This window comes from Hibiscus syriacus, unplaced genomic scaffold (genome assembly GCF_006381635.1).
Source record: "Hibiscus syriacus cultivar Baekdansim isolate YM2019G1 unplaced genomic scaffold, ASM638163v2 tig00110221_pilon, whole genome shotgun sequence".
Lineage (NCBI taxonomy): Eukaryota > Viridiplantae > Streptophyta > Magnoliopsida > Malvales > Malvaceae > Hibiscus > Hibiscus syriacus.
Window position 1 is genome coordinate 1467290 of NW_024062635.1, and position 72089 is coordinate 1539378.

The following is a 72089-nucleotide window of genomic DNA, read 5'->3' on the forward strand; positions in this document are numbered from 1 at the left end:
CGGTGGAGAGAATAAAAATCTATCACAAACGCCTGAGCTCGTGGAAATTTAAAATTTGAAATCGCCTGGGTCTTCTCTCACTAGACTTTAAATTAACGATTAGATTGACTAAATCCAGGAACCTGATTTAATCTGAGTATTATATTCTACTCTCTTTCTAATGGACAATCTGAAATAGTTATTCAAGTGAATTCCTTGTGAACTGAATGACTCAAATGAATTTACATATTAATTCTCATATTCTCAAATCATATATAGACGTTTGAATATATTCTTTGAGCACGTGTTATTGACTTTAATGGAATATGGGAGAATTAATTTCTATCTCTAATCGAATTTGCGTACAACAATAGATTTCATTCTAATATAAAAGATGACTTCGTTAGAAGCTTTGTATGACTAAAAGTGCCGTACACCACTCTCATGGTCCTAACTCAATGGAAACAAATCGATGGACCCTAAAATGATCAGTGAAATCAAAGAAATGATCAAAGTGATTCGAAATAATCTAAAAGCTTCTTTAATAGGCATAAATCCTTTATAGACTTAAAATGTAAAGATATTAAGTATGAAACTGGGAAGAGGGTAGTTTTGAAAGCCTTTCATTAAAAGAAAATAGCAAGAGAAGTTAGGGATGGTAATTTAATCAGAAATCGACGGGTTTCAACTCAATTCAATAGGGTCCAATTTTTTAATAAAAAAATCGGGTTCGGGTTTCATTTTATAAGGGAGTGAGGTCGGATTCAGGTGGAGGGTGAGAAAACTCTAACCCGTGAATAATAATGTAATTTCCTTTAAAAATTATTATTTTTTAATTAAATTCTTATTTTATACAGAGTCGGGTCGAGTTAGGTCAGATTTATACTCTAAAAATTTTGGTCGAATCGGAATCGATGGAGGATATATATTTTTCAGGTTAGATAGAGTCAATAGAAGATATATATAATTTTCGGGCCGGATTGAATTCGAATGAAGGATATATATTTTCGAGTCGGGTTGACCAAAAACCTAACCCAACCCGACCCATTTCCATCCCTAAGAAAGGAAAGCTTAGTCCCTAATTTATTGGTCTATATAAAATGTGTTGGAAGTGTAGCTTATAAACTTTCTCTACCATAGAGTTTAGTCACATAAGATTTTTCATATGCCTATATTTTGAGATAATCGATGTTAAAACTATTCAATGATGTCGCTGCCTTAACTCAAACCAAAATTTAATAATTTGTACATGAAAAATAATTCCAGATGTTGAGTTTTACAGAGATTAATTGTATACATCTATTCTACTATGCTTCACGAAATTTATAAACGTAAACATGTGATCACAATATAAACATGAAAGATTCCGATATTTATCATAATTTCTATAAACAAATCATTAATTGACACTCATAGAGATTTACACACATATCACTAACAATAGATTCTAGCATCATTTTCCAAATTTATATACATAACATAATGGTATCATAATAGTCATCGATAATATATTAAAATTTAATATAATAATCCTACTGTCCTATTAATTATGTTCATTATTGAATCTTTAAATTGACCATGATTATTTTAAATAATTAAATTTTATAAAATATGTATTTAAAAATTACTTGATTTAAAGCTTTTTCAGATATAGTTTTATATTTTGATCAATAATAAATTTTAAATAATAATAAGTTAAAAATAAAAAATAATATAAAAGTCAATAATGAACATAGTTAATTGGACAGATATGTATAAAAAATATCTAAATATCAAGTATCCATATAATCTCACGAAAAATAGGTCGTGTATAGTTAAGTTATTGCCCATAAAGTCGACGACTAGTAGTCTTACCATTAAAGTCATCCATCATAATATCACGTTATAGCAAGTTATTAGACATTACAAACCCAATTTCAAACTTGAGAACAAATAGAGTTTTTGTATATACATGTATTTAATTAGGGATATCTTACTCTTTTTAGGTTTTAGAACCTTATATTAGGCTCATTGACAATTTACACATTTCACATACTCATTGACAATGTATACATTTTACAGACGTAATTGTTTGAATTTAAGATATTTAGAGGATAATATTTTTTTCACGAGTAAGGTTACTTAATAGATTCTATAATAAATCATTTTAAACAAGAGGATGTTTATACTAATTGCTTATATAATAAATTTTAGTATATTATATTGCACATTAATTAGATAACTGAAAACGAACAAAACAGTAGAAGAGATAAATTTTATTTATGAAGCTGATCATAAAACATAATTTCAGAAAATTTTCCTTCAGATATTTTATATTTGATAATCAGGTTCGTTCATTAATAAGTGTAGTATATGATATGTTATAGGATCTCAAAATCTGGGATCTACATTTTGAAAAAAAAAATACTAATCTAGAAAAAAATATTTTCTCTTGACAAGATTTAACAAAAAAAAACCTTATAATTTTCTACTTTTTTTATGTCAATAATTCATTTGTAATTGTTTCTTCCTAAAAAAATCCCCAATTTTATGGTATTTAACGAACAAAAAAATCTTATATATTTATGTTTATCATAGTTACACTCTTCTTAAATTTTGATATTTTATAATTTTGAATTATGATGATTCTTCTATGCTTGACGAGAAGCGATGAGCACTATTAACGACGAGCATCATTAATTTAATTTATAAAAAATTAAATTCTAAAGGACTCAATGTATAATTATAAATTAGTTAAAATTTAAAGATAAATTATTTAAAATAGAGGGTAAACTATACCAGTGATCACCTAACTATTATCCCTTTTCAATTTGACCAATATTTTTAAATTTTGTTAATCAGGTTACTCAACTATTTAAATGCATTCAATTAAGCAACATGTCGTTAATATTTAATGGAGAAGTTGATGTGGCAATTAAAATGTTTGGTATAATTACACATTTGGTCATTGTTACTTATATATTCTATCAATTTGGTCCTACTTTTAATAAATTAAAACCCTCAAATCAAATGGTGTCATGTATAATGACTCAAAATTTAACTTTTTATTTTAATTTTAAAAGTAACAACATATTCTATATTTATAACAATACAAAATTTATAACAAAATCATTTTTTCTAGAAAATTGAATAACTCAAGCAATAATTTATTATATTAAATTAAAAGAAAATTAAATATATTGCACTTTTGATATATGTCAATCTCTTAGTATAAAATTTTCCATGCTAAGTCCACAGAGAATATTATCAGTGTAAATTTTTATTAAAGATGAACATAAAATTTTATGGTAGTAGATGAATTTTTTAAATTTTAAAGGAAGACTATGTAAACGTGAAAGAAATATATGTCACATTTTCTATTAGAAATTTACTGGGTAAAAGTTTCTTAGTTTTACAGGTTAGACTATTGTCGGAACCGTCTTTCGGGTGGGCCTAGAATTAGGCTTCGACTTAAAAAAACGTTAGAGTTGCCACCAATAATTTATTTTTTTTTAAAAATGGGTTGATCGGATACCTAGATTTCCTACCTAATATGCATCTTACCAAAGATATGTCAGATTCGGGAGTCGGTTACAATCAAGGAAGGGTTAGCACCCTTGAACTGCCCTTTCGGTACTAATCAATTTCCAGTTGTCTTTAATTAAGAAAACTGCAAGTTAGATTAAAAGGTAAAATTTTGATCCAAATTACTTACCTCTGATTGATTTAGACGAATACCCTTAAAAAGTTAAAAATGTTAGATTTGTAAATTAATATGCTCAATCCAAAAGGAAAAAAAAAGTTAAATTGTGATATTAAAAAATGTATATGCTGAGTAATTAACTGAAATAAAGACAAAGTGCACATATTTAAATTCATGACTGTCGTAACCGTCTTTCGGTTAGGCCCCGGAATTGGGCTTCGACTTGGATTAAATGGGTTAGGAGTCACCACCGATCATTTTAAAACGATATTTAGGTAGATCGGACACCATCTTACCTGATCTGCATTTTACCAGAAATGTGTCGGGCTCGGGAGTCAGTTACGGTCAAGGAAGGATTAGCACCCTTGAACCGCCCTTTTGGTACCAATTAATTTATCGGTTGTCTTAATTGCAAAAATTTAAATTTAAATTTTAATAACCGGATTCGAATTACTTACCTTTGACTGGTCGGAATTTTTCTAAAAGAGTCGAAAATATTAGATAAAAAATATTAAATAAATTAAAGAAAAAACATAAAAATAAAAATAATAAATTATAATAAAATAATAAATTAAATGAAATCAAAAGAAAATCATAGAATGATGATTTTTTTGAGGTTTTTACATTTGTAACCCTTTTGTAATCGGATATAAAACCTCAAAGAAATACCAAATGTAAGGACTTTTTTTTACAACAAAGAAACCGGATATAAAGTAGATTTTGAGTTAGTTTTTTAAAAAATGAATAAATAAATCAAAGACAAAGTAAATTTGATGGGAAAGTGGACCAGATGTGAAAGTAATAGTAATTTAAAAAAAAAATTAAATTGTCGGTGGGATTCTAGATTTTTTGAACTGCCAGTCAAGTTGAAAAGCAAAGCAAAGCTAAAAAAAACTTAAATTAAAGGCCCACTATTTTCCATTTATGCATTTCCAACGTTAGCCTCTCCTGGCTCTTCTCTCATACGCTACACTTCATCAGAACCAAAAGACCATGTTTAGCCTCTCTCCTGCGGCTATTCACCCACCATCGTTTTTGCACCAAAGAAGCTCCGAACGACATGAGAAAGGTTGAAGAAGCTTCGTCGGGAAATAGGTATCTCTCAGGTAAAGAATCAAACCCTTATTTGATTATGAAACTCGGTATTTTCGAACATGCAAAATAAAATGAAAAATAATGTTTGTAAAACTAGAGGATACCTTGAAATTTATTTTGTTCTTCGTTCGAATGCTACAAAGCTTCTCTCGGATTTCGACTTGCGTATTTCTCAGTGATTTTTCGTGCGTTTTTGTGTGTGATTTTTTTGCCTCCAGTAATCGTGTATTTGCTCTCTATTTTGTGTATCATCCTCTGTCCATTTCAGTGGACGTTTACATCAATTTATAGGAATGAAAATCCTATTTTTAGATTATAGTGTTTGAGTCCTAATCAAACTGTTTTTTCTTGTTTGTTGGTGATGGGTTACTGCCGAGGAAACCGCCGAACAGTTCGGGATTTGACCGGGACAAGCGGCTGGTTGAGGGGTCTTCCAAAATGACACCGATGATTTGAAAAGAACAACCTTAATCTGCACCGGGTTGGTTCAGGCTCCCAGGTTACTGTGTTGGATCTGCTCCAGACGGGTCACGGGTTCCAGGCCATCAACGGGTTTCTGCAGCTTGGGCTTTTGGATTTGTGAATATCGGGTCTGAAAAAAAAAGGAAATGATAAGTGTGTGTGTGTATGTGTAGTGAAACAATGTGTAATGTGTATAATAATATAACATTTATATATGCTACGTAATATGTAATGACATGATATAAATATATATATATATATATATATATATATATATATATATATATATATATTATATAATTATAGTACCCATATTCTATTACACATATGATACACTTATAACATAAGGATGAAAATGTGTGTCTACAGTTGTCACTTTTTATTCTTTTTCGTGGAACAAAAAATAGGACAAAGATAAAAGAACACAAATTTTTGTTCGGTGGAGTTGAAAATTGATTTCAATTAAGAGTAACTCCCTGTCGAATTGAGTTGTGGATGACTCTTCCGTCGCGAAGTCGAGTCTATCCTAAAATGGAATTAAGCCGTGGTTTGGAATTTGAATGTGGCTTTTCGTTGTCAAATTGTAGTCAATTTCGGTCTTCTTCTCAGTTTAAAGATATTGTTTTAAAACTACGACTGGAAAGTAATTCTTTTAATTCCACCTTGTGGTTGACAGGCCCTCGAGCTAAATGAAACCGAACTTGAAAGGCCTTTGTGTTTCAAGAGAAACATTTTCAAAGGTTTTTCTTTTTTCTCAAGAGAAATGATTTCAAAGGTTTTTTGGGTTTCAAGAGAAATGATTTCAAAGGTTTTTTATGTTTCAAGAAAACTATCTCAATGGAGGTAAAATTTTGTTTCAAGAGAAACATATTCAAAGATTGTTGTTTTAAGAGAAACTGTCTCAAGAGAGACGAAATTTGTTTAAAGGAAAACAGATTCAAAGATTTTGTTTCAAGGGAAACCGTCTCAAGAGAGACAAAATTTGTTTTAAAAGAAATTGTTTCAAGGGAGACGATTTTTTTTAAGGAAAACAGATTCAAAGATTTTGTTTCAAGGGAAACTGTCTCAAGAGAGACAAAATTTGTTTTAGGAGAAAACAGATTCAAAGATTTTGTTTCAAGGGAAACCGTCTCATGAGAGAAAATTTGTTTTAAAAGAAACTGTCTCAAGGGAGACAAAATTTGTTTTAAGGAAAATAGATTCAAAGATTTTGTTTCAAGGGAAACTGTCTCAAGAGAGACAAAATTTTGTTTTGAGTAAATTAGTCTTGAGTGAGGCGACCCATTGTTTCGAGAGAAACAATCTCAAAGGTGATCGATAATCTGCTTGTTTGTGCATGTTAAAGAAATTTTTTCAGAAGCTTTAATCGTTGACTTAAGGAAGTCAAATCTGCGGATTGTTGTGACACTAGATCACTTCATCAGGCATGATATCCTTCTTCGTGAAGTAGAAACCGTGGATGGCTCATTCGCTATGAAATTGAGCTTTTAATTTGATGTTCTTCGTTGTGAAGTCCAGATCCACACTTGAAAATTGCACTTCTTTTGAGTTCAATATCTTTTGATGTGATGTTGAAATTGACTCTCGCATGAATCTGCAAAATTATGCACATATGCAATGCTATGGATGCAATGCTCTTATGTATGCCTAAAATATATATGCGAAATATGTTATTTTAGGGTTTAGAGAGAAATCTTAATCTCTGGTTGTCAGTCTCGATGACTCTTGATGTTGGAATCTTGAATTTATGATTCTTGATCTTGGATTCTTCAATATACTTAAATCTGATGTACAGAATGTTGATCTGTGAAGGGAATAATTGCGTGAGCAGTCTTCATTCTATCTCTGACTCAGTTTGCCTTCATTTCCACCAGGGTGTACTCTTGTAAACCTCAACCTAAGATAATTTATTTTCCTTGCTCCAACAAATTTTGCCCCTAAAATTTGGCTTCTCTTACCCCAGCTTCAATCTTGAGCTTCGGAGAGATATTCGTTGACTTCCAAGGCATGCTTCCAGAGAACTCATCTTGTTTGAAAATGCTTTTTCCTTTGAATTTTCAAAATTTTGAAAAATATCGAAAGGAGTTTTGAAAAATATTACCTCATTCTAGGTTTCACAATTGAAGCAAATCATAAAACCGGAGTTCATTGGATATCAAAAGAATCAAATGCTCTTTTAATCTTTGATAACTGCAAACCTTTGACAAATATCAAGATCGAAAAGTTGGTTTAGAGGTGGGTTATTAAGATTTGTTTCATCTATTCGGTCTTCGTGAAGATCATGGCATACCCTTCCTTCTTGATTTGGCATTTTAATCGGAGGCGAACAAAATGACACAACTAGCATAATCAATGGCTAGACCTTTCATAACACTTCTGTTTCAGTTCTCTGAAATCTTCAATTTGTTCAAGTTTTATAAGCTCCTCTAACAAAGGTAGTGCAGAAATATCGGTCTAAAAATGAAATTCCTGAGTGCTCGTGTGTATTGACTATAACAGGTGTTCCTTAACTTCCTTAGTCCATTTTTATCGAAACTCCTTATTTAAATTTGCCATTAAATGGCTAGCTGGATCCATAAAGCCGGGGCGTTTTACCAATTGCTCTAGAGGGACAGCTCAATGTGTAAATACCTTTATCAGGTTAGCTGAATCTTACCCATAAAGCCGGGGTGTTTAACCAATTGCCTTAGAGGGACAGCTCAAGCTTTATTGTATAGTATAATCACCTTTATCAGGCTAGCTGAATATTATCCATAAAGCCGGGGCATTTAACCAATTGCTCTAGAGGGACAACTCAAGCTTTATTGTATATAAATAATATTATAATGTGGGTAAACGGGTCTAATTTCTTAAGTTTGTTAAGAAGAACCTGTTATAGTCTAGGTGTTTTTGAAGGTCAAAAAATCTCATCGTTAGAGTTCAATTCATTAGAAACTGACCTAAACTAGATTCACCTACTTGACCATTCCATCTGAGAAGATCATGATCATCACTGATCGTCTTAAACAAAAGTATAAACCAATTAGTTTTGTAATCTCATGTGCTAGTTTCCCCCATTCTGTTCGCTCTTAATACCTGTCTGAATTTCAAAACTTGGATGGACTCTTCACGAGAAGAGAAAACTTAGCTCGGTAAGAGAAAAATATGTAGTCTGATGTATCTTTTAAATTAGGACCAAGGGGTCTTCATTTTGCAGGGTTCAATCTTTTCATTTGTCAAAGATTTACAACCTCAATTATTAAACAACTTTTAATTAAGGTGATATTCAAGGAATTCAAGATTAAAATTTGCTCATTTCCTAAGAAGGAAGCATTTTATTTAAAATGTTTAAACGTCAAGTGACTTAAGAACGTTCACGCATAAGAAGTACGAAAGAAAAACAAGTTCAAACAAGATTATATGCTCGATAATGCAACATAATTCCTGATGGATGCCCCATTTGACTCTCAATCATTATGCCCCATTACACATTGAAAGTTAATGCCCCTGAATCTATCAGATCTTGGACCTTACGTCTCAATACCCCACAATTCTCAGTGGTGTGCCCTGAGCTCCCAACATGATAGCTACATACGACGTTAACATCATGACCTTCAGGATATGGGACCTCTCTAGGTTTGGACTGAACCAGAGTCACAAGATTCTTCTCAACTAGCGTTGGGAGTAACTCTTCATATGTTATTGGGATTGGACTGATGCGAGTCTTTTTATGGAATACATTATGAGGTCTAATCCTCAAATTAGTTAGGTAAGTTTCCCTTTCATTCCTTGGTTCTCTTTGAGTTCGTTTAGAAGTATCGGATGATACAGCTGCAGTGGTTGAGATCGTAACACCTTTGTTAATATTGTAGGCATTGACATTGTTGATCTCTCGCTCTTTGTTTTTCATGGGAGGCTTCTCATTGGAGTCTATTCCCTCAATTTTTCCTTGTTTTATAGCTAGCTCGATCATCTCACCAGCCATAACTATATCTGAGAAACTTCCCGATGTGATTGCCACCAGGTGTCCAAAGTAAGGTGTCTTCAGGGTTTGTACAAACAGTTTCTAGTTTTCTTTTCATCCAAAGGTGGATAAACTTGCACAGCCAAATCCCTCCATCGTTGTGCGTATTGTTGAAAACTTTCATTGTGTTTTTTCTTCAGGCTTTGTAGCATAACTCGGTCTGGTCTCATATCGTTAATATGCTTGTGTTACTCCAAGAAAGACTTGGTTAAGCCTTTCCATGTCTTAATATGAGTTCGACTGAGCTGGTTGTCCCACCGAATAGCTAAACCAGACAGGCTCTCCTGGAAACAGTGGATCAGGAGTTGGTCATTTCCCCCATATCCCGTCATCTTTCGATAGAACATAATGATATGGGCTGAGGGACAGTTGTTCCCATCGAACTTCTCGAGCTCCGGGACCTTAAACTTTGGTGGAAGCACCAAATCTGGAACTAGGATCAGCTCTATTGTGTCCACTCCAGAGTAATCATGGACTCCTTGGACCATCTTCATCTGATCTTCCAGCATTCTGATTTTCTCTGCAATCTTTTTCGCTTTGTCCTCTTCATCGAAATCCGGGATATTGTAATCATCCAGATAGTTGCCAAGACAGGTTGTGGAAGTTTGCCCCTTCACAGTAGATGATACTTTTCCTTTGGTAGCATAAGAGTTTTCTTGTGGTCCGGGTATGATCCCGGGTGAAATAACCACCTGCGGGGTCGGTGATATGGTTACCCCCTGAGATGCACTTAATCCTAGTGCACTTGCTTGTTGTTGTAAACTAGACAACTTAGCCACGATTTGGTCGACTAAGGACTCTTGGCTTCTCGCGATGGAATCCAGGGTACTCTTACTATTATGAGCTATTTTATCTTCTGGCTCTTTCTGCAATTTTGCCATATTCTCTTTGATTTGAATGATTCTGGCCTCCATTCGCCCATTTTTTAAGCGAGTGTTATGCGAATGAGGAGTGTCCAACGCTTGAGGTGGTGTATCTAGTATTTATTCCTTGAAATTTATTTTGAAACATTCTTTCGTTAGTTAACGCGAATGCAAAGAAAACAACAAAATGCAAAATATGTCTAAATGCATGATGCATGAAATGTCCGAGGCATTGATCCAAAAAATGTGTCTGTTATTATGAATAATTCTTATTGGGGACAAAAGTGTTTTATCTTTTAAGAGACCAAAAATATCATGACAGCTTCTGACATGCTGACTAGTCTTCTGCGTTCGTCTGTCACCGATTGAATAATCTGTCGTACTGCTCCACCTTCTCTGGATGAACCGTGCAAATGTTGAGTTTCTTTTTGTATTGGCCCAAGAAGTCTCGAATGACTACATCTCGGGCATTTATCTTTTGTTGAGCATGTTCCCAACGAATATGTCATTGGAGCCCTTAATTGATAGGAACTATGTGAAGTTCATTTGTCTGTTTCTTGAATTCGTCACCAATGGTCTCCAATTTCAGTTATCGTTTTGCCATTGTTGTCTTTGAAGGGACTCCCAAGATCAGTGACCTTCAACTTGCTCCCGCAACCTCTGCCAGTCAGTTCTTCCGAGATAGGCTTTCATTGTGCTTGATGTAGACCCGATTCATTCTGAGTCCTTTATAATGCAACAGAGTAATATACTCTTTAATTGTGGGCATCATGTCTTCTGGATTGAATGTGACACATAGTCGCCTTGTAGACTATCCTCTGTATTTTCATCTCTTGTATTACAACCCCTTTGTCCATTAATACAAATTATTCATGTTTAACAAACACATTTTTAGTGGATCAATACCTCTTTTAAATGATGCGAATGATGAGAACAAAAAAAAGAGTTAGTGAGGTAAATCAAAATAATGAAAAATCCTACCTCACATGATATCTACCCCACATGCTTATTATTCATACCCGGATATGATCTCTATCCCGCATGTTAATTTTAAACAAATCCTAACCGCATATTTGTCTAATTCGCATGCTTTGAACAGAAAGTAAAGCAGGAAATAACTCAGGCATCCTAGGGTTTGAAATGAGGTTTTGGGGTGGGCTTTAATTCTCCATAGTCTCCCAGTTTAGGTTCTAAAAAATGATACTCGAGTTCTCCTTGCTGGTGCCCCCTTAGGCTTTCCAGACCCTTAGTCCTAAACACATCACAAGCTTGTGTGGACTAAGTTAAACTCGAGAGGACACATTCCCGTATGCCTGCACAGTGAATAAATTCACACGAAGACATAAGGTATATGAATCCCGAAGGCTACTTGCTAGGCATATGCGGTGAATAAATTCACATGAATGCGTCGCTTTCACCCCCACTTAAAACGGGTTCGGAGCTCGGGTTTAGAGCTTAGAGATGACAATTTAAAAAAAATATGAAATCATTAAAAAACGTCAGTACAACTATTTATTTGAAAAATAATCAAAGATAAATAATTGGAATCGAACAAATAAATTAAAATTAAAATTTACAATTTTCGCATAAAAAGACAACCGAAAATTAATTTCGGCCTGACTCACTTACCTGTCCCCAGCGGAGTCGTCAAGCTGTCGTAACTGTCTTTCGGTTGGGCCCCGGAATTGGGCTTCGACTTGGATTAAATGGGTTAGGAGTCGCCACCGATCATTTTAAAACGATATTTAGGTAGATCAGACACCATCTTACCTGATCTGCGTTTTACCAGAAATGTGTTGGGCTCGGGAGTCGGTTACGGTCAAGGAAGGATTAGCACCCTTGAACCGCCCTTTCGGTACCAATTAATTTATCGGTTGTCTTAATTGCAAAAATTTAAATTTAAATTTTAATAATCCGATTCGAATTACTTACCTTTGACTGGTTGGAATTTTTTAAAAGAGTCGAAAATGTTAGATAAAAAATATTAAATAAATATTAAATAAATTAAAGAAAAAACATAAAAATGAAAATAATAAATTATAATAAAATAATAAATTAAATGAAATCAAAAGAAAATCATAGAATGATGATTTCTTTGAGGTTTTTACATTTGTAACCCTTTTGTAATCGGATATAAAACCTCAAAGAAATACCAAATGTAAGGACTTTTTTGACAACAAAGAAATCGGATATAAAGTAGATTTTGAGTTAGTTTTAAAAAAAATGAATAAATAAATCAAAGACAAAGTAAATTTGATGGGAAAGTGAACCAGATGCGAAAGTAATAGTAATTTAAAAAAACAATTAAATTGTCGATGGGATTCTAGATTTTTTGAACTGCCAGTCAAATTGAAAAGCAAAGCAAAGCTAAAATAAACTTAAATTAAAGGCCCACTATTTTCCATTTATGCATTTCCAACGTTAGCCTCTCCTGGCTCTTCTCTCATACGCTACACTTCATCAGAACCAAAATATCATTTTTAGCCTCTCTCCCGCGGCTATTCACCCGCCATCGTTTTTGCACCAAAGAAGCTCCGAACGACATGAGAAAGGTCGAAGAAGCTTCGTCGGGAAATGGGTATCTCTCAGGTAAAGAATCAAACCCTTATTTGATTATGAAACTTGATATTTTCGAACATGCAAAATAAAATGAAAAATAATGTTTGTAAAACTAGAGGATACCTTGAAATTTATTTTGTTCTTCGTTCGAATGCTACAAAGCTTCTCTCGGATTTTGACTTGCGTATTTCTCAGTGATTTTTCGTATGTATTTTTTGCCTCCAGTAATCGTGTATTTGCTCTCTATTTTGTGTATCATCCTCTGTCCATTTCAGTGGACGTTTACATCAATTTATAGGAACGAAAATCCTATTTTTAGACTCTAGTGTTTGAGTCCTAATCAAACTGTTTTTGCTTGTTTGTTGGTGATGGGTTACTGCCGAGGAAATCGCCGAACAGTTCGGGATTTGACCGGGACAAGCGGCTGGTTGAGGGGTCTTCCAAAACGGCACCGATGATTTGAAAAGAACAACCTTAATCTACACCGGGTTGGTTCAGGCTCCCGGGTTACTGTGCTGGGTCTGCTCCAGACGGGTCACGGGTTCCAGGCCATCAACGGGTTTATGCAGCTTGGGCTTTTGGATTTGTGAATATCGGGTCTGAAAAAAACAAAAGGAAATGATAAGTGTGTGTATGTGTAGTGAAACAATGTGTAATGTGTATAATAATATAACATATATATATATATATATATGCTACGTAATATGTAACGACATGATATATATATTATATAATTATAGTACCCCACATTCTATTACCCGTATGATATACTTATAACATAAGGATGAAAATGTGTGTTTACAATGACAAGAAAAAAAATAATGTAAGGGAAATAAGTTTATTAACGGAGAGAAAAAAAGAGAAACATGCTAATTGTAAGATTAAATATAACCACTTACTAAAAGAAATGAAATAAAATAAAAATATAAAAAAACCTAAAATATAAAAAAATATAAAATAAAATAAAATAAATAAAACATAATAAATTAAAGTAAAAATAAACTACAAATAAGGAAGAAGAAAGAAATAAAAATAAATAAATAAATATAGAAAAATAAAACAAAGTAAAAAAATAAATAAAAATAAATAAAAATGAAAGTCGAAAAAACATACTGTAAAATATATATAATAAAATATAGTATTTAAGTAAATAAAAATAAAAGGAGAAAAATATAATAATAATGAACTCATATATATATATATATATATATATATATACACATAAAATTAAAATGTTAGAAAAAAATAAAAAATAATAAAACAGATAAATAAATAATATATTAAAAATTGATATAAAATATATACATATATAATATAATGTAATATTAAATAAATAAAATAAAATAAAATAAAATTTAGAAAATGACTAAATTATAAGAAAAATAAATTGAGTGGCGAATTTTAAAGCATTTCGGGGAAAATTGAAATTTAGGGGGTAAATTAAACCTTTTAGAAACGAGGGGGACCAAAATGGGAATTATCCCCTTTTTTCGATAAAACGCGCGAACTTTAGTGTCCATGGGTCGGGTCAACGGGTCGGGCGGATTGGGTATAAAAGCCAAAATTAAAACACCCCAACTCATTTTTCATTCTCAAAACCAAATCACCCCCTTCTAACTTTTCTCTCAACTTGTTCTTCCAATTGAAGAACAGCCGCCATCTGGGTTCATAGGAACCCAGATTCCGACCACCGCCGCCGATCGTTTTTTGTTTTCGAAAAGCTTTTTAAATCTTTATCTCAAATATTTTATTGGTTTTAAAAAATAAGCTTCGGGGAGGGCTAGATCTGAGATTGAAAATCTCGGTCTCTCCCCCCATGTTCATCGGCTTCAAACCAAAAAAAGAAAAAGAAAAAAAGAAAGGCACCACTACATGCAAGTGTGAAAGAGAACCGAATAAGGTAAAATACCTTTTTATTTCTTTTGCTTCGAGTCTTTACAAGTAGATCTCGCTTGATTTCTTTCGTGTTTTTGCTCTATTTTTTGTATTATCCTTCTCGATTTACATGCATATTTATAGCCTATGATCTACTATTTTTAGTCCCGATTTTTGAGTCATATGCGAGCTAAAATTCTTGTTTGTTGGATGTTTTTGTGTCACACATCGCCAGTGCGTTGTTGCGCCGAGAAAACCGGCGTTGGTTGCGGCTGGGACGGCTCTCCCCTTGCGATGCTGAGAAGAGAAAGGGTTAGGGTTCTAGAAACCCTAATATACAGGTTCGGGCCAGGCTCTATTGGATTCGGGTCGCGGGTCGGCTCGGGTTGCTCTAGTCGAGTCACCTCTAGACTGTTGGGTTAATTTGGGGCTGTTGGGTTTATTTGCACTTGGGTTATCGTAACTGGGCTTGTCGGGCTTTGGGGTTTGGACCTGTAAATAAAAAACATATTTAATAATATATGTACTATAATAAAATAATAAAATGATAATATATATATAATCGGACGAAAATTAGTGTCCACAATTATATCACACTTTTCTAGTAGAATGTCATTTACAAATAGTAGTCGGATAAAAATTTTGTCCAGTGAACTTTATATACAAGGGCTAATCAACTATATTTTCCTTAAAACCAAAAAAAGTTATAGTACCATTGACGGGATGCTTCTGAGAACCATAAATGAAATTTCTAGTAAACTTTTTATTTTGTATTAAATATATAATATGTTGTAACTTTTAAAATCTTTTAAAATTAAAGATTTGAGGGTTAAGTTTATTTTAATTTATTAAAATTAGGACTAAATTGATAGAATATATAAGTAATGGTGACAAAATGTGTAATTATACCAAATATTTTAATTGCCAAATAAGCTTCTCCGTAAAATATTAATGACAAATGGCTTAATTAAATGTATTTAAATAGTTGAGTGACCCGATTGACAAAATTTCAAATATATTGGTCAAAATAAAAAGGGGCAATAGCTAGGTGGTCATTAATATAGTTTACCATTTATTTTAAATAATTTATCTTTAAAATTTTAACTAATTTATAATTATATGTTGAGTCCTTTAGAATTTAGATTTTTCTAAATTAAATTAATGATCCTCGTCGTTAGTAGTGTTTATCGCTGCTCGTCGAACGTTGTAGAATTTTCCTTTGAATTACTATAAAATATTTTAGAAATCTCATTTTACTAAAGTAGCACAAGGCAACGTATTACTTAGGATGAGCATGTTGATAATAGATTGAACTTTAAAATCTAACCAAAAAATACGACCGTTAAGATTAATTATTTGATGTCATAGATAGATTAAGAGATATTAGGATAGTCCCACTTCATATAATTTAGATATTTTTTATATTAATTATCTAATTTTACACTGTTAATTTTTTAATATATAATTTTTAAAGATTTGTATCTATATTATAAAATCATTTACATATTTGATTCTACGAACAAAATAATTAATTGGAAGAAAAAGTGCAAATATTAAGAATAAAGCAATATACACTTAAAGATAATAGGGAAGGTTTAGATACTCATTCCTTGCACACACATAAAATTACAAAGACAGGTAGAAGCAAGACCATGTTTTTAATACATTACCTACATTAGTCAATACTATATAACTTATGTTGTTTTATTAGCCAAACCAAAGCTTCCACCATAGATATTCAAAACAAAACAAAGATTCAAGCCTACACACATTAAAGTTTAACCTTTTATTTATCACTGGTTATATAGAAATTTCACGCATGAGCCATAGCTTTTAAATCGGTGGTTTTAAGGGGAAGGGTTGGGAAACGTTGGCGGAGCAGGGAATGTCGGGAAAGATCCGGGAAAGCTGCCTGGAGCTGAAGGAGGAACATTTGAAATGCCCGGGAATGGCGGCAACCTATACTCCGGGTAAGGTCCGTTGAAAGGAGGAAATGGGAAGCCACGGAACGGTCCCGGCGGCACATTTGGAAATACCCGTGGCGTCGTGGTGGTTACCGCCTGCAAAAGACGGCGAGCCTGAGCTACATCCATGGCCGAAAATGACACCGACAGTGCAATGAAGAGAGCTGAAACAAGGAGACGACGAGAATTAGCCATCACAGACTGTGTTTGGATTGTGTAGGTAAGGACATGGACATGGTGTCTGTTTTATAGAGCTGGAAAAGTGGGTTAAATGCAAGATGTTGGCCTCCGGTTTTGGTGAGATTGGTTTCCATTAGCGGCCTGTAATTCTTCAATAGAAGCAGAGTTGGAATCAATGGAGGCTAAGTACAGCTTTTAATGGCTTGAAATATTGTTGTATTTATTTACTGCTGCTTTCTTAAGGTTAACCTAGTTAGCTCAGTAGATTCTTCCATGCATCACAAATTATATGGTATTATTGACTGCATAGAGGAAATTGTTTCCTCTGCTTTTGCATTAAGATGTTGCAAATTCTGGTTGTCTGTCATTGTCAAAATAAATTCATGGATATTTGTATCAAAAAATACAAATAAATTGAACATTAAAACGGTTTCAATAGTAAAAATAAATATTATTTTTTTTAAAAGATTCAAGTTCAAATAATTGTGTCTGTAAAATCTAAACACGTTGTTTCATCAAGAAATATTCTAAATATTCTGGACATATATTACTTGCTTAAACCGAATGTAACTAAAAAAATTATTTAAAACTCGTAAATGGCGTGTTGCAGCCGGTGAAAATTAAGCAATGATGTAAATAATACAGTAAAAGTAAGAGTTTAATCTCCTAAAAGAATTATACGAATCAGAAGAGAAAAATTCTTTTGACAATCTTTCTTTTTTGATGCATTGAATCTGAACACTTGAAAAGAACCAATGCTTCAGTAACTTCAAGTGGGTGATTAATTAAGTGAATTTGGGTTGTCCAAAAATCCAATCCAACGAGGAATTTCATCGTAGGTTTGTGTATACTGGATCCAAGGTTGGTTGGACTTCATTTGAGTTTGTGGGCTTTTAAATTTATACACTAATTTGGGCTCCAACAAACTCATGGAGAGAGTTTGAACCCAAAAGGATTCTAGAGAGATACCTAAAGTTACCCCTAAATTGTCCATCCAAATTTTAAATTAAACCTATATTTAAGATATCTAAACTTAACTCTATTATTTGATATCATTTGATTTATCATTGAGTTAGTGTAATTTGTTGAACCATGTTTTTTTAATATTTTGATTGTGTAGGTAAGAATTATATATCATTGTGATAGATTTGTGGTAAAGCTCAGTTAGAGCATATGGATGGCAATCTCTTGTGTAAGTAAGGTTTGGTAGGCTATTTCAATATTTTGAATATGTTATACTTTATTTTAATTGATGAATTTGTTATGTGTTATGTGAATTTGAAGTCCTAATTACAAATTATACTAATTCGAGTTAAGTGCTCATACTTCGTTGTATAATAAGTTGTGTGAAAATCATGATAAATTGGCTAAATTTGAACTATGTATTGTGGTAAAATAAAGTTATTGGTAATTTACTCGAGTTTCAAATACAGTTGGCATGTTACAAGATCCACATTGTTTTCTACGAGTTTTATTAAGACTTCGATCTTATATATTGAGACAGAAGGATGTTGTTGATTAGACATTGTGTCTAAACGAGACAGAGGGATTATCATAATGCTATATCGTTTTGATAATTAGTGATGGCACAAGATTTGAGCATTCATATGTCACTAATATACCATTAGACTACAACTAAAATAAATTAAACTATTAAAGTACAAGTAGGTTACATATGCTATATATTTATGACATGTTATTATATTTTGCCATACTATGTTTATGTATTCTTTGTGTTAGAGATTTCTTAATGCTATGCCAAGCTTATCTGTAGTTCGATTAATGCATTGTCATCCTTTAATATTAATTGTATAAATTTAACTATCTCACTAAATCATATTTTGAGGGTTGTAAATCACACTTTGTATGTTTTGATTGATTTTGTATGAAATAGATATCAGTACAATGATCAAAATTATATTTTGAGGGTTGTAAATCAATTTCAAGTTAGAACAGAATTATTGATCTTAATCCTAAACTCGTAGAACATGTTTTTTAGTTAGAAAGAAGTTAGTTGGTTTAGTAGCAGTTATCTTAACAATGTGTAAATATATAAGTTGTGCAGCTCGTAAATAAAAAGTAATGAAGTATTATTTTTCCATTATTGTGTTAGCTTTCTACATGGTATTAGAAGTCCAACATATTTTGGGTTTCTCTCTCTCTCTCTTTTTTTTTTTTGAGCTCGAGTGTTTTTCTTTGTCATTCCCAAATTCAGTTTATTCCCTAGGGATCTCCCCTTTTTTTCTCGTGGCCACCATGCCTTCTTCGGATATGACTTCTATTGATTTAACTCGTGCTCTTTATGTTTGTCCTTCAGATACTCCTGGTTTGTTTCTTGTATCACATCAGTTCGTCGGTGTTGAAACCTACAACAGGTAGAGTCATTCAATGCGTAATGCCCATCTTATCAAAAACAAATTTGGATTTGTTGATTGCGCCTACAATCGATATGATTTTAAGGAATCCTTACAACCTTAGTGGGATTGTTGCAACGCTATCGTCCTATCGTGGATTCTCAATAGTGTTAGTAGCGAATTATTCATAGGGATCATCTTTGCTTCTAGTGATTCAATTATTTGGAGAGACTTGCAGGAGCGATTCGATAAGGTTAATGGTTCTAGAATTTTCTTCTTGCATCATAAGATTGTAACCCAAACTCAAGGTGACTTTTCTATTTTAAGCTAATTCAAACAATTGAAAGTCCTTTTGGGAGGAATATGGTTTGTTGGAACCATTCTTGTCTTATACACGCTCTTTTTCTCGAGATACTCAAAAACATGTTATTCAACAATAATTTTTTTAATTCCTAATAGGGACTAATGAAACGTATTATGACGTGCATAATCAATTGCTTCTCATGTAGCAGCTATTGTCGGTGAATCATGCCTATTCCATGCTTGTTCAAGATGTAATGCCCCGGATCCTAGGTTAGGAGTTTGGCCTAACCCGGGATAGACTTTGGAATTATTCTTAAGCTTGTAGGAAGCCTAGACCGGAAAAAAGTGAAATTGGGCTTGGATTTAGCCCAATGTGGGTAAAAATGGTGTTTTTAGTTTCCAGTCAAAATCAGGAGGACTAAGGAAGTAATTTCACCATTTGGAAATTCAAAATCTGAAAATCTTTAATTATAGGTGATGTCACGTTGTCCCCACCCCTTTTTACCTCAACTCATCCTTGTCTTCTTCTCTTCCTATACATCTTCTTCTTCTTTCCTATTAGAGTTCAAGTAAAGGTGGAATCTTTGTAGCATTTCATACCCCAATCAGCAGTTTAGAGGTAAGAATAATAACCATCATCTTCTAAGCTTTAATTCAAGCCTTCATTTGAAAAGTTTGGCCATAGTTTTTAAGAAATGGGTTTTGTGGGGTTAAGGGATTCCAAGATTTCAACCCATTTTCAGTAATTTATAGGCTCAAGAAGAGTCCTTAAGATCTTCTAAAGCATTAAACTCAGCTAGTAATCCTTTCATTTGGTTCTTGTCTAGTGAAAGAGTTTGGAGAAAGCTCCAAAGCTAGGGGAAGGAAAAGCTTGCCTTGGGTTGAGCTATTAACACCTCCATTAGCCTAGATACTCAGGTAACTGATTTCTAACTCAATTATACCATGTATAGCTCATTTAGATGTGATTTGTTAGGTTGGATAAGCTTGAAGCATTTTCATGGTAGATTTATAATTTGGGTGTTTCAGCATGTGTTAAGACCTATTTATGACCTCTAATATCAAATAAAATACTTAAACATTAGTTGGAGACCTCAATGGGGTATTTGAGGTAAAAAGATGGGTTATTTCGTGCCAAAATAGAGAATTCTGTAGTGACGGTATCGATATTGTTCATCCTTCATGCAAAAATTAGGCAACTTTAAAAGGGTAGCATCGAAACTCATTCATAGAGTATCGATACCAGGGAAGGAGTATCGATACTCCCCATAGGGGTATCGATACTAGGGTATTCTTAAAAACATCAAAACGAAATTTGGTATCAATACTCAGTCAAGTATCGATACCCCAACACTAGAGAATGATACTCGTCCTAGGGTATTGATACAGCCTTAATCAAATAGCCACGTCAGTCAATGAGTGTCAATACCAACAGGTGGGTATTGATACCAAAGATTTGGTATCGATGCTAAAGAGTCGATATCGGTATCCACAGATATATTTGGATAAATAAATCCAAATACTAAGGGATCATACTCGATGTACCCCATATACTCAAAATATCAACAAATAAGACTTCAAGCGAGAACAATAATTAATGTCAGAACAGTAGAAACAATAAAAACTAGGTTTATATAAAACTAGCCTTATTTGATGCTCGAGAAATATCCAAGACACCCGAGTCTCTCTTAGTAGAATATGATAGTAAGTGGATATCCAAGTTAGTGCCAAGGCACTTCAGTAGCCGAGTGGGCACAAATGTCCCAAGACTCGACGGAGTAAGTTGGTGGGTGTATGTTTCTGATGAAGTTTTGGATCTCACCCTAAATACCCAAGGGTATCTCAAAAAAGCTAGAGGGGTGTGTGAGCTTTGAGATGAAGAACTCCCAGCCGTACCATGATGCCTACCCAGTAGTTAAGTCAGTAGCGTGTATATTAAAACTTGGGCCACAAATTATCTCATTTAGTAAATTCATATAGTATAGTACAATTATTAGTGAGGCACTGAGCTCGTAAGCTTAACGTTCGAAATGTGTTTCCGTGCGTGGGTTCTTAGGGGAAGTTCGTGGGGAGTTATCATTTCCAGATATTTTGGCGTGGCATTGCAGACCATCCGAGACCATCAGAGTACGTCGTAAGTCATCTTTAGAGGGCATGTACTATTTATGGACCCTTGTGCGTATTCAGTCGTATATTTGAATTGTATTTGGTATTGTATTATTTTGAGATATATTTTTGGAGATCCCCATTATTGGTAAACCCAGGTTATCCTGTTTTATTTTTTTATTACTATGGATGTATTATTTTCAGTGATTATAAAATGGTTTTTAAAGAAAATTTTTTGTCATTATTTCGGTAGTCCCGTGTAACATTGTAATCCATGGATCTTCAGGTCAAACTAGATTAGGGTGTTACATTTAGTAGTATCAGAGCATCCAAGTTTAGTCATTCCTAGGATTCGTGGGTTAGAGTCAGTTAGTGTCTGTATATGTATATGTATATGCCTCTAGGGAGTCAAGAGTATTATAACAACTAGAATGACGTTAATGACTCTTCTTCTTTATAATTTGAGATAGAAATCATGGTAGATGACCCAATGCATAGTCAAGATGGTAGAGACTAGAGTCATGTATCTTTAACCTCATATACTGGTGATGAGTTCATCTCAGATACCTCTCAGCAGAAGGCTCCAGTAGATACGGATGTTGAAGAGGAAACCTTTTTCAGGAACCTCACATCCGCACATAGGTAGATAACTAGGTCCCTCCCTAGCTCTTCAGCTGCACCACCTCCCCCACCAGTACCCCCAGCTTAGCTAGTGGCCATTCTTCATGAGTCCCAATAGAGAGACTCCGCAAATATAAGACTATTGAGTTCTTCGATTTAGATGAGGATGACCCTATAGCAGCCGACCAGTGGCTCAAAGAGACGCTCCGTACCCTCAGACAGTTGAATCTTACCTCAGAGGGTAATCAGGAGCGTGTCTTCGTCCTTCTCAAGGGTGTCGCTATAGATTGGTGGGAGACAATTAAGATGGCTAGGGAGCCAAAGAGGCTGACTTGGAAGTAGTTCCTCTTAGAGTTTAGACAAAAATATATTAGACAGATTCATACTGACAACTTAATGGAGCAGTTCCTACGCCTGACTCTAGGTGATCGCTCAGTTATGGAGTATGAGCGAAAGTTTCTCAAGCTCAACAAATATACCACAGAGTTTATTCCAAATGAGGAGCATCCCTACCGCAGGTTCTGAGAGGGCCTTCATTGTGACATTTTGACACACCTTGTAGTTGATCCACCTAAGGTATTCGCTCAGCTGACCCACTAGGCGAAGGTGGTGGAGAGGGTTCTAGATAGGTATGCTAGAGAGATCGGAGAGACCTAAGACATAGAGGGATATCACGTGAGACAGCGAGGCCATCTCAGACTCTGGCCAAGAGGGCCAAAGATAGTCAAGGTTTATCGAGACCCCCAGTAGTGCACTCGATGAGGATGGGACAGAGTTCTAACTGGGGAGATAAGTCCAATTCTAAGAGGATACCACTAAACTTTTCCTCTGAGGGTGACGCCAATAGGTCAATCAGAGTCTTTAGGATCAGGCATTCCTCATAGATTTGATAGAGTTAGCCTTTGGAGAGTTCGACATGATATTGAGGATGGATTGGCTAATCGAGCATGATGCCAGTTTGAGATGTAAAGCCAGATGACTTAAACTCATAATAGTTGATAGGACCAAGTTAGTAATGACCGGCGAGAAATCTCGCCAGATGAGGATAATTTTGGCTTTGAAAGCCCAATGGATGATCGATCGTAGGTGTGAGGTATTCCCGGCTCATGTGGTCGACACTCAAATTTTAATTTCATCACTCGAGGATATTCGAGCAGTGCTAGATTTTCCCGACTTATTCCAGAGGAATTATCGGGTTTGCCACCTGAGCGTGAGTAGGAGTTTGGCATTACGGTAATGTTGGGTTCAGATCTAGTGTCCATTGCTCCTTGTCGTATGGCACCGAAGAAACTAAATGAGTTAACGAATCAGATTCAAGAGTTGTTAGAGAAAAGGCTTATCCAACAAAGCATCTATTCTTGGGGAACACCAGTCTTGTTCGTTAAAAAGAAAGATGAGTCGATGTGGCTGTGCATCGCTAACAGGTAGTTGAATAACTTAACCATCAAGAATCGTTACCCACTTTCTAGGATAGACGACCTCTTCGACCAGTTGAGATGAGCGCGCGTCTTTTCCAAGATTGATCTGCGGTCAAGCTACTATCAGTTGAAACTCAAATATGCAGATGTGGCAAAGACAACTTTCATGATGAGGTACAATCATTATAAGTTCTTGATGATGCCATTTCGACTCACAAATGCTCCAATGACATTCATGGATCTAATGAACCGAGTCTTCCACCCATACTTAGATCATTGTTTTGGTGTTTATAGATTATATTCTAGTGTACTCCCGATCAAAGGACGAGCATGATCAACATCTCTGTAACGTTCTCCAAACATTAAGAGACATATAGTTGTTTGCCAAGTTTGGGAAGTGCGAATTTTGGCTATCAAAGGTTGCCTTCTTGGGATATGTCGTGTCAGCAGATGACATCAGGGTTGATTCACAGAAGATTCAAACTACAGTTGAGTGAGAGCCACCCAAGAATGCGTCCGAGGTACGTAGTTTCCTTGGCTTAGTCGGGTACTATCATCGATTTATTTAGGGTTTTTCGATTATAGCTACCTCATGAACCAAGCTACTTTAGAAGGGAATCCCTTTCGTTTGGGATGAGAATCGAAAAAAGAGCTTCTAATAATTGAAAGTCATCTTAACCCAAGCCTTAGTGTTAACTCAACCAGAGTCAGGTAAAGACATTATAGTTTTTAGTGATTCTTCGTTGAATGGTCTAGGATACGTCTTAATGTGGGAGGGAAAGGTTGTAGCTTACGTGTCTCATCATCTTAATCCTCATGAGCGTAATTACCCTACCAATGACCTGGAGCTAGCAGCAATAGTGATATCACATTGTCCCCTCTTTTTTACCTCAACTCATCAATGTCTTCTTCTCTACCCATGCATATTCTTCTTCTTTCCTATTAAAGTTCAAGTAAAGGTGGAATCTTTGTAGCATTTCAAACCCCAATCAACAATTTAAAGGTAAGAATCATAACCATAATCTTCTAAGCTTCAATTCAAGTCTTCCTTTGCAAATTTTGGTTTTGTTTTTCAAGAAACGAGTTTTGTGGGGATTAAGGGATTCTGAGATTTCAACATATTTTCAATTATTTCTAGGCTTAAGAAGAGTCCTTAAGATATTCTAAAGCATTAAACTCAGTTAGTAATCCTTGCATTTGGTTCTTGTCTAGTAAAAGAGGTTAGAGAAAGTTCCAAAGTAAGGGGAAGGAAAAGCTTACCTGGGGTTGAGCCATTGACACCTCTAGCAGCCTAGATACTCAGTTAACTCATTTATAACTCAACTATACCATGTGTAGCTCATTTAGGTAAGATTTAGTAGACTCCATAAGCTTGAAGCAATTTTATGGTAGATTCATAATTTGAGTGTTTTAGTATGTGTTTAGACCTATTTATAACACCTAATGTCAAATAAAATACTTAAACATCAATTGGGGACCTCAATGGGCATTTGGGGCAAAAAAATGGGATCCTTCATGCCGAAATAGAGCGTTATGTAGCAACAGTGTCGATATTGTTCATCATTCAGGCAAAAATTAAGCTACTTTAAAACGATAGTATCGAAACTCATTCATGGAGTATCTTTACCAGGGTAAGAGTATAGGGGTATCGATACTGGGGTATTTTTCAAAACATCAAACCAAAATTTGGTATCAGTACTCAGTCAAGTCTCGATACCCCAACAATAGAGTATTGATACTCATCCTAGGGTATCGATACTGCCTTAATCAAATAGCCAAGTCAATCAGAGGGTATTGATACCAACAAGTGGGTATTGATACCAAAGGTTTGGTATCAATACTAAAGGGTCAATATTGGTACCCGCAAATAGATTTAGATAAATAAATCCAAGGATTAAGGAATAAGACTCGAGGTTCCCCATATATTCAGAATAACAACAAATAAGACTTCACACGAGAACAATAATTAATATTAGAACAATAGAAATAATAACAGTTAGGTTTACATAAAATAGCCTTGTTTGACGCTCGAAAATAGCCAGGACACCTGAGTCTCTCTTAGTAGAATATGGCAGTCAATGGATATCCAAGTCAGTGCCAAGACAGTTCAGTAGCTGACTGGCACATATATCCCAAGACTTGACGGAGTAAGTTGGCGGGTGTACTTTTCCGATGAAATTTTGAATCTCACCTTAGATACCCGAGGGTATGTCAGAAAGGCTAGAGGGGTGTGTGATGCCTACTCAATAGTTAAATCAGTAACGTGTATGTTCAGACTTGTTCCACGAAACATTTTATTTAGTGAATACATAAAGTATAATACAATTATTACTGAGGCACTAAACTCTTATGCTTAGCGTTCAAAATGTGTTTTCGTGCCCAGGTTCTTAGTGGTAGCTCATGGGGAGTTATCATCGCCAGATATTTCGGTGCAGTAGTACAGACCTGTCGAGACCATCCGATTACATCTTGAGTTATCTTTAGAGGGTATGTACTATTTATAGACTATTGGGCATTTTCAGTTGTTTCTTTGAATTGTATGTGGTACTGTATTATTTTGGGATATATTTTGGGAGCTTCCCATTATTTGTAAACCCATATTATCCTATTTTATTTTTTATTAATATGGATGGATTATTTTCAGTGATTATAAAATGGGTTTTAAAGAAAATTTTGGGGTCACTATTTTAGTAGTCTCGTGTAACATTGTAATCTATGTATTTTTGAGTCAAACTAGATCAGGGTGTTACACAAGATGAGTCTCAGTGGATTCATATGTATGATGCTTCATCATGTTGGACTCTATTGCATTGAACTCTAGCTCCAACTCATCTACACATTGTCATTTTTCAAGCACCTATGATCATTGCAAGATAAAAAGGCACAAAAAGGAAAACTATCATCGGTTTATTAGTTTTTCTTTATACTTTAAGTTCACCAAGAAATGTGATGTTCAGGAAGTGATGGCTACGCAATCTGATCATTCAACAATGTAGGTTGCTAATCACGATTCTCTTATTTCTAATAATATGCCTATGGCTTTTTCTCTCATGCAAACTCAACATCAGCATCTCATTGATCTCCTTAGTAGAGCACCACAAAAACCAATGGCTAACTTTGTAAATATAATACCTAATGATCCTTCTGGCCTTGACTCTCTTACTTGGATTTTGGATATTGGGGCTACAGATCATATATCATATAGTTTTCAAAGTTTGGTAAATCATGTTTCATGTCTTTCAAATGCATGTTTTGTTTGTCTCCCCAATGATAATATTGTTCTCATCACTCATGTTGGTTCTTATGTCTTTGACTCTAATCATTTCATTCATGGTGTTTTATTTGTACTGAATTTTCATCATAACCTTTTATTTGTTTCAAAGCTTACTCATGACCTCCATTGTTCTGTGATTTTTTATCTTGATTTTTATTTACTACAAGATATATCAACTAGAAGGATGAAGAGGATTGACAGAAAGTCTGAGGGCTTGTATTTGTTTTATTTTTCTTCAAGTATCTTAGTATTTCTAATTCAACGTTAAATATTGTTTCTTCTTTATAGTGTTGTTCATACCAAATTGTGGCATGCACATTTTGGCCACGCTTTTACTAATAAAATATATAATTTTCCTTCCCTTTTTTTATGTTAAGTTTGATAATGATTGTGTTCATAAATGTTAAATATGCCTTTTGGTTAGACAATCTAGAATTTCCTTTTCCATTAGTGTGACATCTTTTGTTAAACCTTTTTAGTTAATTCTCATTGACCTTCAAGGCCTATATATAATTTCTACACACTTTGTTAATAAGTTTTTTTTTACAATTATTGATGATTTTAGTTAAATGAGTTGGGTCGTTCTTTCAAAACTCAAGTATGATGTTACCCCGACAATTAAAACATTTCTTGCTCTAGTTCATAATTAATTCTCCTTTTTTATGAACATAAGCTAAATTCAAATTTGGTTATGGAGTCTCGAAATAGAATATTCATATTTGACAATAAAAAATATTAAAATTATTTAACAAAAATTTATAGTCAAAACGGATTCTAGAAAATATTTCTTATACCCATTTTTTTCGATACATACAAAAATTTATTTTACTGAATAGTATAAAATTTATGGTAACACATTCCAAGAGTTAAATATGGCTCTGATACTACTAAATGTAACCCCTAGGCTCGGCTTAGATGTTATGACCGAATCTCAAAGGCCACAATAATTTAGATCAACATAAATCATGAAAGTTTTATATTGTAACATGCATCGTCAGAAAATCAATATAAATCAGTAATAAAAAAATAAGAGTTCATAAAATATACTATAATATGAGTTTAAAATCCAAAACTAATAAAAATATAATATTCCAAATTCCCTGAAAATTTATACAATAAAAACTAATCGAAAAAGAAATATAACTGAGTCTGAAAATGTTCATACAAAGTCTGGAAAAGAAACGTGCTACTAGAAGATCCTCCGAGTACCAATTGTAATCCTAAATTTCAAAGAGATTTGAAAAGACAGAAACTAAAAGAGTGAGTTATAAAGCTCAATGTGTCCTCTAAGTGCTATAGGTATCGATAACAAATATTAGATACTTCACACAAGAGACATGATGTGTAAATCAAATCATAAAGAACAATAATTAATAGTTCATTCTAGAAATATTTTTCCATAAATTCCACACAACATTACCTTTCACTGAGGAAAAATAGGATGAGGACGTTACCCTCTAAAAAGGTACCCAAATTAGAATACATAAATTAGGATGGGATGTAATCCTCCGTAGAGGATCCCGATCAGAAATAGGACAGGGATATCGCCTCCGTAGAGGATCTGAAGAAGAAATAGAAATCAGAATGATGATATAGCCCTTTAAAGAGGAACCCATATAGGAACAAGACTGGATTTTTACCCTCCGTAAAGGATCTCATGCAAATGAAAAAAATGCATCAATATACAAATTAAAATTATACAACATTAATAAGGAATCAGACTTATCACATATATAAATAATCAGAATATGAACATGCATCCAGATGTCATCATATAATATAATAAAATAAAATATTAAATGTACTAAATGGGTCAAGAGAACATACTTATAGAAGTTAATCAACATAAGCTAAGTCTAATTCTTCCCATGGTCGGTAGCAATAAGTCTTACAAAATGTTGACCTAAAAATAGCACACTATGTTATGTGTACGGAAACCATTTATCTAAACAGAAACAGACCATTAAGTCACTAAACAACACCTATGCGTATCCGAAAATGAATGTGCAGAATTGAACTACGCTGAAAAAAAATGGTCAGGATCTACTAGAGAATGATACAGAGACTCGTGATCACCTTCAAAACATCACACAAAAAAGTGAGTCCAAAATCACATAATTTACTTAACATAATTATAACTTTAAGCGATAAATGACGTAAAATAAGGCTTTGGGTTAGAATTTGGCAAAACATACTTAAGACGTCAAAAAACATCTTGGTATGGGTCAACAAAAAAAAACAAAAAAGTCAATAATCAGTCAACAGTCAGTGGTTAACGGTTAAAGTCAATGATCAATAATCCAATTCGTTTCAAAAAATAGTCTAGTCCGATTTGTTTAATGGCTTGATTAACTAGTTTAAGCAAACCAATTCAGGAAGACCGGTCTAGGGTCAAATTGGTGTCACCAAAAATGTCTCACATACGTACGACAACACGTGGGACACTCTACGGTGGCCGAAGATTTACCAAAAATAAAAAAAATTAAGGCAAAAGGGGAATCACTTATAGATGTCGATTTCCCAAAAAGATCGTCAGAGATGGAGTTTTTATGAAACCCATAACTTCTCCTCCTTCGAAAATGTTAACACTGATAAAGATAGAAGAAATGAGGACACCAGATGAACAGGGTTGTTGAACTATGTTTCGATATAAAAATTTAAGGCAAAATGGTTTTTGGACTTGAATTGAATTTACAAAATGTATTTGGACTTAATTGAATTTATTCAAAATTTACAAAAATAATTCAAAGTTCTTTTAATTTAAAATTGAGCACAAAAATGTTTTTATGAATAGTAGTTTACTATTTGAACAGTAAATTACTATTTGAACAGTAAATCACTGTTTGAACAATAACCCGAGGCTCAAAAATTCCAGTATGTAAAAGGGGAACCGATTCCCCCCAAGGGGGTACCGATTCCCTCACTGTTCATCAGCCCAACGGTCATAATATTTGAATATTATGAAGGGGTATCGATTCCCTATGAAGGGGTACCGATTCCCCCCCCATTCTGGTCAGTCTATTTTTGCAGAAAAATCATTCCCAAATGGCTCTAAAACATCCCCAACGGCTAGATATGACTTCAAACACATTCCAAGCTATAAATACAAGCTAAGGACACTTGAAGAAATAATATAGAACAACTATCCAAGCAATCAAACACAAGAGAAGAATTTTTCATTCTTATTTCATCTTTCTCTTGTATATATTTTGTTCTTGTGAGCTCAATCTTGTAAACACCTACCTTAGAGAGGTTTTCTTGTTTACATTTCTTATCCTTTTGTAAAGGGGAAAGGTTCTAGCTTAGCCCGTGTAAAAGCTAGGGAAAGGTTCTAGTTTAGCCCGAAAAAACTAGGGAGTTTGTAAGGTTACTCTTTATCCTAAAAAAAAGAACAAATTAGTGAATTTGTTGGAAAATCCTTGGTGAGGAGCTAAGGTAGTGGACGTAGACTTTGATTGAGAAAGTCGAACCACTATAAATCGCTGTGCAATTCTCTATTTTTCAATCTCCTTACTCCCTAAACACAAAACCGTTCCGACCCCTCTTTGCAAACCGTTTCGATTGTCGATTCGAGCTTCCGAAAATCCTAACAATTGGCATCAGAGCCTAACTCGTTAAGAAGGTTTAACCACCTTGAGACGATCCTAGAAGAAGCTCTACCAATTCCTGACACAACAGAGAAGATGGTTTCCACCTCCGGCTCGTTCCACATGGAAGACTCCCTACCAAGGGACAAGCCTCCATACTTCAATGGAGACAACTATCATCATTGGAAGAAATTAATGAAGGTATTCATCCAATCCAATGATCTTGATGTATGGGAGATAATCGAGAATGGCTACTCTTCTCCAAAGAAGAAGGAGAAGAAGCGGAGTGACAAAGAACGGAAGAAAGCTCAACTTAATGCCAAGGCCATGCACATGTTGTTTTGTGCATTTGGTCCTGAAATCTATGAAGGGGTTTCTTCATGTTCAAGTGCCAAGGAGCTTTGGAATAAGCTTGAGGAAATCCATGGAAACAAGAAAGAAGAACCAACAAAGGTGATGTTTCTAATGGCTTATGAAGAGCCCGAGGTATCTTCTAACTCAAATGAACTTAATTCATATACATTTGATGAGTTACAAGATGCTTTTAATAGGTTATATTCGGAGTTTGAGACCATGAACTCCAAATATAATAAAATGATTTCAAATTTTAAAATTGAAAATGATTTTCTTTTGAAAACAAAAATAGATTTTGAAAGCCAAAATGAAATTTTAAAAAAGGATTTAGAGCTTTCAAAAATAAAAATTGATAGTTTTGAAAAACAAAATTTTGATTTAAAAGTTAAGCTTGAATGCTTAACAAAAGAAAAAGAAATCATTTTAAATAATTCATTTAGTTCAATAATGACAATATGCTCACATTGCCATTATCATGGTCATTTGGAACATACTTGTCATTTGAAGAAAGGAAAACGTTTTAAAATTAGGCAAGTATGGGTTCCGAAAGGAACAAGGGGCATTGAAACTAACATCCAAGGATCCAAAGAAATTTGGATACCAAAATCTACTTAAATGTCTCTTGTAGGTGTGTGGGAGCAATGATTATGAGAGTGATGATATTCAAGATGCTCTAGCCACACATGAAAAAGGAATGGGTAACCTCTAAGCTTAATGCTTTTAATTTAGGTTATTTGGTTGCTCATTTGATTTTAAGCATGCATGAGTTTTGGTTTTAAATGATTATGCATCATTGTTTTAATCTCATGTATGTTGAAAAGATGATTATGATGAACATTTATTTTTGAGAATTTTTAGTTCATCATAATGAATTTTGGTCAAAATTGGTTTTAAATGCTAATGATATCTCTCTAACAATTGATATCAAATTTCAAAATACTTTGATTTTATAAATTTTAATTTTTGGCCTAAATTTGAATGTTTATGCATGTGGTTTAAATGAAAATGATATCTCTCTAACAATTGATATCAAAATTTTCAAATGCATAGCATTTTTGGAAAACTTTATGCATATGCACTTAATTTTAACAATTGATATTGATATCAAATTTCAACAATTGGTATTGCATAAAGTATTTTAGTCTTGGGTATATTGAATTTCATGTGCTACTAACATGTTTGTTATTTTTTGTTGAAATTCAATTTTGTTCAAGTGTCTTGTTCTTAAAGCTAAATTTTATTTGGAATGTATTTATTGAGGGGGAGCTTTGATTTTTCAAATGATTTTTTAAAATGTAAAATTTACTACTTACTCTCCATAGTTATTTTAAACTTCAAAGATCGAATTATTTTTGATATAACAAAAAGGGGGAGAAGTTTAGTTTGAAAAATTTAATTTTTTAATGAAAAATGGACTAGTATCTTTTTCATTAAATATTTTATTAAGGGGGAGTTTTTTTTGCCAAAAACAAATTTTCAAATGTTTTGTTATATCAAAAAGGGGGAGATTGTTGAACTATGTTTCGATATAACAATTTAAGGCAAAATGGTTTTTGGACTTGAATTGAATTTACAAAATGTATTTGGACTTAATTGAATTTATTCAAAATTTACAAAAATAATTCAAAGTTCTTTTAATTTAAAATTGAGCACAAAAATGTTTTTATGAACAGTAGTTTACTATTTGAACAGTAAATTACTATTTGAACAGTAAATCACTGTTTGAACAATAACCGAGGCTCAAAAATTCCAGTATGTAAAAGGGGAACCGATTCCCCCCAAGGGGGTACCGATTCCCTCACTGTTCATCAGCCCAACGATCATAATATTTGACTATTATGAAGGGGTATCGATTCCCTATGAAGGGGTATCGATTCCCCCCATTCTGGGCAGTCTATTTTTGCAGAAAAATCATTCTCAAACGGATCCAAAACATCCCCAACGGCTAGATATGACTTCAAACACATTCCAAGCTATAAATACAAGCTAAGGACACTTGAAGAAATAATATAGAACAACTATCCAAGCAATCAAACACAAGAGAAGAATTTTTCATTCTTATTTCATCTTTCTCTTGTATATATTTTGTTCTTGTGAGCTCAATCTTGTAAACACCTACCTTAGAGAGGTTTTCTTGTTTACATTTCTTATCCTTTTGTAAAGGGGAAAGGTTCTAGCTTAGCCCGTGTAAAAGCTAGGGAAAGGTTCTAGTTTAGCCCGGAAAAACTAGGGAGTTTGTAAGGTTACTCTTTATCCTCAAAAGAAAGAACAAATTAGTGAATTTGTTGGAAAATACTTGGTGAGGAGCTAAGGTAGTGGACGTAGACTTTGATTGAGAAAGTCGAACCACTATAAATCGCTGTGCAATTCTCTATTTTTCAATCTCCTTACTCCCTAAACACAAAACCGTTCCGACCCCTCTTTGCAAACCGTTCCGGTTGTCGATTCGAGCTTCCGAAAATCCTAACAAGGGTCAATGAGACAAACATAATGACATTGGAGGTGTCAAGTACAATAGCACATATGACAGTGTAAAGGAAAAAGAACAAAAAATATTGGTAGAGAATAGAGATAATATGAGACGGAGAAGAACGAAGACCACTACTCCCCAAATAAAAAAACAAAAAAATGAATTTGAGAGAGAATGTGTTTGTTAACCCTAAATCAATGGGATAATTACAACCATGAACCTTAGGTTTTTGAAGAATTCACAAAAAGGCTTAGAAATTTACCAACACTTCACTTTAACCCAACTTTTGGGGTGTTATAATTCGTAATGATAATGGCTTAGAGTTCTTTAATTCTAAGTGTTGTGATTTTTTCAAGACTCTTGATATTATCCATCAAAGTAGTTCTGTTCATACTTCTCAATAAATTGAGGTAACTGAACAGAAACAAAAACATCTTCTTGAAGTTTCTAGGGCGCTTAGATTTTGTTCTGGTGTCCTAATTAAGCTTTAGGGTAAGTGCATCCTAACTGCATGTTATCTCATAAACAAACTTCCTTTAATTGTTCTTGGTTAGAAAACCCCTTTTCAATTATTTCATACCAAATAGCCTACTCTTTCTCATCTTAGAGTGTTTGGTTATTTGTGTTATGTCACTAAAACTAAATATAAGAACAGATTTTCTTCTAAGGCTATTCCTTCAAGTTTTTGGGTTATTCTTTTACTCAAAAAGGTTATCTTTTGTTTAACCTTTTACTTATGTTTTTTGTCAGCAAAAATGTTTATTTATATGAAGATGTATTATTAAAACTTGTTCTTCTCGCCTCTCTATCCTTGATTTCAAATCTTTGGTTCTAACTCCTCCACATTATGGTTCTCCATCACCTTCACCTATTATTCATTCTCCTCTATATTCAGTCAAAATTATCAGCTCTTCTGTGTTTTATCAATCTTCTTTGGTTTCACCTATTGTTCCTCGAAGGTATTCTAGGTTGTCTAAGCCTCCAAAATAGTTGCATATTTATGTTTATTCTGGCCAATCTGTTTCCCTTCCATATTCATGTATGTATCTCATTTTCAATTATATTTCATATACTTACATTCTCATACTCAATTTTTTCTTTTTACCTCATCCACTTTATTTGAACCCAATTCTTATACAGAAGTTGTAACACCCCCAACCGTACCCGACCCTATTACGAATTCGAGGTGTCACATTGATTGATCAAAACTTTTAAAACTTATTAAAATCATGAAAATGTAAACTTTCATTAAAATAAAGTTAATAATTTACATAAGTACGATCAAAATATTACAAAAAATGATCAGAGCATATGTAAAATAAACTTTTCTACATGCCAACACCTTTGATATAACAAAATGCATACTGTGAATTTACTTCTGATATGGTCTTCGAGTGGAGGTATGTTGTTCTGCTGGACCTAGGTCTGATCCTTCTGCTTCTCATTACCTACGTGTAAAACTTACACGCTAAGTCATAGACTTAGTGAGCCATAAAAATATAATAATGCATTTCTTATAAATATGAACATGCAATGTAATTATTCAAATAAAATCATAACTATCATATCATTATTCCATCATATCACATATTATTCATTGTAAACAATAATAACATGATAGCACATAATAATGTAAACACTTTTTATATCTTTTTTAGTCCCATGTACATTACTGAGAACTTAAGGTATGCGAGTACATTGATGTTGTGTACATATGATGTCACCACAGCTCATATAAGGGTCCATTGAGTGGCATGTGAAATTTTTCCTAAAAGGCCTCATGTATATGTCCCAAAGGACCTATGTATATGTCCCGAATGACCTATTTACCCTCGACTCTTGGAATACGAACTATACCTATAGCTCTCATTTCACATAACATGGACATTATCATTATTCTTTATATATTCATATCATCATTACTTCATCTTATATTCATGTACTCATTTTATTTCTCTTATAATCACATATGTCTTCTCTTCTGTCACATATCACATGTACATATAGCATGTATCAAATCATATAAACATATATAACTTATGCATGTGTTTATAATGATCATAATATATGCATGTTTATAACTATTGGACCATGAAAACTAGCATAGGAAATAGACTTATCACAAGTCTTCTTTTCATTGAACTACACCTATAGTATGCACTCACATTAGCCTCACTTAATTCCAAAATCCACTTCTATGATTTTATCACTTTGGATCGATCCTAACTCTGCGGTCGTTCCGGAACTTGCTTGTACTCGATATCTACATAATCATACATTTTATACATATATCAGCAATCTAAACATCATAATTCGATCCTAATAATCTTAAGCTAAAAGAAAGGCTTTATAAAATTTTCTACTTGAGTAGTATCGATACTATCCTGAATGGTACTGATACTTCCTTAGCTGTGGTATCGATACCAAGCCGGGGTATCGATACCCATTTTCGATTCTGTAATCCTTATTTCAAAAATGGTATCAATACTGACCGTATGGTATCAATACCCTTGGTATCGATACTACCTTTCCTGGTATCGTTACTCCATGAATAACTTTGTCAAATTCAGGCTTATGGTATCGATATTGTTCAACCTGTATCGATACCCCTATATAAAAAATCACTATTTTACTCTTGAAGTATCAGTACTGGATGAAGAAGTACCTATACTCATAGCCCAGATTTCACTTTTAAAACCAGAAAATTTATCCATATCAACTCAAATCCTTCATGTCTTATTCCCTTTCATACTCTTAATTGAGGTACACATACTCAAACCAATTTCTATTTGTCTAACACATATTTATCTTCAAAATCTCCTCCTATATCTTAAAATTAAGAATCTTACCAAATTTCCAACATGTTCTAATTTCAATTCTAACACTTCATACTTCTTAATTTAACTAATGACGAGTCAAATTTAGTTTCAAATTCTACTTATCAACTCTTTTTCAAGATTTCACTTATAAACCTGTTATCTTTAATCCTTTATAACTCCTTTATCTTTTGATTTTAAGATAACTTAAGCATATTTTTCATCTAAGGATCATAAACCAAACTTAAATTCAATCCAAAGTCAACTAACAATAAGGCTTACCTTGTTATGGTAGCTCACGGCTGAAGAGAAAGAAGAGTGAAAAAGAGTTCTCTAGAAACTTTCTTTTTACTTTAATTCTTCAACTCCATATATCCTTACCATAATATATTTTTAATTCATCTCTAGGTCAAATGACCATTTTTCCCTTCCATTCTCCCTTATTTTCTATTTAGTCCTATACAAATTTTTTAATATAAGTCCCTAAACTTTTCAATTTTTATACTTTAGTCATTAAATTCTAAAGTTTTTCAATTTAGTCTCTAACTCGGTTTTGAGGATGTTACAAATCTCCCCCTTAAGAAAATTCTTCATCCAATTTTCACTACACAAAGAGATGAGGGTAGTGATTCCTCATGTCCTCTTCACGCTCCCACGTTGCTTCCTCTATCTTGTGATTTCTCCATAATACCTTAACCAATGGAATAGTTTTATTCCTTAACAGTTTCACCTCATATGACAATATTTGTATCGGTTCTTCTTCATAAGTCAAGTCAGGTTGAACCTCTATCTCTTCTGTTGTCACAATATGGGAGGGATCGAATCTATATCTCCGAAGCATTGAAACGTGGAAAATATCATAAATCTTCTCCATTTCAGGTGGCAAGGCTAATTGGTATGCCACTGGTCCTACTCTCTTAACGATCTCATAGGGTCCAATAAACCGAGGACTAAACTTTCCCCATCGTCCAAAACTCAACACTTTCTTCCACGGAGACACCTTTAAGAATGCTTTATCTCCAACTTGAAATTCTATCTCTTTTCTCTTAAGATAAACATATGATTTTTGTCTATCAGCTTTCGCTTTGAGATAATTCTGAATCACTTGAACTTTTTCTTCCCCCTCCTGAATCAACTCAGGACCAAGAACTTCTTGGTCTTTAAGCTCGTACCAATTCAAGGGAGTACGTCATTTTCTCCCATGTAGAGCCTCATAGGGAGCCATCTTAATGCTTGAGTGGTAGCTATTGTTGCAAGCAAATTCGGCAAGTGGCAAGTATTTTTCTCACGATCCTTTAAACTCTATTACACAGGCTCTCAACATATCCTCCAGAAATTGGATAGTCCACTCGGATTGTCCATCGGTCTGTGGATGAAATGTTGTACTAAAGTTCAATCGAGTTCCTAAAGCTTCATGAAAAGTCTTTCAAAACCTCGATGTGAATCTAGGATCTTGATCAGAAACAATTAAAACTGGTACACCATGTAATCTAATAATCTCCCTGATATACAATTCAACATACTTATCCATGGAGAAATCAGTTCTTACTGGAATGAAATGAGCTGATTTAGTCAATCTATCCACTATTACCCAAATTGAATCTCTTTTACTTGGAGTCAGTAGCAACCCTGTCACAAAATACATCGTCACATTCTCCCACTTCCATTGAGGAACAGGCATTGGTTGCAATAGTCATGATGGAACTTGATGTTTAACTTTGACTTGCTGATAAGTCAAGCACTTGGACACAAATTCTGTAATAATTCTTTTCATTCCAGGCCACCAATATCGACTCTTGAGATCCATATACATCTTGATTCCACCCTGGTGCATCGTCAATGGACTACAATGAGCTTCTGTTAATAGTTCATTCTTCAACTCATTATCATCTGGAATCACTAATCTTCTTTGGTAATACAGATTCCCATCATCTTTAATTTTATAATCATTAATCTCTTTATTCTTACTTATTGTAACCTCTTCAAACATTTTTTGTATTTGGTTTGCAATTCCTTAATTCTATCTAGCCATGTGGGCTTAAGGTTCAATTTTGTACATAGTGCACCATCTCTTTCTAAAGACAACCTGGCATCTAAAGCTCGTAAGGTTGCAAACATCTTCCGACTCAGAGCATCCGCCACCATGTTTGATTTTCCAGGGTGGAAATCGATTACCATATCATAGTCTTTTAGAAATTCCACCCATCACCTTTGTCTTAAGTCCAACTCTTTCTGGGTCATCAAATACTTCAAGCTCTTATGATTGGTATATAAATAACAACGTTCACCATATAAGTAGTTACGCCAAATCTTAAGAGCAAACACTACTACAACCAACTCTATATCTTGCGTTGGATAGTTCTTCTCATGGGGTTTCAATTGTCTCGACACATAAGCCATCACCTTGCCCTCTCGCGTCAGCACACATCCCAAGCAATTATGGGACACGTCACTATAAACCACATAGTTCTTGCCAGATTTAGGTTGAATCAATACTGGAGCTTCTGTCAAAATTTTCTTCAATATTTCAAAACTTTCTTGACACTCAGGAGTCCAATCAAATGCCACATGTTTTCTCATCAACTTGGTTAAATGTAAAGCTATCATCGAAAAGTTCTTAACGAACCTTCGATAATAACCTGCAAGTCCCAGAAAACTTCAAACTTCAGATATATTCTTTGGAACCTCCCATTCTAGAATGTCTTTTATATTCTCTGTATCAACCCTAATTTATTCCGCATAAATCACATATCCAAGGAATGTCACTTCATTCAACCAAAACTCACATTTAGATAGTTTGACATATAACTTCTTATCTCTTAGAATATGCAAAATTATCCTCAGGTGAGCACTATATACTTTATTCGTTTTCGAATACACTAATATATCATCGATGAAAACAACTATGAATTGGTCCAGATAAGGTTGCAATATTCTATTCATTAGGTCCATAAAGGCAGCTGGTGCATTCGTAACTCTGAAAGGCATAACAATGAACTCGTAGTGACCATACCTCGTTCTAAATATCATTTTTGGAATATCTTTCTCCTGAATCTTCAACTGGTGATATATAGATCGTAAATCGTTCTTAGAGAAAACTAAATCTCCTTTCAACTGATCAACCAAATCATCAATTCTAGGGAGAGGATACTTATTCTTGATAGTCACCTTGTTGAGCTGCCTATAGTCAATGCAGAGACGCATCGACCCATCTTTCTTTCTAACAAACAACACTGGAGCTCCTCAGGGTGATACACTTGGTCTAATGAATCCTTTATCCAATAATTCCTTTAACTGAATCTTCAACTCATACAACTCTTTTGGAGCCATTTTGTACGGTGCCATTGCAATAGGGGCGGTTCCAGGCATTATCTCAATCTGAAATTCCACCTCTCTATCTGGAGGTAACCCTGGCAACTCTGCAGGAAAGACATCGAAAAATTCTCTGACTATAGAAATTTCTTCTAATCCTTTCTCCTTAGTTCTAGTATCCAGCTCATTAGTAATGAAACCCTGAGATCCTTGTAGTAATAACTTCTTTGTTGACATCACTGATATAGAATTTGCCAATGAATTCCATCTTTCACTGAACACTATTACTACTAATCCATATGAACTGATTAATGTTACGCTCTTCAGTCTACAATCAACATTTGTATGATAGTGATATAACTAGTCCATTCCTAGTATCACTTTGAATTCGTCAAAGGGTAATTCCATCAGATTAGTAGGGAATTCAATTCCCTGAATCCATATGGGACACCCTCAACACACTCTATTTATCCTAGCACTATGTCCTAATGGATTTGTCACTATTACATCACTACTAGTAGCTTCTAATTGAATTCCCAATTATCTCACTAATTTACTACTAATATATGAGTATGTAGACCCCGGATTAATCAATACCATAACACATTTATCATACAGTAGAAAAGTACTTGCAATTATCTCTGGATCATCACGATCTTCATTAGTCTTGATGTTATACACTCGAGCAGTGGAGCGTACTTCCTGTTGAGTAGAGAATTCCGACTGATTTCTTCCTCTACCTCTACCTCGTCCTCTCTGAGACATCGAAGTAGATTGCTCTGACTGTGGAGGCTCTCCGACCCTTAATGGACAATCTGTCATGAAATTTCATGTTTCCCCACATCGAAAACAAGCTCAGGATTTTACTCTATATATACTACTATGGTTTCTTTCACAAATCTGACATTGTCTGACTTGTCCCTGCTGTGCTCTCCCATCACCAGACCCTATTGATTGAGTCTTTCTAGTTCTTATCTGGTTTGATCCCCTAGCAGAGGATGCCACTGACTCAGATCTCGCATGAGATCAAAAACCAGAATCCCTACCTCTCTTGGATGGTGCAAAACTCGATGAAGCCTCAGTTCTTTTAGACGGTTGGGCTCTTTGCTCCCCAAACCGTTCATTAAGGGCTCTCTCTAGAGCTTTAGTATGATTCACTACATCTTGAAACACGGACAAGTTCAATACGATCAACATCTCTTTTAACCTTGGGCGCAAGCCCTCAACAAACCACTTGCATGCGTCTTTCTCTGTCGGAATCAACTCAGCTGCAAAATGAGTTAACTTGTTAAACTCGTACTCATATTCATACACAGTGTGGTTCCATTGCTTCAGAGTCAAAAATTCTTACTTCATCTGTTTGATGAACTGATCTCCTATTTACTTGTGCTTAAACTCTTTTAGAAACAAAGACCATGACACCTGATCACTGGTCATCCTCATAGTGACATTCGTCCACTAGATTCTCTCTTGCCCACGAAGCAAGAAGACTACTTCATCTAACTTCTCCATATCAGAATAGTGGAGTCCATCTAACATGATCTTCACATCATTGAACCAGAGGTCCGCAGCAACAGGACCTTCCTCTGCGTCACCTTTGAACTCAGGAGCTCATAATTCCTTTAACTCCTTTGCTATGTTCATCCTCTGAGTTGAGAAAGAATGAGGTTGGAAATGCGTCAAGATAGCGTCCAACGTCATGAAGAAAACGTCTTGGTCTTGTACAGGTACTCCAGAAGGTGCATGTCCTTTACCTTTCCTGGCTAGGGCAGGTGAATTACTACTCTCAGCTGGCCTATCATCTCTCGCTTCACTTCGGGAGCTATCATGTCCAGACATCTAATAAGAGATAACCATATATCTCTATTAGCAAAACAACATACTCGTTACTGTTATCAGATCAGAAGTTCTTACTTTTATGTTGGCATGTACACATTTAAAGACACTCTAGACTCTAGTTTATGCCTAGAATTGGCTAAACCGTAGCTCTGATACCATTAAATATAACATCCCCAACCCGTACCCGACCCGAATACGAATCCGAGGTGTCACAATGACTGATCAAAACTTTTAAAACTTATAAAATCATAAAAATTTAAACTTTCATTAAAATAAAGTTAATAATTTACATAAGTACGATCAAAATATTACAAAAACTTATTAGAGCATATGTAAATTACACTTTTCTACATGCCAACACATTTGATATAACAAAATACATACTGTGAATTTACTTCTGATCTGGTCTACGAGTGGAGGTATGTTGTTCTGCTGGACCTAGGTCTGATCCTCTTACTTCTCAGTACCTACATGTAAAACTTATACGCTAAGTCATAGACTTATAAAAATATAATAATGTATTTCCTATAAATATGAACATGCAATGTAATTATTCAAATAAAATCATAACTATCATATCATTATTCTATCATATCACATATTATTCATTGTAAACAATAATAACATGATAGAACATAATAATGTTATCATGTTAACACTTTTTATATCTTTTATAGGCTTATGTACATTACTGAGAACTTAAGGAGTGCGATTACATTGAGGTTGTGCACATATGTTGTCCCCACAGCTCATATAAGGGTCCACTGAGTGGCATGTGAAATTTGTCCTGAATGACCTCATGTATATGTCCCGAAGGACCTATGTAACCATCGACTCTTGGCATGCCAACTATACCTATAGCTCTCATATCACATATCACATGCACATATAGCATATTCATAACTATTGGACCATGAAAACTAACATAGGAAATAGACTTATCACAAGTTTTTTTTCCATTGAACTAGTATGCACTCACCTTAGCCTTACTTAATTCCAAAATCCATTTCTATGATTTTATCTCTTTGGATTGATCCTAACTCTACGGTCATTCCAGAACTTGCTTGTACTCGATATCTACACAATCATACATTTTATACACATATCATCAATCTAAACATCATAATTTGATCCTAATAATCTTAAGCTAAAAGAAAGGCTTTATATAAATTTCTACTTGAGTAGTATCGATACTATCCTTAATTATACATATACTTCCTTAGCTGTGGTATCGATACCAAGCCGGGGTATCGATACCCATTTTTGATTCTGTAATACTTATTTAAAAAATGGTACTGATACTGATCTTATGGTATCGGTACCCTTGGTATCGATATTACTTTCACAAGTATTGATACTCCATGAATAACGTTGTCAAATTCAGGCTTATAGTATCAATACTGTTCAACCAGCATCGATACCCCTATACCAAAAATCACTATTTTACTCTTGAAGTATCGGTACTGGATGAAGAAGTATTGATACTCTTAGACCAGATTTCACTTTTAAAACCCAAAAATTTATCCATATCAACTCAAATCCTTCATGTCTTATTCCCTTTCATACTCTTAACTCAAGTACACATACTTAAACCAATTTCTATTCACCTAACACATTTTTATCTTCAAAATCTCCTCCTATATCTTGAAATTAAGAATCATACCAAATTTCCAACATGTTCTAATTTCAATTCTAACACTTCATACTTCTTAATTTAACTGATGACAAGTCAAGTTTATTTTCAAATTCTACTTATCAACTCTTTTCCAAGATTTTACTTTTAAACCCCTTATTTTTAATCCTTTCTAACTCCTTCATTTTTTGATTTTAAGATAACATAAGCTTTCCTTAAGCTTAAGTATCATATAAGGATCATAAACCAAACTTAAATTCAATCCAAAATCAACTAACAAGAAGACTCACCTTGTTATGGTAGCTCACGACTGAAGATAAAGAAGAGTGAAGAAGAGTTCTCTGAAAACTTTCTTTTTCCTTTAATTCTTCAACTCCACGTGTATATATCCTTACCACAATATATTTTTAATTCATCTATAGGTCAAATGACCATTTTTCCCTTCCATTCCTCCTTCTTTGCTACTTAGTCCTACACAAAATTTTCAATATAAGTCCCTAAACTTTTCAATTTTTTACTTTAGTCACTAAATTCTAAAGTTTTACAATTTAGTCACTAACCGGTTTTGAGGATGTTACAGAAGTTATTAAATTTTTGTGTGGATTCAAGCCATGAAAGAAGAAATTCAAGTCTTGAAAACTAGTGGTACATGGTATGTGGTTCTTTTGCCACCAAATAAAATTCTCATTGGTCGCAAATGAGTCTACAAAATCAAATACAACTTCTGATACTATTGAAAGATATAAGGCATGCCTTGTAGCCAAGGGGTATAGTTAAAGAAAGGGTGTTGACTATGTCGATACTTTTTCTCTTGTGGTTAAACTTGTCACTGTTTGGTTTGTTTTGATATTTGCTGTTAAGTTTAGTGTTAAATTTGATACTCATAGAATGATATCAAGTTAAGTTTATGAAACTTATAATTGCATGATTATTGATAATCTCTTGAAAATGAATCAATATATGAACTTTAAGGCTTAACTTTGAATGATTCATGTTTAAGTGATGTTGTTGATGATTGTATCTGATTTGCTTGTTGAGGTTTTGATATATGGTGAGAGTAATTTGATGTTAAATGCTCTCAACTTGAATTGTTAGATGAAAAAAATAAGTTTTTTGAGGTTAGTAAAACTTAAGCCGATTTGTAAAATTTTATACGTTTAATTTTGAAACCCAAGTTTTAGTGTCGAAATTAGGGGCTCTGTTTTTTAAATTGGGCACACAATTTTGAAATTGAGCTTTAAATTTTAAAATTTTGTCTTTAATTTATAACTTTATCAATTGGCGTCAGAATTGGACCATTTTTTAATTAATTTCGAAAGAGCATGTGTCTAATAATATTTCAAATCAATTAAAATGAATATATCAAATTATTCTTGAAAGATTTACAATTTAAAAATTACTCCTTAAAATGTGTAGAATTGTCACATTGTCTCCTTTGAAGAAATTCTTTGTTTTGAGGTTCTTATGTTTGTTGTTTATGAAAATCGGTCCATGATTATGAGAATGTTGATAAGTTTGAGAGTTTTATTGTCTATTTTAGATTTGATACGAATAAATTAAGTTACGATCAATCAATGTGATATCATTGAATTGATTCTCAATTAATCGAGTTAGAGGTGTTACAATATATATATCAAGAATACCAATACTCAAGATTAAGTATTGATACCATATTTTCTTAAATGCATAATGAACTTGTTATATTAAGGTATAATTAAAATTTGTTCAGGTTTATTTTTACCCATTTATTATCTTAAATTAAAACCTTTGAAATGTCTTGATTATAGCATTTTAGAAGCTGCAGGGACATCAAAGGTTCATTTCACTTGGGTTCTCCAATAGACACAAATAAGATCAATGCTAAAATTTGAACATTTTCTATTGTTGAACAATAGACAGATCTGCACCTCTACATGCCTAGTTTTGCATAGGCAACAATAATTAAACAACAAGATAACATAATCATTTTTGTCTCAAAAAGTTTACTAACGATTCACAATTGCTCCAACAAGGATCATTTTTTTTCATGAACCTTGTTCATGTGTATTATTATAAGAGTTATGCATCATCTATTACTCTAGTTTCTTGAGATCATATATATAAAGAAAACTCACAGCTTGTTGGGTTCCCAAGACATTTTATAGTATGTTTGTCATTTCTTTTAGCCAATCAAATATTTCCCTGTTCCATTTTGGTCACTCAATTTTTTTTCTTTAAAATCATACCTAACGTTACGTTTTGGTCACTCGTTGTTAGAAAATTAATGGTGGTGTTGACGTGTCACCTTAAGGTTATGTCACGTCATTATTGAAAAGAAATATCAATCTATTTATTTTTAAACAGAACCAAAATGTAAGGTTATGTATGATTTTGAAAAACAAATAATTAGGTGACCAAAATGAAACTACGGAAATAGGTGCATGACTAAATATGATATTTACCTAAAGTATTTTTAGTGTCAAAATCAGTTTTAGACTTACCCTCACTTGTTTCCCTTACCCAATTCATTATCTGAATTACCATTACCATTAACAAGACCATGGCTGATTTGAGAAGCTGCCATGGAATCCAAAGAAACTGGTCTTCTCATAGGTTGAATCCCATCCTCTGTTCCTTCATTTTCAACAGCCATTTCCTCTATTTCACTTGTTCCACCGTCAGTTCCTCTCTCAGATTCTTCCACAGCCACCACTTGGGTTTCTTCAGCTCCTCCGGAGTCTTCAGACGAAGACGATGGTCCCCTATTACCGGCGTTGGAAACAATCGGTGCTCGGCTCATAGGACAGTTAGTGTGCGATCTAAGCCAATTATCAATACAAGATATGTGAAAAGCATGGCTACAGTTAGGCAACAGTCTAAGAGTCTCGTCCTCTTGGAACTCGTTCAAGCAAACACAACACTCCGTCCTTTCAACAAGACCCTCTCCTCTCTTATACTTACAAACCGCGATGGAACGGATGATGGAGGATTGCAAACCAACCGTGTTGATGTACCAGATGGGATGGTCAACGATGGGACCATGATCTTCATCCACGAATTCGTCGCGGCCCGCCTCCAATGATCTCCTCCTCCGAGCATTAGAACGTCTTCTAGCGTAGTAAACTAAACAGCATAGAGCCAGAAAAGTGGAGACAAGGAGCGTTGAAGTTATGATCACGAACGTTTTCAGTTTCTTTGAATCAGAAAGAGGAGTCGGAGGAGGAGGAGGAGGGTATTGATGAACATAAGATGGGTCAGGCTCAAAAGAGCAAAAACCAGGGCAAAACTCATAACATACTGCACGACAGTAGTCGTAACAAAAATCGCAGTTAGTTGTTGAGGTTTCATTGGTACAACCAGAAGTTAACTTTCTATGTTGGAAACCCATTTAGAGGAACCATCAAAGCAAAAGCCAAAAAGAAGAAAATTCTGGAAACAGGAAGAAAGAAATCAAAGAGGGTAACGAGTAGGAGAAAACTAGGGAAGGTGTTGGTGGCTCCAACCAACTACTTTTAGTTTATTGATGAAAAAGATTGGAATAACATCAAAATATAAAAATATATGGAGGAGAATACAATGACAGCTCACAAGACCTCAATGAAGTAGAAGAAGAAATATGAAAGAATTAAGACACAACAAAACGAGAATTTGACTCTTTGATACTAATAATTACTTTCTTGAAGCTCGATTTATATTCACCCATAAATATATTTGTTTTAGGCTGTTAGGAGTAGTAGTAGATAGTCATTTAAGGATATGAACCAATACATATAAGATAACATGCAACAAAATTGTTGATAGATAAATCACTTTGAATCATTTTAAAACCTTAATACAAATATGAATAAAGATATGAAAGAATAACAATACAAAATTACCAAACAACTCGCTAAAATAAAAGCATGGAGCCTATTGTTTGCTTGGCCAAGATGTTTCTCCAGTTTTCTTTTATTTTCCCTTTTATGATTGGCTATCAACTAATCTTCCCTCTATGGTTGCTTTCACAGCGAGATACCATAGAGTTGCTTCCATGCGTGGAAGCACAGAAACTACTTTGTTTTCACAGGTAAGTCCTACGGTGTCGACTGCTTGAATTAAGGTAGCGTCAAGTGCATGGACCGAGGTCAATGCGTTATGGTGACTGAAGCATTCAATGGCAGCCACCCCTTCTAGGGTGGGCTGCTCTTAATACGTGGAGTCTGGGCTATAACAAGGACGTCGGCATTGTGACAGTCCTGCAAGCTGAGTTATGAGTCATTTTTTAAGGTTTACAAGCTTGGTCTAGTGGCTTTGAGCACATCCCAGTGCAGAATGATAATGTTGATATAACCAATAACCAATTTGTTAGGGATCTCAATCCTAGTTCCAGTCCATATGTTTTGGTGAGATCAATAGTATAGTTGCGTGCATGTAATTGATCGAGTGGGCTGAAAGAGCCCCTGAGAAATTCAAATTTTCATATAATTTGGATATTTTCTTTATATTATATAACCCTAAAATTTTATAAATTATGATAAGTTCGTACTTGATCTCAAGTCGATAAGATCCTTTAGCTTTGGTTTGCATGTTCATGCATGCATAGGGACTTGCATGGACCTCCCTTCAATTACAGTCCCTGTGTAATTAGGCCTGTTGGCCTCACTTTCCAATTAAAAAATATTAACTATTTGACCTAACTAATGAAATTATAAAAATAAATGATCAAATTAAAGTATACAGACTAAAATCTAAATTTAAGCACAATAAAGTACTCAAAATTATAATTTGGCCAAAGAATACCGTAGGCCATAATCATGTATTAAAATAACTAGCACAGCTTTCAACTCAGTTCTAATTGGCAAAACCAATTTTTTTTAGCTAGGGTTCGGTTTAAGCCATGGATACCTCTAGAAAAGGGCTTTGAGTCTCCTAAGGCATAAAAACATTACAGCAGTGTTAATAAATACAAACGAAATTCCTCTAAATTTACAGAACTAATCCTGATATACCATTAGACCCTCGGCTGGAACTAAGGTTTTGAAAGAAGTTTCCGTTCAAAGGTTTTTTTCTTCTGAACTTTCTCAACATCTACTTCAAGACTAGCATTTCGCTATCCTAGCAAAGTGCAAAAAGGTAAATTTTCTATAAGAACAGCTTACGGCTGTTAACGCAATCCGAAAAGCAACAAGGATGATTCCATGTTCTTGCAAATTTTCCATCAGCAGAAGCCTCCCAAGCCATTTGATTCCTGGGACTCATCAACCAAACTGAACTTTTCAAGAATTACTTTTTCTTGCTTGGCATCTATACATTTAAGTCAAGAATTCAAAAATCTTTCCAATTTGACAAGTTCCTAAGTAACACTTCAATTATAAAGTAAGCAGAGAGTTTGCAAGGATACATTCCTGATCAGGGTTTTCGGTGAAATTGGAGTGCAGGGCATTCCCTATGCTGTCTATAATAGAAGAGATGGTCATGGATGATTCAATGCATAAAATGGCTGCTATGGCGTCTAATCTGGTGACCTCATTTCTGAACATAAGCCTCGCATGTGCTGCAACATTGAGAGCATCAAAATCATTATTGTCAACTGGATACAGCTGCAACATTGTGAACAAGATAGCCAACGGAAAAAAAGTGTAAGGCAGATGAGGATGTTGAATCAACACATTCTCTAACATACCTTTAGCAAGGCGTATCAAGCTTTCAAGCATGCGCACTGTTGTTCTTGCTTTGCATTGCCCATTATAGTATGATCAATGCCAATAAAATAAATGACAATTTTGATCTAGTAGAAAGGATTTCTAAAAGAAGAACCTGCGTTATGTGTGGCTGATCTCCTTTGGAGTTGATAGTAACTTGAGATAACCTTTTTGGCCTCTTTTGTAAGCACTGGTTTGAAGTGTTTTTTTGCGTAGCCAATATACCTGCAAGACATCTACAAAAGCTACAAACTGAAATGATGCAAGGAGACACATAAGATTGTTGAGTACTTAGCGGTCCAGCATAAATTTGCTTCAAATACTACCTAGAAACCCCAACCAATCCCCTCCCACGAAAATGGAAAAAGAATAATAATGATAAAAGGGTTGCTAATAGAAGAATTTAAACAAAAGTTTTAGAGAGTGATCCAATAGTTCCATGCACGAAAGAAATATTTACCACCAAAGGATAGAAAGTGGCCAGATATTTGCTAGATCTTCATCCAGCTTGGCATTTTTGTATTCTCCCTGAAATTAAAATAAATTTTTGATATTAATATTCAAATCCCTGTTCTTTTTCAATGTCAGATATCTATTCAAATGCCTCTACAAGTTTAGGAACTAATTACCTCACCCAGAATGTGTGATGATACAACTGCATCCCATTCAGGGTTCTTTGTATCCAAGAGGACAAGGACAATATCAAATCTACTTAGTAAGGGACCAGAGAGTGACGTATTGACAGAAAGAGCTAGATTTGGTTAAGAACAATACAATATAAGTAAAACTACGAGAAACATTCAGGGTAGATGGAATGAAACTATAGATAGAAAAGGCTTGGGGAAAGAATTGTTTAGAACGCAAAATTTCAATCAAACTAATTATCTAAATTGAAATGATACGTTGATCAGAATCATAGTGTCCTTTGGGATTTGTTGCCCCAAAAACAATTGTCCTGGTACTAAGAGCAGTAACAAGGCCAGCCTGAAAAATAAGAAAGATGCCGAAACTTGTTTAATAGTCGTGCTTATACCAAGAAGCAAGTATACGTAGCCATTCAAAATAAATAAAGAACAAAAGATGGATGCCAGATAACAAAATTTAAACAATCTAGGAAAATAAACAGCACATGGCAACAATTAGTGTGACTTGGTCAACAATCCGCCTATTCCATGTAGGTGTAAAACTAGGGTTTTCAAGAAGGAAAGCTTTTATTTTATTCAAGATTCACACACATAAAAGAAAAAGAATACATGGGGGGTTTATAAGAGATAAATAAGAGTTCTAAGTAAATCAAAAGTTGTCTTTCCTACAAACTAGGATACTAGAATTAGAGATAAAGTGGGAAACTCAGAGTTTAAACCTAACACAACTCACACCCCCCTCAAGTTAGGGAGTAAATATTATAAAGACATAGCTTGGATGTAATTTCGTCGAAAGTAATCCTCGGAAGTGCCTTGGTCAATACATCAACTAGCTGATTTTGTGAAGAGACATAGTTTAGCTTTACAGGTCTGCCATTCACTTTCTCTGCAATGAAGTGTCTGTCGATCTCCACATGTTTTGTTATGTCATAATGTATTGGATTCTTCGCAATACTTATTGCCGACTTTCTATCGCTCTGAAGTTCAAAGTGGCTTTTGTCGCACATCTCTAGTTCGGTTAGGAGCCTTTAAAACCAAACACCTTCACAGATTTTGAGTGTTATCTCCCGATATTTTGCTTCTGCACTGCTTCTTGAGACTATTATTTGTTTCTTGCTTCTCCAAGTCACGAAGTTTCCCCTAAAAAACGAACAATAACCTGTAGTTAATCTTCTATCAGTTAATTCTCTAGCCCAGCTCGAATCTGTGAAAATTTTTATTGTTTTATCTTCATGTTTTTTGAAAATTAGCCCATGTCCCGGTGTCATCTTTAGATTCTCAAAATTCAATTTACTATCTCCAAATGTTCTTATTTAGGATCATTCATGTATTGGCTCACAATACTAACCGAGTAGGCAATGTTTGGCCTAGTTAGGGATAGATAAATGAGCTTACAAACTAATCTTTGATACATCTCCTTGTTTACTAAATTCTCGTCTTTTCTCAACTTCAGATTAAATTCCATGGGAGTTTCCGAGGGCTTGCAACCAGTCATTCCAGTCTTAGAGAGTAAGTGTAGAACGTACTTTCTTTAATTTATGGCAATTCCTTCTCTTGATCTTACCACTTCCATGCCCAAAAAATATTTCAAGGTCCCTAAGTCCTTGGTTTCGAATTCCTTTGCTAGTAACGTCTTCAATTTCTTGATTTCTATTAAGTCTTCACCTATGATGATGATACAATCAAAATCGCCTTCTTATCTGGAGCAGTTTTTACAAACAGAGTATGATCAGACTAACATTGTTTATAGTTGCCATGCAAAAGTACCTTAGTGATTCTATCAAACCAAGCCCGAATAGATTGTTTTACACCATATAAGGACTTCAACAAATTGCAAACACGCTGATTTCCAAAATGTTTTTTTACTCCTGATGGAACTCGCTTATAGACTTCTTCTTCAAGATTGTCTTTGAGAAAAGTATTCTTGACATTAGCCGATGAAGTATCCAATCCTTATTTATAGCCAAGGATAATAGTACTCATATCGAATTGAGCTTTGCAACTGGAGCAAAAGTCTCTTGATAGTCTACTCCATGAGTCTGAGTAAGTCTAACCTTATACAGCTCAACACTGCCACCTGCCTTGTATTTCACAGTAAATACCCATTGGCAGCCAATCGGTTTCTTATCTTTAGGAAGATTGACAATAACCCAAGTTTTGTTGTTTTCAAGGGCTGAAAGTTCTTCTTCTACTGCCTTCTTCCACTTCATTCTTCCACTAGGTATTTTTTAATGCTTTTCCTAGTCTCTGGAATGCGAATGTTGTCGACCTGAGTTGTAAATGTCTTAAAACCAGGCATTGATTTACCATAAGAAATAAATTTATTGATAGGATAAGTTGTACATCGTCATATTCCTTTCCTTTGAGCTATCGATAACTCACTAGTATTAATCATCACATCCAAACTTTGATCATCATCTCCTTCATTTTTCAAGGAATTTAAACCTGGTTCCGGCTCTTGACATTGCATAGGTTGTGTAGTGGGTTGTGGGACTAGTTTGGTCATCGTTTGTAGGTAAGGGGATCGGTAAGGGGTGTTGTAGATGACCTTGGTGTTTTAGGAGATTCGGCTGGGTTAAGAGTTTAGTTTTCAACATCGAATATGGTGGTGTTAGGTGTCGATTCAGTGGTGGTAGGTGTAGTAAGAGATAGATTGATGGGTAGTTCAGTATTAATCGAAAAAAATTGAAATTCATACTCACTCTCCCTGGATTTCATGTTTTGAAGAGGACTTATGTTCTTGGAAAGTAACATCCATAGAATTGAAGAACTTTTTGGTAAATGAGAATAACATCGATAACCTTTCTGGAGAGACGAGTATCTGACAAAGACACATCGGATTGCTCGAGGATCAAGCTTAGATTTAGTGTGGTTATGATCATGGACAAAGGCTGTACAACCAAAGACACGAAGAGGAACATATGTGCTGAAAGGTTTGAAATGACGTGATCATTTTGAAAGAATATCTCGGGGACATTTAAAGGCAAGAATTTTACTAGGCTTACAAATATCACAAGAAAAATATACGGGAATTTTGTTAATGAAAAGTTTGGGAAACAATTTTGCAAGGTAACTAAAACTAGGATGACCTAACCTAAAGTGCCACAAGACAATTTTGCCAGTCGCATCATTTGGGGATATGGAAACAAAGGAAGATATAACAAGAGGGTGTACTCGAGTTGGAAGGGAGGAGGGGCTTCAAGGATGTAAAGTCCACCACGATGCCTAGCACTGCCAATCACCATCCCGAGTTAAAATCCTGAAATTCCCAAAATTCAGAGTAAAAACGAGAAGTGCAGCCCAAATCAGCAGACAATTTACTAATTGAAAGAAGACTGCAAGCCAATTCGGAACGTAGAGAACATTAGATAAAACAATGTGGCGATTAAGGCGAATTGAGCCACTGCCCACAATAGGCGAGAGAAAACCATCGGCTGTATGGACACTACAAGAGGAATTGTCTTTCTGAAAACTTTGAAAAAGATTGAAATTGCTCGTCATATGATCACTTGCTCCTGAATCAACAATCCAAGACTACCTTCGCAGACAACACACGCCTGTTTGGGCTCGGAAGCGCACAGGTGAAGTTGTTGGAACATCGAAGGTCCACCATGAAATGACAGCTCCATTGTCGCATCACTTCATATACACTGGCCATAATTCATATTTAATTGGATCAACTTTAAGGCTCACAAGAATGGCATCAAGAAACTCAAGAGGCATCGCCACACTTCCACCAAAGGGATGGATCCAAAGTTCTTAAGGAACCAGAGGCATGTGAGGAAGCACAACAAGAAGAGCGGAGAGTCTACCACTGAAGAGAGGTGTAAGAGTGGTGGAGTTTACTTTTTTTATTTGCGTTTAATAATATTGGGAAGAGTCGAGAGAGGGTAGTAAAGAATCTAACCTAAACTGATACCATGTAAAACTAGGGTTTTCAACAAGGAAAGCTTTTATTTTTATTTAAGATTCACACACATAAAAGAAAGGGAAAAATAGGGTTTATAAGAGATAGATAAGAGTTCTAAGCAGGGATTCAAATAGCGGAACGCAACCGTAATAACTGTCGCTATTTCGCGGTAACACCACCGTCCGAAACCAATATTTTGGAAAATCATGGTGGTAGTGAAATCACGATAATAGTGGTCCTTCGTGGTCGCAATTTAGCGTTTAACGGTAAATAACATCGATAACGGAATGCTATCTCCGTTATCCAATAGCATTAAAAAAGAACAAGTAGAAAAAGGGGAGGCCAAAGAGAAAGAGATGTGCTCAATTGACCAAACTTCAGCCGTGGGAAAATAAGCGATTAAAGAGTGGATGCCAAAGAGGAAACAGGGGAAGAGACAATGAGTCAAAAATCGGAGAAAAATTAAACTCCTGCCTGAAAAGAGTAAAAAACCCTTGAGAAGTAAGAAGAGAAGAAAAGTCGTTCCACTTTTACTTAGTTACTCCCATTTTCTATTCTTTTTAATTAGGGTAAACTACATAAATCATCACTTAACTTTCTTATCTCTCTTATTTTACTCACTGAAGTTTAAAATTTTTTTATTTACTCATTAAACTTTCAGATTGCTACTATTTTGGTCACTCCTTAACATTATAATTATAATTATTATGTTTTACGATAAATTGTGTGAAATTAAAAAAAATTCACGACCGCGACACGTACAGTGATCGCGATGGCATCTATTATGTCCGCAACCGCGATAAACGCGACGCGATCGAAAACGCGACCGCAAACGCTATTTAAATCCCTGATTCTAAGTAAATCAAAAGTTGTCTTTCCTACAAACTAGGATATTAGAATTAGAGATAAAGTGGGAAACTCAAAGTTTAAACCTAACACAACTCACAGGAGGCAATGGCATCCACCATAAACTTCACAAATCTCACAACTCTCAACTTTCCTAAAGTATTCAAAAAGAAACCAATAATGTGGGATGCAAAATTTGGGCAAGGATGATATAGGCCCCATTCAAGATTACGTTGATTAACAAGCTTTGCTTCTTTGCCCTCCGAAAAGAGTTGCTTAACAATCAACCAAAATTTTAAGTAGACAGAGAAAACAGAAATGAAAGATCTCAAAGAATATTGCAAAGGCTGCATAAACTAATTAATCTTGATAGCCTCCAAGCTAAAACCTGGTTTGTATGGTATTATCCGAATATAATGCAGCAAAATACAGTAATAGACTATTCCAGATCTTCTCTAACAGGTAAAAGAAAATAAAACATGTGAAGTTGCGAAAACGGCATAGGCACTTGAAGATGGATATGAACACGGTATTGTACAGGGTAAGGATCTTCTCCACGACTTCGCCTTAAGGTTTGGAATGCACGTTAAAGTTTATTGAATGTTCAATTTGTTGGAATAAATTGAGTAGAAACATAAATGAAAACTAATTGAAAAAGATAAAATTATTGGAATAAATATTGACCATGAAACAATTCTAAAGTACACGAATCACCCTAGGATAAAGTGGCAAACATCTCCACTACTTTTTCCACAGTTCAAGTAGAACAGAAGATTTTTTTTCCCGTTATACAGATCCTCTAGCCTTTCCTACCCCAAAAATAATTAATAGATAAGGAATTAAACAACTCTAGGGTTAATTATGACAGAGTGGAAGGTGTTTTGAGAAGACTTTTTAACCAAAATAGTGATCCGCGTGAATTCAAACTCAAGTTATGGTAACGAATGTGGCAAAAATGCTCTACCATTGCAACACTTATAGTCTTCTGCTCCATTGCTTCATATATGGTTGCCCTATCGTGTTCTCTCATACTATATCCCACAGCCCCACCCCCAAAAAAGGAAGAAATACGATAAATATTTATTAAACAAAAAAGAAAATACAGATCAGTTATAAATTTTGTTCCATAGATACATGAATCATAACCACCATCATTTGATTTGGAGTTTGGAAATCTAAGTATGTTGCTTTAGGTTGATGCTTTGGTTAGATCCTGTTTCTGCCTTGGTCCTTTATCTTGTATATCCTAATCTATAACCATTTGGAAGTTACAGTACTTACTTTCTATCACTATTAATTGTTCTTTTGTCGTTCAGAAATATATAGTTTCTTTGTGAAAGAGCAGGTTCTAAAAGACCAAAAAAAGCAACTTCAGAAGCATATCTTCTATTGCATTTTCCTCAACATAAAAAGAAGAGTCATCATCCTTTTAAGGACCTCTTTTGTACAAGTCTAACATAATTCAAATTCTATTTAAAATTTAAATTAGAGATAAACTAGGAGATTTTATCCTAAACTAACAAACTATTTACAAATAATATATAAATCTTATCTACAATCTACATAATGTATAAGATGAAAAATCTGTTTTGCTCCTAGTAAAGAGTTGTGATTATTATTTAGAGGGCATACCTATCAAATTCGTAAATACAACAAAGACCTCCATCTGCTAGAAAAAGGGCCCCAGTTTCTAACATCCACTCCCCTAGCAATATCATAGATATATTAGCCCTCTAACTGGATGAAACTTCCATAAATTTTCAATAGACAAGCAAAGCCATTAGTGTCAAATCCTTGTCCTTCAATAAACAGATAAAAGACAAAATTGTAAGACCATACCAGCTCCTCATTCCCTAATAAGGTTTCCCTTACGGATGCCATGGAGATGGTTGAAGCAAAACTTTATTAGAAAACAAAATGTAAGGAGGTACAAGTTCGTAATAATAATTTAACTGATTTGTTACCTTCAAAGAGACAAGTAATTACTTACATATCAGTAATCATTTTTTCATTATAAAATGATTTAGAGGTAAATAAGTTGAAGAAATGATCCAAACTGCGATAAAAAAAAATCATATGAATATATTTTCATATTCAATTTATAGTTTCATGAACTTCCAAAATTAATTGAATGGTATAATGTATTGTGAACCTTTCTAATATCCTAGTTTCTAGCTCCAACAACTTTCACTCATCTCCTTTCCTTCCAGTTATCATTGCCATTAAATTGCTACACCCAACAACAGAATAAAATATTCACATAAAACCTTTTGAAAAGAACAAGAGTGAATTCTGAATTTTGGTCATTGTTTCAGTTATCTCAGGTGCAGAAATGTTCGCTGTTCGTTCCACCCGTGTTTCATGCCAAGAGTAAAGAATGAATCATATATTTCCATCTAGTCAAGCTGTGGAACTTTTAACACAACCTTTAGGTGATTTGCTGCAAATCTAAAGCGTGCATTTACCTTAATTTTATTGTCTCTAGAATTATTTGAACAATCAAAAGGAAAAGTGATGCAAATGTAGCCAAACTTCCACCATTTTTCATATTCTTGGCTCTAGAACTATCACCCTTGACTAGTATACAGTATACCTCAGCAGTTGTTGAATCCAATTCATAATTATTTTCTTCAAGTTCACAAAATTAATTAAATTGCATAATCATGTGGACTACTATTTAAGTATTTATTATCAACATTAACAGCTTTCCTTAAAGGGAATCCAAAATTCCAATAAAGGTGAAATGAAAGTTACCACCATCCTTGACAGCAGTAACAGTCAGTCCAGCACTAGTGCTTCCCAGACCAGTTGTGATGACAGATCGGTTGCTTAATTTTGCAGCAAATTTGAGGAACTGAGATTTCCCCGTACCTGTACAAAAAATTATAATACTTTACTCTTTACGTGACATGAATCCTAGTATTCAAACAATTCGAGCATTTCACGAACACTATCTTTTTAAATCATAGAGAAATTTAAGTTGTGCACAGTACTTGAAGGCCTGAGTCAGTCCTAACATGCATAAATGCATGGACAAGTCCAATTCTCAACTATTTGGAAAAAGGATTTGACCAGGAACTTCTTAATTATGGTATACCTTTGGGGACTGATCATCCAGGGGTCTTGAGGGTTTAAACAAAAAACGCAGGGGTTTGCAGCCAATTATAATTGTCTAGAACCAAAATATTGAAATCTAGCATATCACATGATACAGCAGGTAAATAATTATAAGCCATGATACAGATTAACTATATTTTCCATGGTACCAAGTAAAGACCTTATTCAGTTACTTTCAAGGAATATGGCTCGATAAAAGAGGCTATCAGTTCAAACATGAAATTGCAGATCAATTTAAAGGCTAAAGAAGTGAATACTTAAAAAGAACCCTATAACGTAGCCTGGGTCACCAACAAGAAGCAAGTGAGACTCTCCTCGAATTTTTTTCCCAGAAGCATCAACATGTTGAACACCTCCAATCAGTGTGAGTGCAACTAAGATCAAGGAAATAAATGTTCGGTATGTTTTACTCCAAAAGTTTCATATATGCCTACACATGCATGAATGTGTATCAAGAGAAAATATGGGCTGACAGAACACCACCTGCAAGTTTCACAATGAAGAGTCCAAAAACTTGTGGGCAAATTCCTCGTAGAATAGCATTTCTCCCTGGGTCGGCATTAAGATACTTTCACTTATGCAGTAAAAGGTTAAAAAATCCATTGTAAATAATGGAAATAGCCAAACTAAATGTATAATCATATGAAAAATAATGGCATGCCCCATAAGGGTTCCAAAAGATATGGTAAGAAAATGCTATATAACCATAAAGAAAAAATTTATTACTAGACATTAAATATCAAGCGGAAGAATAAATGACCAGCTATTCTTACCTTTCAATGGGGTGTCTCTAAAGTCTAACCAGAATTGCTTGAATTTCATAGTAACGTCGTCAGGAACATCAATGTCTAATTTCAGCTCATTAGTTCTAAGATGAGAGAAATAAATTAAGAGAAAAATAAGCAAGTTTTTTATAATTTCCACTAAAATCAATTTACAATAATTAACTGTATTTACTAGAATAAGAAAAACAACTCCCAGAAACATGAAAACAACAAGAATTTGGAAAAACAATAACTGTTATTAAGGAGCTCATATGAGTTACAAACAAACGAAAGGCAGTTCAAGAACATGAAATAGGTTAATATTTACCCTGATGTTATAAGTACACTTCTCATGATTGTTTTATCTTTTGTTAGACTCACAGATCATACAGGAAGGATTGAGACTCGGAGTACTATCAATTGACTTGCCTTGTATGCAAGGCATTTATATTAATAGATATTACGAAACACAATCCTATTTACAGAAATAAAATCATTCATCTTCAGCTAACCACAATATTAGTACGTAGTTTCCAACTTTTAGCTTGATATGTGTGCCAAAAAAGGATTCATTGCCAAAGATATGAGCCATGTAGCCGAGCAGAACCAATATTCAAAATGGAGATCTTCCAATATCTCGTGGAAATCTTAAAAAGGGCATTGAATAGGGAAGTCACTGCATGGAGAGGTCTATAACTTGTCATCATTTTAGATCCACTGCTTATTTGAGTTTATGTATATATTATTCAACTGAATTACATGACGTCAAAATTATAAGAGGTCTGCATCCCCTTCAGTTGATAATCAATTTGGGTCTTGAAGATACTAATTTTTTACACATTTTACTTATTTATTTATTTATTATTATTATTATAATTATTATTATTATTATTATATATATTATTATTATTATTAAAAAATAATTACAGGCCCAATGAAAACTGGACCGACCCAGTTACAAACAACCAGTTGGCCCAAACCAGATGGAAACCCTAAAACATTTAGGGTTTTAGTTAGGGTTTTCTAACCCTAGCCCCGTGCGCCGCCGCCTCAATCTCAGCCGTTGGATCTGAGAGATCCAACAGCCCACACTCATCCAGCACAAACCCTAGGGTGATGATACCATAGGGCCACACAGCCGCCGCAGCTACTCCCACCATCTCCACCGCTGCCACGTCTCGTCGAAAGCTTCCAGAAGAGCCACTCCAGCCGCACACATGTCGCCCCACCGGTGAGTCACCACTGGAAGTTCGGTGACTCACCAGACTCCACTCTTTTACCCGGTCCGAGACAAGCGCCGGTGATGGCTATAAAGCCACCACCGAACCTGGAAGGAAGAAAAAAAAAGCCCAACAGACACAAAGAAACAAAACCGAGAGCAGAGATACAAAAAAATAGAGACCAACTCACAACAACCAGCAACAACCAACACCAAAATAAGCAAGGAAAAGTCGAAGAGATACTTACTGAGGAAACTGCAACATCACCGGAACATTCACGCATCATCGGAAACCTTCGAAAACCGAAGGTATTTTCGTAGATTTGCTCCGATCGGGGTTGTTTTAAGGGAAACGGTCATCGGAACCATCAATAGGATGGTCCGATCTATATTTAGGTGTAAAAAAATTTTTCTGGCCACCGAATGCGGTGGCCGGCGGCGGGGTTAACACCGACGAACGGCTGCCGGCCGATGACCGGCTTCCCTCCGATGAGGGAAGCTAGAGAGAGGCGAGAGTGTTTTAAACTCTCTCAGTTTAGAGAGAGAGAGTAAACTGAGAAATGAGATAGCTGGCCCTTCGGGCCAGCCGTTTGGGGCTTAAATGGCCCTTCCCGAACGACGTCGTTTTGGGGAGGGCTATTTATGTAATTTTTAAATGTTAAACCCTATCCGTAGTCCCTCTATTTTATATATTTTACATTTTAGTCACTGAATCGAATTTATGATCCTTTTAATTTAGTCTCTAAATTTTATTTATTTATATTTTAGCCCTTAACCGTAATTATAAATATTTTGGATAAAATACGTATTTAGTCCTTTAGTTTTAATAATTAATATTTTAATCCCGAGTACATATTTTTAATTTATTTTAATCTGATATTCGAATTTTATATAATTTTATTTTAGTCACTCAAATTTTAAATGATTAATTATGAATTAGGTATTTAATTCTATTAGATTATAATTTAGTCACTAATTTTAAATATTTTCATTTATTATAAAGTTTTATTATTTTTAAATATATAGTTCTAATTTTATTTTTATTATTGTTTATTTATTTTTTAATTTTACTTGTTTATATTTAAATATTATATTTATTATTATTATATAGTCATATAAATATATATAATAAATAATAATTTATATTAAATCTTAATTTGATTTTACATAAATTATTTTTTTAATCATATTTTAATATTTATTTATTTTCCAATATCAAAGAAAAGGGCAGTCTTAATACAACTGGATGTCCTATTCTGGTATTTTTATTATAAAAAATTTATAATTTAATTTGTTTTAAATTATTATAATATTTAATATCGAAGAAAAGAGCTGTCTTAAGGCACCTAGAAGTCATTTTCTGATATTATTAAATAAGTAAATATCTTATTTATGTTTAATATATTTTCATAAAATCATAAATTTGAAATAAAAAAAGATTATAAATTAAATATATCTTTGAATTCTTAAATTTTTAATAATAGAGACAATTTTTAATTAATAAAGTACCAATTTTGGGTGTTGTAGGGGTGCTAATCCTTCCCTAAACGTAACCGACTACGAATCCCTTTTTTATTAAAAAGAACGAATTTTTGGTTATAAACGCAGATCAGTTCATCTTTTAACTAATGTTTTCTTAAAACTCTTTTAAAATATAATTTTTAGGTATTCGACCTACCTGACCCAAAAGGCCGATGGCGACTCCCAAATTATTTTATTTTTAAAACCATTTATTCATATCACTTTTCCCGCCAAGTAAAAAATTCGTGCCCGGACGAAAACCGATTACGACAGCTTGGCGACTCTGCTGGGGACCGTCAAACTTTTAAAATCAATTATAAATTGTCTCTATTAATTATAAATTAAAAATTCATATATTTAATTTATAATTCTTTCTTTTCAAATTTTTTATATACTTTATATTTTTATATTATTTATATTTCATTTTACTTGCAAGTATTTTATTTCATTATTTATTTTTCTGTCAGAGGTTTGAACATTTCTCCTCACACACAATACTTGCATTGCATAACATAAAGCTCTATAATTGAGTTTGTCCCTTTTAAGTGGGAGTGAAAGCGACGTCTTCGTGAGAATTTATTCTCCGTGTCAGACCTAGCAAGTAACTTTCGGGGTTCATATGCTCTATGTCTTCGTGAGAATTTATTCTTTGTGTCAGGCATAGAGAAGTGTATCCCCTCGAATTGAACTCGATCCACTTTAGTTTGTGATGGACTAGGATTAAGGGTTAATAGCCCAAGGGGGCACTAACAAGGACAATTCGGGTACCTTTATTCTTAGATCTGAAACCCTACATATAATAAACCCTAGAAACTCTTCCGATCTGAAGCCATGCCGAAATATTGTCCAAAATAGGTGTACACACAGGAGAAATGAATTCTAACTTTCCCTTTAGTTTATTTATTTATTTTCTTACTGATTAAATTTCATGTGAATTTAAATTTTTTTAATATGAAGAAAGCATGTTTAAATAAGGATATTTAGGTAGATATTATTATTAAATTTTTTATTATGTAAACTAATTCATTTCTTTTTGTGTGTTCTTTATTTTTTCTATTTGCATAACATCATACAGGATAAAAGGCATTGATCCTCGTGTTAATTGTCTCATTGGAAAACCTTCATCCATGGATAAAAAGTGTTCAAATCAAATAGTTCTAAACTCAGAAGTAAGACAGTGGGCTGACGACTTACAAAGACAAGGAGGAGACAGTCTGCAAGATGACTATGTATCTGACTTAGCCAGTTATGCTCCAGTTTCGCTAAAAAGAAATGACATGCAAGATTTGCGAAGCATTTGGGAAAACTGGGATTCAAACAAAAAGTTGCATTTTTATCAGACTTACGGAGACATTCCATATTTGCTCTATGTCGAAGTTGATGATGACTTACTTCGAGCCCTAATTTAATTCTGGAATCCAGTGTACAATTGCTTTACTCTCAATAAAGAGGACTTGGTCCCTACTATTGAAGAGTACACAACTTTGCTACATATAGAAGGGGCTTTGGAGAATCGAATTTATTCAAAGTCAATTAAAACTCAACCTTTTCGAGTTAAATTAGCAAAGATTGTTGGAGTACGAGAAGAATGGGTGGCATCCCGTACAAAACAAAAGGGCGAAAGCGAAGGCATTGCTTGGACCAACATTAAAGAACTTATTCAGAGTCATCCAGACACTAAAGTACGATTCAATCTCTTTGCTCTAAGTATGTATGGTATGATCATCTTCCCAAAAGTATTGGGATATATTAAAGCTGCAGTAGTAGATTTGTTTGAGAAGCTACCAAAAAAGATTAATCCTGTATCTGCAATTCTAGCAGAGACTTTCAGATCATTAAACGCTTGTAGAAAGCTAGGAGGTGGAAGATTCTCAGGGTGTACCCAATTGTTATATGTCTGGATCCGTAGCCATTTCTGGAGGACATAAAAGGTTTCATACCGACGCTTTAATACAGACTACTCACCATTGAAAGAATTTCTGGAGCAAGAATGGCCGAAAGAAATTAAGAAAGATATGTGGATTAATGCCTTTCGAAATCTGCAAAGCAATGATATTGTTTGGTGAGCCCCGTGGCAAATCCAAAGGGAATTCTTTTACAAATGTGGTGATTACAACTGGATAATGTTGCTCGGATTGTGGGGAGGAATTGGATATACACCACTTCTGGTCATAAGACAGTATGAAGGTCGTCAATTTGTACCTGTCACTGTTGGATTACATTCATCTGAGTTCGCATTCCACAGCAAAAATTATAAAAGAAATATCATGAAAGCCTTTACAGCTTGAAAAACAACTTTTTGTATCCGAGCTAAAGCAGCAAAAGAAATGCTAACTCCTAATTATGAGGAATGGAGATCTGTCAGGAAAAATGAAAATATTCCTCTACCAGACCAAAATAAGGATATCTCTATGGAAGATCGCATTAAGGTGGTTCCATCAGAGATTGAAATCATGAGAGCTGAGTTTGAAGCAGAAAGAGAAGATTGGACAAGAGAATTAGAGCAAATGAGACGAGATAAAGCTATGTTGGGTGTTGACATTGACTTTCATTCATCACAATGTGCAATGTTGAGAGAAAACAAAGAAAAAGTTGATAGTGAATTCAGAACATTAAAGAAAAATTTCCAGGAGTTATATAAATCCCGGAAAGCATCAGGACCGAGCCAATCAACAGTACAGATGGCCAGAGAATTGAACATCGAGAAAAGTCGAGTTGAAGATCTGAAAGGAAAGAATAGCCGTCTACTCAAAAGCCTTGAGAAAGAAAAGCAAAATATGGAAGATTTTGAGGTTGACAGAAGAGAGCGAATCATAAAACACAAAGTTGAACACCGCGAGATCATGAATGAAATACAAAGAGAAAGGGATCGAGCCAAAGATTTAGAAGAGATGAAGAATGACATCTTTGATAAATTTGAAGGTGAGAAAAATATCATGTTCAAGGGATTTGAATCTGAAATGAACCATCTGATTGCCGAACTTGAAGTCAGAGGCCAAAGGATTGAAGAGTTCAATGTTGAAAAAGAAAAATGGGAGCTGGAAAGAAAGAATTTCAACACCAAACTTGAGGTAGAGCAAGAAGTGGCTAGCAATTGGATGCAAAGATGCAGAAACAAGAATGTTCAAATCCAGAAGCTTAATCAAAGAACGCAAGAAGCACGAACAAAACTTGAAGAGGAACTGGATCAGTCTAGAAACACAAACTCAGAATTTAATGCTTACATTTTGCAGCTTGAAGAGTCATTATTTCAAGAAAAGGTTCGTCTAGGACCTAATGATCTCAAAGAAATTAATGAGGAAAGTGCTTCACTACGAAGACGCATTAGAGATCTTGAAAAAACTCTGCACAATTGTCAAGCCAGAATCACTGAGTTAGAGCAAACTCTCGAAGGAACTAATGAACAATGGCAAAAATCAACTGATTTCTATATAGAAAGAAGTAATATGGTATTCGAGGCCATGGTACAAATGAGCGAAGTTGCTAGATATGTTGGGGAACTAGCTGTTGAAGCAAAAATAATTGAGCATCACATTGATCCAGTTTCTAAATTCGGAAAGAAGGTGTCATGGCTAATGAAAGAAATTATAAAGCTTAATAGGAAAGCTACGCCTTATCTATAGTTATGAACTACTAAAGAAACTTTTGTATGCCGATGAAAGTTGTTCTATGACAGTTAACTTTTTGGGATCAATACCTTTTGCATACATGCATTTTGCATACATTCATTATTTATTGCATTATTTTCTTTATGTATAATTTTTATAACATTCATTAATTAAAATTTGAAAAAATAATATCAAAAGATTTTTCAATCACAGTTATTCTAGCCAAAAGAGAAATACAACATCACTACGGTACTAGACAAGCTACTAAGAGAGTTATGGAGGATAAAATACAATGTATTGAGGAACAACATAATAAAGAACAAGCAGAAATGAGAATGAAGCTAGAGAAAATTGAAGCCAGTATTGTAAATTCACAAGACAACATGATGCGGAAAATAGAAGACATGTTTAAAAGGCAGGATATCATTGGAAAAATGCATGAAAATCCTGTATCTTTCGACCAAGAACCTATGTATCCTTTAGGTTTTCCACCAGAACCAATTTATCACTCTGGTACTACACCTATACAAATCAATGCCCGCACATCAGCATTTTAAGAAGCCAAACCACATGAAAATCGACAAGTGGATCCTGCATCTTCAAGCAAAAATCCACTTATATCAGATGTGAAAATAGGGGATTTTAATATTGAGCATCTAATCCCAGATTTGAATGAGCTGAATGAGAAAGAAAAAGTAAATGAAGAATTGACCAGACAGATCAAGAGCTTAGAAGAACGAATGAAATCCGTGGAAATAACTGAATCATTCTATGGGTTTGACGCTAGTGAGTTGAGTTTGGTTCCAGACCTAATTCTCCCCATCAAGTTCAAAGTTCCCGAATTTGATAGATATGACGGTACCACATGCCCTTCATCCCACATTACCATGTTTTGTCGCATAATGGCAGGATACGTGAAAGACGAGAAATTGTTAATTCACTGCTTTCAAGATAGTTTGACAGGACCAGCCATAAAATGGTATACTCAATTGACCAAAGCCAACATTAGATCTTGGAAAGATCTGGCTAAAGCATTCCTAGAGCAATACCGCCACGTAACAGACATGGTCCCTTATAGATGGACTCTCCAAAATTTGGAGAAAAAGAATAACGAAACGTTCAGACAGTATGCTCAGAGATGGCGTGACACAGCAGCCCAAGTTCAACCACCTTTGTCAGAAAAAAAAGCCATAGTAATATTTGTTCATACATTGAAAGCTCCTTATTTAAATCATCTAATGGGGAATGCAACCAGAAATTTTGTAGATTTGGTCATTTCTAGAGAACTCATTGAAAATGTCTTGAAAAGTGGCAAAATTGAATCAAATGAAGGGTCTAGTTCAAAAAGACCTATGTACCGGAAAAAAGAGAATGAAGTCAACAATGCAAACTCTTACAACAAGGATTCATCGAAAATTGTTACAATAACCCAGCCAAGGGTTAAGAAAGAGGAAACAAACACTAATCGAGCATAGTCCAGAAGATCTCGAAAGGAAAATGAAAGGTTATCTTTTACACCTTTACCAGTACCCTATGCAGAGATCTATGATTCGCTGTTAAAAGCAGATGTCATACGACCCTATCCTTTGGTCCCCATACAACCACCATTCCCTCCATGGTATGATGTAAAGGCACACTGTGTTTACCATGAAGGAATTACGGGTCATTCTATTGAAAACTGTTTGGCATTCAAAAGGGTGGTTCAAAATTTGATCAACACTGGAAAGTTGGAATTCAATTCACCATCTACATCAAATCATCCATTGCCAAATCATGGAGATAAAAACGTGAATGCAATTCAGGAAGAGAACAGAAAGAAAGCAAAAACTGACATTTCTGAAATTAAATCTCCTTTTTTTTGGATATTTCAACAACTCTCTTTAGCCGGTATAATTCCACAACAATTTAGGCCAAAGCATAATGAAGGCAAGAATTATTGTGAATATCATCAAGAGAAGGGGCATGAAATTCAAATATGTCCTGAGTTTAGGGATTTGTTGCAAAAATTGATGAATAGAAGAGAGATAGAATTCTTTGAAGAAGAACCAGGGAAAAAAGAAGATGATGTTTGCTCATCAGAAGATTCTAAACCTAGTCAGAAAACAAGTGATCCTGTGATCATTAATGTGAAATCATCTACGGTGATTCCTGCACCAACAAAGCCGAAAGTAGTTATCACCACTCCTCTACCATTTCCATACAAGGATACCCGTGGAGTACCTTGGAATTATACTACCAATGTTTCAATGGTAGGAGGATCTGTTTCTCTGGAAAAAACAGAAGAGAAAATATAGAGTCTGGATTCGACGTCTGAAGCAGTGAGTGAAGTCGGATTCTTTACAAGAAGTGGGAGATGTTACTCTCCCGAAATATCCAATGCCTCAGAACAAGTGAAAGCAAAAGGAAAAGCCATAGTAATACCCCAAAAGGTATTTGATGATGAATCCCCTCCAGCATTCAATGAGCCTGTAACAGAAAAACAAGCGCAAGAATTTTTGAAATTCCTGAAACATAGTGAGTATAGTGTGGTTGAACAACTACATAAACAACAAGCGCGAATTTCTATTCTTGATTTATTGATGAATTCAGAAGCACACAGAAATGCTTTGATGAGAATGCTTAATCAAACCTTTATCCCTGAAGATATATCCCTCAATAAACTTGACAGAATTGTGGGACATATAGCCGCTGACAATTACATAACGTTCACGGATGATGAAATACCTGAAGGCGGAATGGGGTCAGTAAAAGCTTTGAATATCACTACACATTGTCATGGTCATGTTTTGCCAGGAGTATTGATTGACAATGGATCCGCTCTCAACTTGATGCCTCTAGTCACACTTCAAAGAATGCCTGTGGATAAATTACACATGAAGAGTTATCAGAATGTAGTGCGAGCTTTTGATGGCACTCAAAAAGAGGTGCTTGGGAAAATGGAAATACCGTTGTTAATCGGACCAGTCGTGTACAATATTGACTTTGCGGTGATGGACATCCACCCTACATATAATTGTTTATTAGGGAGGCCATGGATTCATTCAGAAGGAGCCGTTCCTTCTTCATTACATCAGAAATTGAAATTTGTTGTTGATGGACAACTAATATGCGTAGGAGCTGAAGAAGAAATCATTGCGTCTATAACAAGTGATGTTCCATATATTAAAACCAATGATGATGCTCTCGAATGTTCTTTCTGAGCTCTTTAATTTGTCAATGCAACCTTTATTGCAGAAGGAAGCAAAATTCCATATCCCAGATTATCTGATTGCACCAAGATGACGGTACGACAGACTTTAGGCATCGGAGCTAAAACTGGGAAAGGTTTAGGAAAGAATCTTCAAGGGAGTTCAGTTCCTGTAAGTATAAAGATGAAGAAAGATTGTTTTGGGCTTGGATTTAAGCCCAATTTTCAGCAAAAGAACAAAGAGATGAAAAGAATATGTGAAGATAGAAAGGCAAGGTTGAAAGGAGAAGAAATCCTTTGGAAACACATGTTTTTCCCACAGTTGAAGACCACATTCAGATCAGGAGGAACAATTAATGTAGAACAACAGCTTGTTGAGGCCTTTAAAGAAGAAAAGTTGACGAAAGATCAAAGCATAGTTGAAGAAGCTATGAATGGATTATTTATCAACATGATCATGAATGACAACAAGACTGGCAAATATTTGGATAGGATTTGCCCATGTTTTCATGGAGAAACACTCAACAATTGGACCACTGAAGACCTTCCTGTAGTTTTTAATATTAACACAGAGTAATATTCAGAACTAATCTTTATGTTTAGCCCAAAAGTATGAAAACTTTTTGTTATCTTGTAAAAGAAATTTTGTTAAGTTCACCTAATATTAAATATAAGAAATTTTCTTTTAAATTTTCTGATGGCAATCATTATTTACATTTTCTTACATTTTTACATTTATTTATTTCATAAATTTACTATATTGTTTCGGAAATATGTCCGACTTAAATTTGCAGGTGTCACAATGTTAATAACATGTTTATTCCTAAATTTAATCGAGAGATAAATTTAGAGCAGCCCATATGTCTGGAGGAAATCAATGAGTGTGAGGATGAACTTGAATGTGATGTTCCTACTGAATTATTAAGACTGGTAGAAAAAGAAGATAAACAAATTTTACCTCACAAAGAAGAGATTGAGACTGTGAATCTGGGAATAGATGAAGAAATGAAAGAGGTGAAAATCGGTACTACTCTGACAATCCAGATAAAACAAAAATTGATAAATCTCCTTCAAGAGTTCAAAGATATATTCGCCTGGTCTTATCAAGATATGCCTGGTTTGAGTACAGATATAGTGATGCACAAGCTTCCAATCAATCCAGAATATAAACCGGTCCAACAAAAGCTCAGGCGAATGAGGCCAGAAATGTTGTTATAGATCAAAGAGGAAGTGATGAAACAGATTAATGCAGGTTTCCTACAGGCAGCCAAATACCCATAATGGGTAGCCAACATTGTTCCAGTACCAAAGAAAAATGGGAAAGTTCGAATGTGTGTAGATTACAGAGATCTCAACAAAGCTAGTCCGAAAGATAGCTTTCCATTACCCCACATAGACACCTTGGTGGACAATACTGCAGGACACGCATGGTTTTCATTCATGGATGGCTTTTCAGGATATAATCAGATAAAAATGAATCCTGAAGACATGGAAAAAACAACATTTGTAACCATGTGGGGCACATTCTGCTATAAAGTAATGCCATTTGGATTGAAAAATGCAGGGGCAACGTATCAAAGAGCCATGGTAACTTTGTCTCATGACATGATGCACAAAGAGATTGAAGTATATGTAGATGACATGATTGCCAAATCCCGAACTGAAGAGGAACATATTCAAAATTTGAGAAAGCTTTTCCAGAGATTGAGGAAGTATCAATTAAAGCTCAACCCTGCTAAATGCACTTTTGGGGTAACTTCCGGGAAACTTTTGGGATTTGTGGTCAGCAAAAAAGGAATCGAGATTGATCCAGATAAAGTAAAAGCAATTCAAGATCTTCCACCACCCAATACAAAAAAAGAAGTTCGAGGTTTTTTGGGAAGATTAAATTATATATCTCGGTTCATTTCTCAATTAACTGACAAATGTGATCCAGTGTTCAAATTACTTCGAAAGAACAATCCTGAAGTCTGGAATGATGAATGTCAAGAAACTTTGGATATTATTAAGAAATATTTATCCAATGCCCCCATTTTAGTATCACCAATGCCTGATAGACCGTTAATTCTCTACTTGATAGTCTTTGAAAATTCGATGGGATGTGTACTAGGACAACATGATGAATCTGGAAGAAAAGAAAAAGCCATTTATTATCTGAGCAAGAAATTTACTGATTGTGAAATTTGATATCCACCAATACAAAAATTATGTTGTGCCCTGGTGTGGGCTACTCGAAGACTCAAACAATACATGTTATATCATACTACTTGGTTGATATCCAAACTTGATCCTTTGAAATTCTTAATGGAATCACCAGCTTTGACATACAGAATGGCTAGATGGCAGATGTTATTATCCGAGTTTGATATTGTATATGTCAACCAAAAAGCGATAAAAGGAAGCGTCATATCTGATTTTCTGGCCAGTCGTGTATCGAATGATTATCAGCCTTTGAGTTTCAATTTTCCAGATGAAGATTTGTTGTGTATATCCATGAATGAAGAAGTCGGAACAAATGATGCATCTGCATCTTGGAAGCTTTACTTTGACGGAGCATCCAACGCCTTGGGACGAGGAATCGGGGCAGTGTTAATTTCTCCAGAAAATATTTATTATCCCTTTACAAGTAGACTGGAGTTCTTTTGCACCAATAACATGGCGGAATATGAAGCTTGTGTCATGGGATTGAAAGCATCCATAGAAAGAAAAATTAAATGTCTCAAGATATATGTAGATTCATCGTTAGTGGTGTATCAATTACGAGGTGAATGGGAAACAAAAGATCCCAAATTGTTGGAATATCGAAATTTTACCCTCGAATTAGTGAAAGAATTTGAGAGAGTCACCTTCAATTATCTCCCTCGAGAAGAAAATCAAATGGCAGATGCTTTGGCTACATTAGCTGCTATGTTTCAGGCAACTAAGAAAGTTGATATGATGCCAATCAAAATGCAAGTATATGAAATTTCTGCACATTGTTATAGTGTGGAAGAAGAGGTAGATGGTAAACCATGGTATTATGATATCCTGCAATATATCAAAAATCAAAGTTATCCACAAAATGCATCTGAAATTGATAAAAGAACCTTGAGAAGAATGGCTGCTGGATATTTTCTTGATGGCGAGATTATGTATAGAAGAAGTAATGATCAAATGCTATTGAGATGTTTAAATACCAGCGAAGCCAGAAGCATCATTGAGGAAGTACATAGTGGAATATGTGGAACACATGCAAATGGTCTTTCCATAGCTAGAAAAATAATGAGATATGGATATTATTGGGCTACCATGCACACAGATTGCATTGATTATGCAAGGAAATGCCATAAATGCCAGATATATGCAGATAAGATTCATGTACCCCCATCTCCTTTACATGTAATGACAACACCCTACCATTTTCTATGTGGGGAATAGACGTCATTGGGGCAATCACACCAAAAGCATCGAATGGACATTGCTTCATCCTTGTGGCAATTGATTATTTTACCAAATGGGTTGAAGCTGCTTCATATGCCAATATTAAAAGGTCCACAGTATGCAAATTCATAAAGAAAGAGATAATTTGCCGGTATGGCCTACCAGAAAGGATCATTACAGATAATGCTCTGAACCTGAACAACAAAATGATGACCGAACTTTGTGCACAATTTAGGATCAAACATGTAAACTCAGTGGCATATCGTCCAAAGATGAATGGGGCAGTTGAAGCGGCAAATAAGAACATCAAGAGAATCATTACAAAGACCACTGAAACTTACAAAGATTGGCACGAGAAGTTGCCTTTTGCTTTATATGCATACCGAACTACTGTTCGAACATCTACTGGGGCAACGCCTTTTTCTTTAGTCTACGGGATGGAAGCAGTCTTACCAATTGAAGTTGAAATTCCATCGCTTCGAATTTTGAGAGAAATAAAATTGGATGAATCTGAATGGATCCAAGCTAGATTTGATAAATTGAACCTTATTGAGGAGAAAAGATTGAAAGCTATTTGCCATGGACAGATCTATCAGAAACGGATGATGAAGTCTCATGACAAGAAAGTACATCCAAGAGAATTCCAAGAGGGTGATCTAGTACTAAAAAAGATCTTGCCTATACATAAAGATTTCCGTGGGAAATGGATGCCTAATTGGGAAGGGCCATACGTTGTAAAAAATGCCTTTTCCGGAGGAGCGTTGATCTTGGCAGAAATGGATAGAAAAATTCTGAGAAATCCAATAAACTCGAATTCTGTCAAGAAATATTATGCTTGAAGAAAAAAAGAAAAGAAAAAGAAAAAAAAGAGAAAAAGAAAAAGAAAAGAAAAAAAAGAAGAAAAGAAGAAAAAAGAGGGGGTCAAGATGAAGACCCGCAAAGGGCATCTTGTAACCAAAGGAAGGATTTGAGTTGAAAACCTGAAAGGGCGGCTCAAATGCATGTTGATATTAGGCATCTGGCAATTGAACCCTCTTAAGATTTTGATAGTTTGGGAGGAACTTCACGTCTACAAGCATTCTGACAACGTTTGAGATCTTTCAGACAAAAGCTTACATCAGTACTCTAAATTATATCAGTTTGATTAATTTAGAAATACTTATGCTATTAATTTGTTGAGTCATTTGAATTTTTATCATTCCTTTGCTTTCCATAACTTTGAATACAATTCTATCTATTTTTTAATAAATTCTAAGTTTATTTTCTCTAAATTCAATTTTATTTGAGATTCAATTTATTTTCGAAAATTCAATTTATTCTTTTATTTTGTAAATGGATTAACATAATTTTGAAATAAGTTAAAGATTTCTGAATATCACTTTATGTTAATACTTTTGAAGGCATGGAATACAAAGTAAGCAAATTTTCACCATCATAGAGTTAT

General features: G+C 34.5%; 2 protein-coding genes and 1 long non-coding RNA gene across 3 annotated transcripts; all 3 read right to left on the reverse strand.

The window, feature by feature from the left end:
- Nucleotides 1-45230: 45230 nt before the first annotated feature.
- Nucleotides 45231-46246, reverse strand: LOC120114282 (RING-H2 finger protein ATL54-like). The gene has a single exon (XM_039135246.1). The coding sequence runs from the start codon at nucleotides 46114-46116 to the stop codon at nucleotides 45232-45234; it is 885 nt and encodes a 294-aa protein (XP_038991177.1). The 5' UTR covers nucleotides 46117-46246; the 3' UTR covers nucleotide 45231.
- Nucleotides 46247-47776: 1530 nt separating this feature from the next.
- Nucleotides 47777-56828, reverse strand: LOC120114212 (probable DNA helicase MCM9). The gene is made up of 13 exons (XM_039135187.1): nucleotides 56803-56828; nucleotides 56564-56700; nucleotides 55442-55514; nucleotides 54709-54840; nucleotides 53910-53963; nucleotides 51108-51270; nucleotides 49312-49393; nucleotides 49039-49160; nucleotides 48870-48937; nucleotides 48525-48634; nucleotides 48391-48438; nucleotides 48109-48261; nucleotides 47777-48011 (listed from the first exon to the last, which is right to left on the reverse strand). Exons 1-13 carry the CDS (start codon nucleotides 56826-56828, stop codon nucleotides 47926-47928), a joined length of 1254 nt encoding a protein of 417 aa, XP_038991118.1. The 3' UTR covers nucleotides 47777-47925.
- Nucleotides 56829-57252: 424 nt separating this feature from the next.
- Nucleotides 57253-57854, reverse strand: LOC120114284. The gene is made up of 3 exons (XR_005515376.1): nucleotides 57700-57854; nucleotides 57410-57475; nucleotides 57253-57300 (listed from the first exon to the last, which is right to left on the reverse strand). It is a non-coding gene; the product is annotated as an uncharacterized LOC120114284 (long non-coding RNA).
- Nucleotides 57855-72089: the final 14235 nt, after the last annotated feature.

Bases quoted from the DNA above. Each gene is read 5' to 3' on its own strand.
- LOC120114212 (XM_039135187.1), bottom strand. From the start codon at position 56,828: ATGTTAGGACTGACTCAGGCCTTCAA. The intron at 55,515-56,563 runs GTAACTTTCATT...TGATATTGCTAG, and splicing joins TACTGCTGTCAAGGATGGTG to GGGAGTGGATGTTAGAAACT. The intron at 49,394-51,107 runs GTTAGACTTACT...CTTATTTTTCAG, and splicing joins GCAGTGTTGAGCTGTATAAG to GCTGGCCTTGTTACTGCTCT.
- LOC120114282 (XM_039135246.1), bottom strand. From the start codon at position 46,116: ATGGGTTTCCAACATAGAAAGTTAACTTCTGGTTGTACCAATGAAACC.